The sequence below is a fragment of the Euprymna scolopes genome, chromosome 14 (genome assembly GCF_053919585.1).
Source record: "Euprymna scolopes isolate OS-2025 chromosome 14, ASM5391958v1, whole genome shotgun sequence".
In the NCBI taxonomy this organism is placed as follows: domain Eukaryota; kingdom Metazoa; phylum Mollusca; class Cephalopoda; order Sepiida; family Sepiolidae; genus Euprymna; species Euprymna scolopes.
Window position 1 is genome coordinate 71,789,245 of NC_136495.1, and position 72,089 is coordinate 71,861,333.

Genomic DNA, 72,089 nt, shown 5'->3' on the forward strand with positions numbered 1-72,089 from the left:
CCTTGGTGTATGATTACTATGGCTATGTCAAGAGAATATTCTTTTCATTGTTTTGACTCTCGAGTATATATCCGACACAGTTAGACACAGTTAATCAACCGAGAACCACATCACTATAAGATATTAACTGATATATACTAGAGAGTCAAAATAACGAAAAGAATATTCTCTTGTCACAGCCGTAATGATTACTATTTCCTGTTATTTTCAGTCTTATGGCACTAGATGGGTTTATCGATTAACTATTTACACATAGGTAAACAGACGCACACACATACAGTGCTTGAGTATATGTAGATTTTATATTTTCCTCATCGTTATTTCTTCTCCTGTTACTATGCAATCTTTTGATTATATATAATCTCATGAATTAAAATAAAACAAATTTTCAAACCAAAAGCTTTAACTTTATTTTCTTCTGTCAATGTTTTAAATTCACTAGAAAAAGGAAAATTGTTTAGAATGAAATAAGGAACGAATTTTATATAGGTCTCATTTACAAATAGTCAGTACATAACGAGAACAATCGAGATAAACATGTAAAACATCAAAAATAAGATAACTGTAATAGACTGACAGTTATGTCCTCGTAAAGCGAAAGCGACTATTTGATTAGATATACATTTTATGTTTTCACAATTTATATCCATATAATGTCTACTTTAAAATAAAAACACCTTGTCTGTGTGAGAGAGATCTGTTTACCTATGGAGCTAGAAACCAATCTATTAAAAATTTCACGCAAATGTACTTTATGTATCTGGTAGTGTTTTTAGATAGTTTTGATCGGAATTACCCCAATAAATATAAAAATTCAATAATGGAAAAAAATTCAAATAAGTCTAATTTTGCTTGAAGTTAATACTCTAATACAGGCTTACATCATAAATGCATGTAAGAAGTTTTATCACCGCACAAGCAGGAAGAACCTGTGTACAAAGTTAACAGCAGGTTATTTGATATGATAGAGGCGCCTTGAAAATGAATATTTCTTTTTAAAGCACAACTGAACTTCACTTGTTACTTAACTTTTGCAAACTTTAATTCAATCCATATATATATATATATATATATATATATATATATATATATATATATATATATATATATTATAACATCAACTACAGGTTCTCTACAGTGAAACGTCTACTACAATATATTGTAAACTGAATCACCATGAACTGGGATGTGAACCTTCCGTCCTATGCACTGTGAAAAGCAGTCAATCAATCGATTTGATTGAATAATTTTCATCGAGGCGATGACAGTACAAGTATTGGAAATGTGGAAACTTCATTAATCTTAATTCAATTACCTGCAACGTCGGGACCCCTATATATATATATTTACACAGTGATCACCACTTATCAAGGCCCGGGAGCCACTCAGGGATAAGGGTTATTGCAAGTACATTACGTTAGTATAGAGATTTGATGAAGTGTTTACTTAAGGGGACGGCTCATTAGGAATTTGTTAACATTGGACTTGAAGACATCCAAGTTGTAGTCCGGTGGGAAGCAGGCAGACGGAACAGAGTTCCACAGGCGTGCAGTTCTAAGAAAGAATATATATGGCAAATATCCTTTATTCACTTATATTTCCATTTTATATATCCGCATTTTATTTAAGAAGCTCAATGTAATTACAGAGCATATAGTGAATGCATGACAATAATCTATATTCCAAATTTCATGATGTTAACCATCTTACAATTTATTCCTTTAATTAAATCCAAAATGGCGTAATGTAAACATATTATAAGGTATTTGCAGCTTCTGTTCAAAATTTTCGGATTTTTTAATAATGTCCAGACACATCTTATTTCCTTTTGGTGGATTGATTGTTGTAATTTCTTTTGATGAGTTAAGGGCAACATAAATTCACTGATTGATATAATAATTAGGTGATTGATTTTGTGCTACGAAACCAGATATTGTCAAGTATTGTAAGTTTCAACTGAATTAAAGTAATAAATTGTAAGATGATCAACATCACGAAATTTGGAATATAGACTTTTGCCATTCATTCACTATATATATATATATATATATATATATATATATATATATATATATATATATATATCTGTGTGTGTGAGTGTGTGTGTGACAATTTATATATATATATATATATATGTGGGTATATATGTGTGACAATGTATATATATGTGTGTGTGTGTGGTACAATTTATCATATATAATATCGAAGTATGTGTAACCGTGTTCGTTGTCCGGACAGTTTCAGATTAATGACTATCTGTTGCCAAGGGAGAGCAACCGGCACTAAAATCTTTTTTGATCTCAAGTAATTAAGTAGAACATTAAAAATATACATTTTTATGCGTTTAGCATGATGCTTTCCTTTTATGCGAAACGTGTTTACGTCCACTGAACGAGTTTTAATAAGTAATGACTCATATAAAGGAAGCAATTTTAAAGGCGAGGCATATAGTGGTGGAAAAGTTTTGAATGACAAAGCCCGTCCCGAACACCCACGCATAGCCACCACCATTCCATCGCTGGCAAAAGTGTATTGAAAATGCTGCCGATTATGTAGCAGTATCAATTTATGATCATGAAAGGTCATGTGTTTTCATGGAACTACACAGTCTTCGTAGCTCTTTGAATTAAAAAAAAAAAGTAGGATGCATTAGTTTTGAAACGATCGTTGACATTAGTGATGGGACGATTCCAATATTTTCCCGATTCCAATACAATTACCTATTCCGTACTAAATTCCCGAATCCGATACAATTACCGATTCTGATTCCGATTCTTTATAAATATCTAAAGATTTAACTATAAAATGGTTATTCTGTCCCGATTACTGTAAAAATACAAATTTTAATATGCATATATTTTCTCAGACGTAAAAACACAATGGTAAAAAAGTGATTTATAAACTTTTATTTTACTGGAAGTTTAAACCAGTGAATATTCATTATTTTATTGCTACTACTAACAGTGAAAGATTTTTTTCTTAAATCAAATAAAAAAAAAGATAATTAAAAGAAGCGTTTTTTTTTGGGGCATCGGAAGATAGGCACACATTTTTTTCGATTCCGATACCGATTCCGATACTCCAAAAATTACCGATTTTTCCGATTACCGATTCCAAACACTAGTTGAGATATTACTAAATAGAGAATAATTAAAAAGCTCTGTATTCGAGCGTAATACTGCAATATTAACATCATTTTAAATCTATAAAACTCACATCGTTTTTCAATAAAATTAATCAATGAAACCAATCATATTTATCTCTATTTTTATTTAAAAAGAGGCAGTTGTCTTTCTTTGTAAGTTCGTTTACTATTGAATTAGAAACGGCTGGGCCGAATATTTTGGAAATATCACAGAAGTGTATTGGAGCGCGTACGGAATGACTATTTCTATTAAGAGTACAATTAAACCATGATACTTGACTTTTGCGTTTTGAACTTTAAGTCAAATTATTATATAAAAATAATTTTATAAAATGAACAGTATGTTCTCTACAGTGCAATCCTAATTAAATTCCCGTATTGTGGACTAAGTCATACAGGAAGGCACGTGAAGCTTTCTCCAAGTGCACGACGGTGAGCCCCCGACTGGGGTAGGCAATCGATCTCCGCCTATACACCGCATGGATGCGCAATGCCACTTGAAACATAGATATTGCTGGCTGTTCCACGCAGCCAAAATGCAGCCAAAGAAGACTGTCTTTGTTTTGTAGACGAAAGCGCCAGTTTTAATGTTTTGCTGCGTCTTGTTGGGACAAAACCAAGCGTTAGAGTGAAGAAATAATCGACTGGTATATTCGAATTCCCGCCGATGTCTTCCGCCAGAATCACACTATCTTGCATCTTTGCTGCCCAAGATAAACTTATCTTTAAATTAGCGGCCACGATAGCTCTCAACACACTCTTTAAGTGCTTGATCGTCTTCAAGCTGACAAGGGATTCTGGCAGCATGATCCGGGATGTAGTAATGCTAACTGAAACATAAGGTCTCGAATGATTAAGAAAAATCAGCTCCGATAAAACTTTCCTTGATTTTTCCGAATCCCTCTATGCAAGGCTGGGATGAAACAAGGATAACAAAGCATATTGTTGTTGTATGCATGGCTATAAAAGTCAGGATGAGGTCGCTATGCAATCGCTTACGTGTCAGAAAGTACTGTTTGAGGCCTCCAATACGTTATATCCAATTTTATTTTATTTGCCCCGTCTGTGCAGGTGAATCTACTCACTTATATACGGGGTATCCAAAAAAGTCACTGAACTTGACCTTGATTTTAGTAAAAGAATTTCACAACTTGCGTACGTAGTTCAGTGCTATACTTTTCCATAATTAATTTCCAAAATATTTTCTGTAAAATATCTGAAACAGAGAAAGAAATAATCATTAATGGTAAATTAATAAAGATTTTTCAACCCTTCAGTGACTTTTTGGACAGCCTATACAAGGGCAAAAAAGTCTAAAATTTAATAGATCTCGCAACCTCTGCCGCATCGACGCTGTGTTGTACCCCTGCGCCTGTTTTACAAGTACTTTAATGGAATGTGCTCTATTGAAATCATAGTACTTGTGCCTCCTCAACGCACATACTCTCTACTAACCCGTCAAGAAGTAAAATCCCATCTCTTCACTGCTGGAATCTATAGATCCTATACTATAATAGTTTATTCACTTGAACTGATAGACTTTGGAACTTCTTTCCTAATACTCTGTTTTCTTGAAGATTCTAACCTGCAGAAGCTTAAATATATTTGATCAGACATCTCACTGCTAAACTCCCCATAGTCACCTATAAGGCATAATCGCAAACAGGAGCAGCAGTTGATCAGTGTCATCTAGTAATGTTGTTTTGTTACCAAAATCCAAAGTTTTCCTTCCTATAATATAATATATAATATTCCTATAATATAATTTAAAGAACTTTTCAAAAGATTGTACCACATTAAAAATAATAAATTGCCAAGTATACGTGACCTAGATTTTACTTTATATCCTGGATTATGCCATAAAAAGACGCAATCAACTCTGGAATCTACCAGTATTCATTGGATTTTACAGCTGTTCCTGTATCCTAATTATTTCAACGTGAACGTTTTACACCGTTTCAATTTATGTACTAATAAGGAATTTATGTGCTAAAAAGCAAAAATTTATAATTATCCATATCTATTTTGCTAATGAGATTTCGTCCGATGAGATAAGCCAGTCATTGAAAATTCATGGATTAAGAAAAAACTTTTATAATTATTTATAATGCTTTATAAAAGAATAAATTTTGTTGTAATTCTACATCACTTAACTCAAATTTATATATATATATATATATATATATATATATATGTATATATATATATATATGTATATATATATATATATATATATATATATATATATATAATTAGTTATTTTTGGGGAAAAAAACTCCAACAGAGTGCTCAATTATCAGAAAAATCCGAAATTAAGAGCGTATATATATATATATATATATATATATATATATATATATATATATATATATATATATATATATATATATATATATTTGTTTACAGAAAGTTTTTAGATGAGACAAGTCATTCGTACCGTCGGTTTCAAACCCGATAATTAGAATTGTTTTAGATATCCATATATGAGAGATGAGTATTGGCTGACGAGAGCTTGATATGCGTATCTAAAATGATCCTAATTATCGGGTTTGAAACCGGCGGTACCAATGACTTGTCTCATCTAAAGACTTTCTGTAAACACACACACACACTCTCTCTCACACACACACACACACACACACACACACACACACACACACATATATATATATATATATATATATATATATATATATATATATATATATATATATATATACTAGCTGTACCCTGCCACGCGTTGCTGTGGCTTAATTTCGTGTAATGGAAAATTCTAATAAAAAGAGATAATGCATGTTTCTTATATTCTTAGTAAAGCAAAAAATAAAAAAAGGCGAAAATGAAAAAAGAAAAAAAATGGTACTCTTGCAGAATTGGATCCGGATCCTCGGGAGTTACCATCAATCATGGCTTGGGCTCGACCAACATTCAGTGGATTAAACCGAAAGTTGCTAAAACGTTGAACTGCTAAATAGTTTTCTTTTTTTATTGTATTAAAAAATGTGAGTTTTTAATTAATATTTGGGTACGGGGGGGGGTTACTATACACAGATTCGAAAACGTTGTCCAAAAACGAATAACTGAAAGCAAAGGTAAGGTAAATTACGTTTCTATCTAACTGGATAATTTTTTTAGTGTTTTTATTTGATGTAAAATGTTTAATCGGCTCAAAAATCTCAGTGTTTATCTATGTATTTGAAAAAGGTGAATGTTCGCGGACTCTGTTGAATACGTTAAGTTTTGGAAAATCAGTTAAAAGTATGCAAAACAGTGTCAGACACCTACTGATTATATGTTATTGTGACATAGGCTGACATATTCGGTGGTTTCTGATAGTATTTTGTATATGTTTTTTAGTTTTAAATCATTTTCTCAAACTTAACATCATCAACAGTGTCCATCACCATTTTTATTTTTCAAATACACTGATAAACACTATTTTTTCGAGCCGACTAAACGTTATAGTAAATAAAACGGGTTTGTATTACTAAACACAGAAACGAAAAAGTTGTTGAAAAATAAATATAACAAATAAATGTTATCAAAGGCAAGATAAGTTACTTTTCTACCTAACTGGATAAGATTTTAGTGTTTTTATTTAGCGTAAAATGTGTAATCCGTTCGAAAACATGTAGTGTTTATCTGTATATGTGAAAAATACAAATGGCGGCAGTTGAACAAGTTAAGTTTGGGAAAATTAGTTAAAACACAAAACTATACAAAATACTGTCAGGAACTCACAATATATGTTTCCGTGACATAGGCAGACATGTATTCTGTGATTTTTAACAGTATTTTGTATAGTTTTTTAGTTTTAACTCATTTTCCCAAACCTAATGTGTTTAACACAGTCTGCCGCCATTTGTAATTTTCAAATATAGCAGTAAACGCTGTGTTTTTTTTAGCCGAATAGACATTTTACATTAAAAAAACAAAAAAATTATCCATTTTGGTAATAAAGTAACATATCTTGCCTTTGATAATATTTGTTATACATTTATTTTTTGACAACTTTTTCGAATCTATATGTACAATAGTACAAACCCAATAAAAACACTGAAAATTATCCAGTTAGGTAGAAAAGTAACTTATCTTGCCTTTGAAAATATTTACTTGTTATATATTTGTTTTTGTTGACAACTTTTTCAAGTCTTTGTGCCAGTACAAACCCAAAGGTCTATTTTTCTGTCTAATTTTATTTTTAGTACCGCGCTTAAATTTAAATTTCACAATATCTTTTTTGGGGAGGGTATTTTTTTTTACATTAGGTTCACCTCCACAATTTTCGACTATGCTAAATAAGAAAATCTCATTTAAAATTTGCAGAGGCAATTAGTTTTCGAGATATAAAGACCTTACTATGCACTATAATTCACTGACGGCCATGAATAAATACTCCCAACCTCCCAATATTGAGAACGGCTTTCGGAATAAACAACACACATGCCTAACAACATGTTTTAACCTTTTACCTGTCTTTCGTCTTTTAAAAACGGCTTTCAGAATAAACACCCCCAACCTACCCATGTTAAAAATTGTGGAGGTGGACCTAATGTGAAAATTTACCTTTTGTTTTTTGAATAAATTGTTAGTTGAAAGCACTGAATAGTGACCAAACATCATCCCCTTCCCTTAGTAGGAATAGCAAAAATAAAAATAAAAAATAATGGTTTTCTTGGTAGAAACCTTTCTGTATTTCACCTAACAATTTCTGGTGCTAATGAACTTATTCACCCGCGCTATTTTTTAAATCGTATTTCCAAGTTTAATTAAAGTTTTATGATATGTTTTTTATTCAATTGTAAGGTTAAAGTACAGAAAAGATACAAAACACCCTCCCCTCCCCATATTAAGAATGGCTTTTTAAATAATAACGTTATTATTTCAGCACGGATCACTCTCTTCATGAGTACCTAATATTTTGTCAGCCATTCTTACCATAGAGAGAGGATGGTGTTTTGTAACTATTCTGTGCTTTTTTAACTAACAATTTATGATTAAAAAAAATATATTGTGAAATTATAAAAAAATAAAAAGATATTGTAAAAGTTGAATTTAACTTGAAAAAAACAATGTGAACGGCGCGTTCAACATTGTAGCCGGACCTTATTTGGCAATAAGGTCACGTTAGTCGGTTGATGGGTGCTAATGCACTTACTGATCCGCGCTATTTTTTTTAAAATCGTATTTCCAAGTTTAATTAAAGTTTTATGTTTTTTTTTGGTATTTTTTTAGATTAGATCCACCTCCACAATTTTCTTTTAAATGACGACTTTTCAAGGTTTCCGACTATGCTAAATGCAGAAATCGCATTGAAATTTTGCAGAAATAAGTAGTTATCGAGATATAAATAGTTGTTTTATGCATTGTATTCTTTGGCGGCCATCTTTGTTACGCGCGTAGATTTGTTTATGACGCACGCAAGCGTGTAAAAACGATGGCTGCCAGAGATTACAATGCATTATACAAATTTTTAATAGCTCGATAACTACTTATTTCTGCAAAATTTCAATGCGATTTCCGTATTCAGCATAGTCGAACACCTTCAAAAGTCATCATTTAAAAGAAAATTGTGGAGGTGGACCTAATCTAAAAATTTACCGTTTTTTTTAGTCAATTGTAAGGTTAAAGTACAGATTAGGTACAAAACACCCTCTTCTCCCCATGTTAAGAATGGCTTTTTAAATAATAACGTTATTATTTCAGCACGGATCAATAAGTGCATGAGTACCCAATTTCTTTAAAAACATTCATATTTTCTTATATAAAAACAACATCTGTAAAAAAATGAAAAGAAAAAACGTGCACTTTCAATTTTTGTTAACAAAGTTTTCTTAAAAAGAAAACAAAAAAATATGGTAAGAACAAAACGTTAATCGGTATTCATGCAGAGAGTGTTCCGTGCTGAAACAATAACGTTATTATTTAAAAAGCCATTCTTAACATGGGGAGGGGAGGGGGTTTGTACCTAATCTGTACTTTAACCTTACAATTGAATAAAAAACATATAAAACTTTAATTCAACGTGGAAATACGATTTAAAAAATAACGCGGATTACTCTCTGCATTAGCACCGAAAGTACAGAATAGTTAGAAAAAATCCTCCCTTCCCATGTTAAGAATGGCTTTCTAAATAATGTTAATGCTTCAGTACTGTTCCTTGTCTGCTTAAGTTTAACTTTTGTTTATTAAATTGTTAGGTGAAAGTCCAGAATAGTTACAAAACACCCGCTTCTCGCCATGTTAAGAATGACTTTTCAAATAATAACGTTATTATTTCAGCACGGATCAATAGGTGCACGAGTATCCAATATCTTTAATAAAGAAAAGGCATTCATATTTTCTTATATAAAAACAACTTTTGTAAAAACAAAAAATGAAAAGAAAAAACGTGTACTTTCAATTTTTGTGAAAAAGGTTTTCTTAAAAAAAACAAAAAAATACAGTAAAAAAAAGCAAAGAACAAAACATTAATCGGTATTCATGCAGAGAGTGATCCGTGCTGAAATAATAACGTTATTATTTAAAAAGCCATTCTTAACATGGGGAGGGGGTTTGGTACCTATTCTGTACTTTAACCTTACAACTGATTAAAAAACAAATCATAAAACTTTAATTGAACGTGGAAATACGATTTAAAAAATAGCGCGGATCACTCTCTGCATTAGCACTGAAAGTACAGAATAGTTAGAAAAAATCCTCCATCCCCATGTTAAGAATGGCTTTCTAAATGATGTTAATGCTTCATTACTGTTCCTTGTCTGCTTAAGTTTAACTTTTGTTTATTAAATTGTTAGGTGAAAGTCCAGAATAGTTACAAAACACCCCTATTCCCATGTTAAGAATGTCTTTCTAAATAATAACGTCATTATTTCAACAGGGTAGCTTTTCTGCATAAGTACCATGTTTTGTTTTTAAATTGTTCGGTGAATAGTTACAAAATACCATCCCCATGTTAAGAATGTCTTTTTAAATAACATTATTTGTAGCACGGTATTTTCTATGCATACGTACTATCTATTTTTGTTTATTAAACTGTTAGGTGAACGTACAGAATAGATGAAAAACACCCTCCTTATGTTAAGAATAGCTTTCTAAATAACGATAGTACTATATTTTGTTTATTAAATTGTTAGGTGAAAGTATAAAATAGTTACAGAACACCCTTCCTTTCCCATGTTAAGAATGGCTTTCCTAATAGCATTATTTCAGCACGGTACCTTCTCTGCATAAGTACGATCTTTTGTTTATTAAATTGTTAGGTGAAAGTATAGAATAGTTACAAAACGCCCTCCCCATGTTAAGAATGACTTTCTAAATAACGTTATTATTTTAGCACGGTACTTTCTCTGCATAAGTACCATGTTTTGTTTATTAAATTGTTAGGTGAAGTACGGTACTCATGCAGAGAGTGATACGTGCTGAAATAATAACGTTATTATTTAAAAAGCCATTCTTAACATGGGGAGGGGAGGGCGTTTTGTACCTAATCTGTATTTTAACCTTACAATTGAATAAAAAAACATATAATACAACTTTAATTAAACGTGGAAATACGATTTAAAAAATAGTGCGGACCACTCTCTGCATTAGCACCAAATATTATTTAAGCAAGTTACCAATCCGTAAAATTTATTCGAAAAAAAACTGTACTTTTACCAAACAATAGTGTTAATAATAATAAAAAGTTCATATTTTCTTATATCGAAAAAAAACAAAAAAACAAAAAAACAACTTCGACTCAAAAAGCAAGCGACAAACTTTTTTTTTGCCTGATATAATAAAGACAAAATGTTTAAATTAAAACATTTGGAAGATAAACAAATGAATTATATTTTTTTTACTTATCGAGTAAACAGAATATGAAATCTTCTAGTTAGTTTCGTCCATTTGTGGGTGTGAAATGAATCGAACCGGAAGTTCAGTTCTATCAACAAAACAGGTTCACACTAACGGATTACGAAAATATATTTATTTTATTTAATATTTTAATAATAGGCGATGTCAATTTATTTTAATAACATAAAAACATGCCTCGACTCTAAAGATGGGTTGTCTGAAAATTTCAAATAAATTGTTAATGTGGAAATATAGTTGTATAAACTTTGAACGAACCAAAAATTACATTTTTATATATATAGATAACGGCTGTATAAATTAGTTTCTAGATGTATATCTGATGAAACTGGCGTGATTATTAGAGATTACTGAATGTAGGACAGAGCTATATATAATCTGTTTATTATAAAAAGGTTATTGGTTACATATGTGCATATATGTTTCAGAGAAATCCTAATTCAAAGATACAACTTCATCAGACCAAAAAAAAGAGATATTGAAACGATAGTCAAAATTACATACCTTTTTTTATAAGATACAAGTTGCAAATACTTTGGAGACTACGATTTAAATAAGATATAAAATAAAACGAATAGCGACATCCTCATTGTAGTAACACTACAGTTCATCACCCCTCACTCCCAATATCTTTATTTATTCATAAATGAACCAAATTGAAAGGATAAAAAATAGTCCCAATACACCACAAATTAATAATTTTACTTATAATAAACCGACACACCTCTAATTAATAACGTTATTCAACAAAAAGCGTTGAAGAAGAGACTAGAATAAATAGCTTAGCTAAATTAAGAAAAGGAGTCATACTTTCGTTACTCCGCAATAACATCTCAAGCGCTACCGTTTAATGCTAAACTAAACTATCAGAAATACAATATGCCACCACCTGGATAAAGGTGGGGGCATATTGTATTTCTGTGTAGCTTAATTTCCATATATATTTTCATAACTTACTATACATGTATATAGTGAAAAAACTTTAACGATTCGAGTTGAATAGATAAAAGTAGTCCCGATGCACCACAAATTAATAGCTATACTTTCTATAAACCGACACATTTCTAATTGATAACGACACTCACCAAAAAGCGTCGAAGAAGGGACTAGCATAAATAACCTAGCTAAATTGAGGAAGGAGCCATTCTCTCGTTACTTATCAACACTATCTCAAGCGCTACCATCTAATAGTAAACTAAACGAACAGAAACGTAATATGCAACCAACAGGATAAAGGTGAGTGCACTGTATATACTCAATAATTAAACACGCGAAAACGATTAACTAAAATAATCTATGAGTCTAGCACGCTTGTAATTGAATGTTGATATATATACCTATAAGAAGTATTATCGTAAAGTAGCATTACATAAGGATACAATATATATCCTAGTATTGAATAAAAGATAAACAACCCAAATAAAAGAATAACAACCGTCGAAATTAACATTATACATATATATAAAAACCTTTGCCATGGGAATTACTGCAGACAACGCCGTAGAGAGGAAAATATAATTCTCAGTATATCTCCTTTATTTAAATTATATATATATATATATATAAAAAAAGCCGTTTAATGTTAAACTAAACGAACAGAAATATAATATGCAACCAACTGGATAAAGGTGAGTGCACTTTGCATACTTAATAATTCAACACCCGAAAACAATTAACTAAAAACATCTATGGGTTTACCACGCTTGTAATTAGAATGTTGGAATGTTCATATATACCTTCAAGAAGTATTATCGTAATTCAACATTACATAAGAAAACCAACCACGTAATTGATCCGAAACGATAACTAAGTATCCTATCCAGAGGACTTTGCGAACAAAATACTTCACCAATATAGACAAACACATGCTTTAATGCACCTGTTTGCACGTATATAGTCTGAATACCCTATCCCTATAATGAATCATTAAGGCTATAATATATACAAGAATAAAAAAAAATTGGAAATGCAAAAGGATATAGGGATGGTATGCCAAAAAAGTATACAAACAAGATAGCTATGAATGGCTAGGCACATGGAAATATAATTGCATCCAAAGTATAGCCCTATAGCTTTTCTCCAATCTTCATTCCCTGCCATCATTAAGGTTGTAAAAAGCTATAGGGCTATACTTTGGATTCAATTCTATTTCCATGTGCCTAGCCATTCATAGCTATCTTGTTTGTATACTTTTTGGCATACCATCCCTATATCCTTTTGCATTTCCAATGCTTTTTTATTCTTGTTAATTAGTATTTTTACTTACAGTCTTATTTTTAAACTTACATTCATGATAGTATTGTCTTTTTTAGGAGGCGGCTCATTGCCGCCTCCATTAGTAGCAGGTCGCTTCCTGCTGGGTTTTAGGTCTTTTTATAATAGTTTGTGCATGAGGCAGCTTTTTCCCCTTGGGATCCCTGTTATACCGTGCTTTTGAGTCAGCACGTGAGGCAGCCTTCTTTTTATCTGGTTCTTTGCACGTGAGGCAGCTTTTTTCCCTCGGAATCCCTGTTATACCGTGCTTTTGAGTCAGCACGTGAGGCAGCCTTCTTTTTTTCTGGTTCTTTGTTATAAAGAGCACGTGAGGCATCCTTCTTTTTTTCTGGTTCTTTGTTATAAAGAGCACGTGAGGCAGCTTTTTTCTCCTCAGAATCCCTGTTATACAGTGCTTTTGAGTCAGCACGTGAGGCAGCCTTCTTTTTTTCTGGTTCTTTGTTATAAAGAGCACGTGAGGCAATTTTTATTATTTCAGCATTTTTCTGATAGTATTCTTTTTGCTCAGATAATACCTTGACTTTGTTTTTTTCATAGTCTATATTTCTCTGAGCTTTTTTACTACGTGCTGACATTGGCATTTTTTATTAAATGTAAACATATAACACTTATGTGTATCTTACTATAATATCACTTATCTTATAGCAAGACAACTCTCGTAGAATTGAGATACTGCCCCGTCACCAATAGTTAAAGTGTGGAACGGTATATACACCAATAGTGTAGTTGTTATCTTTATATGAAGTCCTAATCAGTGACAGTGTGAGGTTACTTGGTTAATTTATTGTAGTTTATTTTAGAAAACTTACTTGTTTTTATTAGTAGATTGTGTATAGGAGCCACAATATCTAGTTATTTTTGTGGCTAGGGCTTGGATTTTGATTCTTTTTGGTCAGCTTCCAGTGAGTTCTTAGAAGATGACTTTCTTGCAGTTTCTTTTGCGGTTAATTTAACTTATTTCCTTTGGCGTTTGGTGAGTTCTTAGAAGAACTGGTCTGATCTACTTTTCTTAGCGAGCTAAAAGATTCAGCTGCATTTAACAATGGTTGCTATAGTGTATTTTTGCGCATGCGTGAGAATTTCAAGTTTCCTCCTTATTTTTCAATAGTTTGACAGTAGTCATTTGTCTTTTTGCCAAGAGCGACAGACGTCAGCGTTAGCCGTGATCGTCTAGAGTTTAGGACCCCACGTTGTGGCCGTGCTAACCTAGGTTCGAATCCTGGTAACAGCATTGACATTTTGTACATATTTTACAGTCCAAAATCTGAAGAATTATTTGTTTTTATAACATTGTTTTTGACGTCGTACTTGCTGATAGGTTACTCTTATAACAATTTTGATCAACTGAGATAAAGATTTCGTGGTTTCATTAACGCTGGTGGGTTACTGTTTAAAGAAAAAACCTTAACGTTCACCTCAAATATTCAGCGTCCAAGAAATATAGGCCACTGGCAAACTGGAACGTCTGTGAGCGTCCGGTGTATTATTTGGAGCTGTCCCTTTTGAGAGAAGTTCCGTGTTCGAAGTGGTCTGTCTACATTGGGTATATAGTGTTTAAAACTTGTTATTACACGTAATCTTATTTAATTATGGAGTTAGCTAAAACGCGATGGGTCACTGCACTTCTCCGTGTAAAGAGCAGTCGATTGATGCTAGAACTGTTGTCAGAGACCGTTCGTACACCGAGATACATCGTCTCAAAAGAAAGAAGAAAGAAGAAAGAAGAACAATTGGCCATTTTTGTACCCTTTTTTTGCCCTCTTTTGACATTTTAACCGAAGTTCTGACACTCGCTGAATTCGTAAGACGCTTCTCTGTAAGAATATGTGCTTTTTGAAACTTATAAGTTGATTTTAGTTGAGATTTGGATAGTTTTGTTTTGTAGGCGTATATAGGCGTGTACGGGCCATCCCTATATAGAGAGTGCTACCGCCTCTCTGATATATATATTTATATATTCATTTACATATAAATATATATATATATATATATATATATATATATATGTATATACTAGCAAAAGTACCCGTCGTGGTCTGGGTTCAAAAACAGCCTACAGAAAATGGACTCTGATTTATGAAAGTATGATAGGTTATGAAAAGAAAGGTTGTAAAGAGATAGTTTCGAATTCGGGGGTATCAAAACCAAAGCAAAATATGAGGAAAGTAAAATAAAATAGATAAACCCTATAATTTATTATACCTGTTCACACTGAAACACTTATCACAATATTCTGTGGATCTATATTAAAAAAAAAAACTTGTTAAACTTTGTGGAATATTTCCGTTCTATGGAGGTCAGGTGCGAACCAACACATCATAATTTTATTATACTATATTTTTTCAAACTGAAGCATAATTATCAAAGTATATTTACGCAGATAGATATGAAAAGTTTTTATTAAAGTTTGTGCCTATTTCCATTCTATGGGTGCCAGGCGCGAACGCAGACCCCACAATTTTCTTATACCATCCCTATTTAAGATAAAACATATTTATCAAAGTATTCTCATGTACATCTATATCAAAAACTCTTGTAAACGTTTTTTTTTTTTAATTTTTAAATTTTTTATTTCCATACTTTGTGGACTAGGCGCGTACGCAGACCCCACAATTTTAAGGAACTACCGTTCAGTCAGATCAAACATACCCATTCCTGTGTCTCGATACATCTTCTATCATTATATGTATTCAGTTTTTTTTTAAATAGTCAACCATATAGGAGCCTATTCGTGACCAGACACACACACATTCAGCTTTATATTATAATATATATATATATATATATATATATATATATATATATATATATATATATATATATATATATATATATATATATTCTAGTTTGATGAAAGGATAAACAACTCAAATGAAAAAATTCCAACTATCGAAATTAAGTTTGTAAATATCTATGAAAACCTTTGCCGTTGTAATTACATCAGACACCGCGGTAAAGTGGAAAATATAACTGGCAGTATGTGACCTCATATAAGTAAGCCTATATATCTGTTCAGCTGACTGCTAATTTGATCAAATGGACATATATCCTTTAAATAAATGAATAAATAAATAATTTGAAAACGAGAAAAAAGGTGCGGATTAAAAACATCGATGAGTAAAATAAAGCAATAGATACATAAATAGAAGTTATCAATAAAATATACGGATAATGAAGTCGGCATAAAAAAACACAATAAAAACCCACATAGAGAAGTAGCAGCAATGAGGGTACAATATTACTCCGGACCAAAGCGAAAATTTAGGCCAATAAACAACCGCCAAGTTAAAATTATATCAGTACCTCCCCGCTGCGAAGGCTTGACTACACAGGATCGTACTTCCCCTCCCTCTTCATTCACGCCCCATACTCCCTGCCTTCACCAACCCTTCCTTCAAAACCGCTGCTGCTTACATTCACAAAGTATTCACCACACTTTCAGAGCGTAAACCATACTCGAATATCTTATAATAAGCGAATGTAATTTTGACTCACGTTTCAATATCGCTCTTTTTTCGGTCTGATAAAGGCTTATATTTAAACTGGGATTCCACTGAGACATGTATGCACGTATGTAACAAATAATGTTTTTCCATAAACAATATATATATATATATATATATATATATATATATATATATATATATATATATATATATATATATATATATATATTAGCAGGGAAACCCGAAGTTGTGCGGGATTGAATAGCTATCATCGAATGTTTCACGCTCCCATAATTTTTATTGATATCGAAATAAACGAATTCACTATTTTTTTTTTCAATCAAATCCTGTTATCAAAGAACCTGTATTCGATGCTATATGCCTGACCTAACTGCTTGTGCGGGAAGAATGGCTTGAATTTAAGTTTAAAAGGAAAAAGTCATATGTCATGGTGGAATTGTGCTTTAAACGGTAACATCCATTTTGAAACGTCCCTGTCCTATTAAAGAAACCTAATGTTGATTTTTCTATGGCGGACCTTTCAGCTTCTGTGGAAATAAAACTTATCAAATGCACTTCTGACGTTAGATTGGGTAAGCTGTTTACTTTCATAAAAATCGCCTGCTTCTTTTTTCATCGAATCATTCGATTATCGATTATCGATTATCGATACTTATTAAAGGCATAATTTAAGGATATTATCAGGCAAATAAATTATCTTTGTATAAAATTTCATAAAAATAAACAAATCCATTTCTTTCTCTATCGCACACACACAAGCAGACACATAGACAAAGTTCCTCATATATATATAATACATATATATATATATATATATATATATATATATATATATATATATATATATATATATATATATATATATACAGTGATGATCATATTTATTGGCACGGTAAAATAAAAGTTAAATTTTGTCTAATAAATTCTAAAAAAGGGATTAAATTAAAGAAAATAACAAAGTATATTATGTATTTTTAACTGGCCTTTCCGATGCAGCAATCGGATTTTAGAAAAAATAAATAACAAAGGAACAACAAACATAATTGCAAAAAACCCTTGTTCAAAATTATTGGCACGATTTATTTAATAATCAATTGTATAGCCTTTGGCCTTGATTACCTTCCTCAGTCGCTTTTCATAGTTTACAACCAAGTTGTTGCACTCTTCAGTAGTAATTTTAGCCCACTCTTCCTGACAATAATCCTCCAATTGAATAAGATTCTTAGGCTTCCTTTGCATTACCCTCAATTTTAATGTTCTCCATAAATTTTCAATTGGATTAAGGTCTGGGCTTTGTGATGGCCACTCCAAAACATTAATATGATTGTCCTCAAGCCATTTCTTAGTCATTTTAGCCGAATGCTTTGGGTCATTATCTTGCATGAACCACCAACGACGACCAAGTGAGAGCTCTTTAGCAGAGTCTTTCAGGTTTTCATCCAATATTTTAACATAATCTTCCTTTTTTATGCTACCTGTGACCTTAACAAGTCGCCCTGGTCCAGAGGCAGCAAAGGATCCCCAAAACATCAAACTGCCTCCACCGTGCTTTACTGTGGGTATGGTGTTCTTAGGTAGGAAAGCTTCGCCAGATTTTCTGTAAATATAAGACACTTTATTATGGCCAAATAACTCTATTTTCGTTTCGTCAGTCCATAGAACACGTTTCCAGAATGCAACATCTTTATCAATATGACGTTTTGCAAAGGCTAGCCTTGCTTTCAGGTGCATAGGCTTCAATAAGGGAGTCTTTCTCGGACGACATGCTTTTAAACCAGCTCTCTTCAAAACTCTACCAACTGTATGTCGAGATACATTCACTCCAGAGGTGCTCTGTTCATCAACAATCTCCCCAACAGAGATCCTTGAGTTTTGTTTTACTTGTCGAACAATTTTCCGTTCATCTCTTGGGGAAAGAATCCTTTTTCTCCCTCTACCCTCTAAACTCATAACGTGGCCTTGCGATTTGAACTTGTTTATTATGGCTCTAACAGTGAATTTGGGAAGGTTTAGCTTCTTTGAAATCTTATCATAGCCCTCCCCATTGGTATGGCATGCTACAACAAGCTTCCTGACGTCTTCGCTGTGTTCCTTAGTTTTAACCATGGCGATTGAAAATTATAATTTAGTCACTTATAATAGTTTAAATAAATCGCTATCTAAAAATTATCTGAAAAAAATTATTCACTGAATTAGCGTTAAACAAGCATAATATGGCTATAAAAAAGTTCAGAAAGCACGTAAACCGGAAATTGATTGATATTATACTGATACTAAAAGAAAAACAAAGCCGTGCCAATAATTTTGAACAAGGGTTTTTTGCAATTATGTTTGTTGTTCCTTTGTTATTTATTTTTTCTAAAAATCCGATTGCTGCATCGGAAAGGCCAGTTAAAAATACATAATATACTTTGTTATTTTCTTTAATTTAATCCCTTTTTTAGAATTTATTAGACAAAATTTAACTTTTATTTTACCGTGCCAATAAATATGATCATCACTGTATATATATGTATATATATATATAGTTAGTAAGTTATAAAATGTATATGGCGATTAAGCTACACTGAATATTCCGCGTTTCATCCACTCTATGATTCTTCAGCCTGAAGAATCCTAGAGTGGATATATATAAGTACTTAATTTACTCACATAAAATCAATATACGAAAGTATAGATTTATATTTTACTTAAAGTTTACGCATAAATCTATACTTTCGTATATTAATTTTATGTGAGTAAATTAAGTACTTATATATATATATATATATATATATATATATATATATATATATATATATATATATATATATATATATATATATATATATATATATATATATATCATTAAACAGCAGGGATAATTTCTTTTTATTGCTATTGCGATCCATCTTTTCTATTTGGCGGGCCAATGTTCGAACGTTCTGTTCGAGTTTAAAAATATATTCTTCATAGTCAGAACGTTTTTGACTTCCATAAGTCTGCGCTTAATGAATTTATTGAAGAAGTCGATTACAATCGTTTAAAGGCAGTTAAGCGTACCCATCCCCTTATATTGAGTCTGATTGATGGACAGTTTGGTTATGCGAATGATTACGGCTTCTATCTTTGGGAGGCACAGGTTAAAATATGCAACAGGTAGAATGGCGATATTTTTTTTTCATTAATATTTTTTTTTATTGATTTTTGAGGTGTGATATGCCGGTAAATAAAGAGATAAGGGAAGACAGGCAACATGTAAGTCGGCAAGAAATATTGATCCTAGTTATGCCGAGGTATGAATTGTTTTTGGAGACATATTCCCATAGAGGAACTGGATTAAAAAAATGGATCGCAAGAGAAACAAACAGAAATTACCCCTACGGTTCAATGAAACATGTACAAGATATATATATATATATATATATATATATATATATATATATATATATATATATATATATATATATGATTATTATGGACCATCTTCTTCCAATTACGGGATTTCCTTGGATTTTACTTGTACAAATGGAAATTCTTTTAACTTTCTTGAAGTTTTACATTTGGATTTTACCGTCACTGGATTATTTATCTTCCACCAGACTATCCACTCATGTATAATCATCTTTTCTTCACCATATTCCCTCTGCTTAACTTATTTTGTTTTCAAGTAAGATATTTGACTTACTTGTTGTTTCATCAAATACTTCTGCATGCAAAATCCGATCCCGCATTTTGCTAATTCCTACCCTCTGATGAGAAAGAAAGTATTTCTTCGAAACTCCGCGGATTAAGGACTATCCATTTATCTAGTGTTTCCTTTTCAGATTAAATATGTTTTTAACTCATTTCAAAGTGTTTTTTAACATATTTTATTAACTTTTTGCTTATATACATATATTTATATATATGTATATATATATGTATATATACACATATATATGTATATATATATGTATATATATGTATATATATACACATATATATGTATATATATATGTATATATACATATATATGTATATCTATGTATATATATATATATATATATATATATATATATATATATATATATATATATATATATTGTACATGTTTCATTGAACCGTAGGGGTAATTTCTGTTTGTATACATATACACATATATATATATATATATACGTATATATATATATATGTATATATATATATATATATATGTATATGTATATCTATATGTGAGTTAAATGAATGCTTTTGGGTCCTTCTATTTATTATTTATTTATTTAATTAATCGTTTACTTTTACTTCGTTTTATTTTTACTTTTACGAGTACTTATACTTCTACTAAGAGTCTGTGTGTTTTTATCAACGTTCTTACTTATATACGTGTGTGTATACTGTTATGTATATTACGTGCAGTTCACTGTTATATGCGTGTGTGTGTTCTTATCCTTACACCGTTTCTTGTCTTGAAAGGTCTCGAGACGTGTATGTGACATGTATAATGCGTACATACCTGGTTGCCTTGGCCAGCAGATGATGCCTACTTGGACGCTGGTCTCCATCTCGTTGGGAGGGGTCACTGCAGACAGATGCATCGATAAACAACAAGATGGATTTGAAGCGTCACTCTTTTATTTCAAGGCAAGACTATCATCTCGAACCCTGGTTGTCGGACACCCGAAATCTCCCGTCTTTATTCTCTGCTGCACAAAACCCCTCTCATCCCATGTGGTCGTCAACCGGAAGCCTACGACCACAATTCCCGTGACACCACTAATTTCCGGTGCATTCTCTCTAGGTTGGTACCTGTAAAACCTAAACTTTTGTGACCCTGCCATCTGGCTGATGCGAAACCCAAAATAGGCTAATAACTTCTATTTCTAAAACTACCTATATAGCAAATAAGCTTGGATTCCCAATACTACATATATATATATATGTACATAGAAAAGTAATATGGTTAATATTAAACTTATATATATATTCGAGTAATATGGTTAAGATTAAACTTAGAAAAGTAAAAGGATTAGTTGTTAAAACTGAAAAAGAAAAGTACAAAATACTCTTGTAAAAAATATATTTAAATTTAAAATATTGAGAATTGATTAATAGTGTTAATCGAATTTTTAAAATAAATCTATTCAATACATGATTTTTTGCAGGCTTTGCAATATATATATATATATATATATATATATATATATATATATATATATATATATATGCATATATAATTCTGTAAATACCGTATGCATATATCATTACTGGCAGGAATTTTTACCTACACTTATGCTTGCGTAAGCGTGGAACACTGCTATATGTACGTCAAAATTTATAATATTTACATGAATATATATGTACACATAATTAAATAAAACACGTATATATATATATATATATATATATATATATATATATATATATATATATATTACCAACAGGAATAGTTACCCTACACTGATGATTTCGTAAGCATGGCACACTAGTGTATGTTGCTATAAATTAATTATTATATAAAATAAATAATTATTATATAAATGTATATGTGTACATATATATAAAACACACACAGGCACACACAGTAAGACACACACACACACACACACACACACACACACACACACACACACACACACACATATATATATATATATATTTATATTACCGGCAGAAATTGTTACACTACACTGTTGATTGCGTGATATTTGAATAGTTTGGTCTAAACCATTAATTATTGTATAAGGATAATAATATATATGCATATGTAATTCAGTAAAAAACGTATACATATATTTATTACTAGCAAAAATTCTCACCCCACACTGATGATTTCGTAAGCATGAAACTCTAGTGTATGTAGGTCTAAATGAATAATTTTTATATAAATATTTATGTACATATACTCGTGAGCGAAAACAAATATGCCAAACAAATTGTATGCATCTTATTGCACTAAAATCATTTTAGATATTCTCTCAACCAAAGTGGAACACTGTGAAGAGGAGATGCTATTACATTCGCTTTGCACAGCTTTCCACAGTTTGTCATTATTCGAAAAAGTTCTTCCAACTAATGCATGAGATATTATGGATCAAATAGTCTCGATTCCAGATCAGGGCTTTGACTTGGCCAAAATATCAAATCAATCGAATTATCAGAAAACCGTTTTTTTTATTTTATCAGTGTCTGCAGAGGCATTACCATGTTGAAACATAATATTCTGGGATATTCCCAGCTTCTGGATACTTGGTAACAGTCCTGTTTCTAATATTCCAATTTATTCCTTTGCATTGATTGACTTCTAACATCTAATAAGTTCCCCAACTCCTGCGGCAGTAAATGTTTCCCATACCATTATCCCGCCATTCTCGTATTTAACTGTCGTTTTTATGCAATTTGGCGATAATCTTTCTCCAGTTCTTCAAATGCACCGTTCGAGAGCATTACTAATAAGACAAAATCTTGATTCATCTGACCAGAAAACATTCCTGAACAAGTCTGTTTCTTTCTTGCCAAAACACGAGAAAAATCTATTTCTATCATTGATGCTCTTCTTAGATAAAAATGGCTTCTTTGCACACCTTTTAGAAGAAAATCCCATTTCTTTCATTCGTCTAGATATTGTATATCTAGAAAGAGAATTTCCAGCCCCTGTTTTGAATTCTTTGCTATGGTCAACATAAGTTTCCTTCAAAACACTTAATTTAAGCCAGTGGTCGTCCTTCAAACTGGATGCTCTAGGGAGACAAGATCCGGATTTCTTTTTTACCGAGCGTTCGACTTCGAACCTTTGACCAATTCGCTTCACTACAGAAAGAGATGTTTTCACATTTTCTTTCCTTAAAATATCAAAAATCTGCCTGCAAGTCATTTTGGACTGCCTTAATCCTGCAATTCCGTTTTTTATATTCGCGCCAAGATGCGATCTTACCATTTTCAGGATTAATTTTTCCACTTATTATATAGTGCGATAATAGAATATATATATATATATATATATATATATATATATATATATATATATATATATATATATATATATATATGTATATATATATGCATGTATGTATATATATAACTTTTTGTCAGAAATTGTTGCCTACACTGATGATTGCATGAGCATGAAACACTGTTTTATGTAGGTCTAAATTAATAAGTATTGTATAAATATGTACATATAATCAAATAAAAAAACGGATCTCTCTCTTTCTCTCTCTCTCTCTCTCTCTCTCTCTCTCTATATATATATATATATATATATATATATATATATATATATATATATATATATATTACCAGCAGGAATTGTTACCCTACACTAATGATTGCATACGCATGAAACACGAGTGTATATACACGAGTGTATATACGCTTAAATTAATAATTATACCACATACACGTGTGTAATAATTATAAATTTAAGCGTACATACACTATATATATGTATATATATGTATATATATATATATATATATATATATGCATATGGGTGTGTATATATCTATATGTATGAAATATAGTAAAAACTTATAAATATATTACTGGCAGGAATGGCACACTATACTGATGCTTGCGTAAGCATGAAACACTAGTATTTGTAGGTATTAATTAATAATTATTATATAAATATATATATTATGCAAACTTCTCTAAATTATTGTTGTTAATTAACACAATAAAATCCTAAAGTCTTGGCTGTTCATTTTATTAATATATAAATTATATTATATACAATAAAAGAACAATATAATACATTATAGAAATTGTTACTCATTTATAGTAATATATAAAAAAAAACGTGGTTTTACGAGAGAAAAAAAACATTAAAAACTTTAAATAAAACGTCGACGTGCGAAAATTTGCTATGGTAACTAAGAGCCAATCAGAAGAAACGGTTTCTAAAAAACGGCAATACTAGAAATGTTGCTATGGTAACAAATAGCCATTCAGAAGAAAACGTCTCTTACGTTCCTTACATATTCTAAGAACTTTTGAACACTAGTAATGTTATTCTAACTTTTGTTTTAATAAACGAACATTTAACATTTTTATTTCAAGATGTAGCTGAGAAGGTGGCCAATGAGCTATAAAAATTGTATGAAATTTGGTCGTAAAATGAGCAGTGAAGCTTTAAATCAGTTCGAAATGAGTAAAATTAGCACTTAACCATATATTCAAACACGGTAGTGTGTGTGTGTGTGTGTGTGTGTGTGTGTGTGTGTGTGTGTGAGCGTGTGTGGGGGGATCAAAGTTAACCAGCCAATAAATCATACTAACAGCGTAAACAGGTGGTTATGATGGATTGATTTATTAGCTTCTTAAGCTGCCATTAATCTCGCTTTAATAGCGTTGATCATAAGTCAAACTGAACAGCTTAAAAATCGTTATCAATCCGATGCTATTATACGGTCGATGAAGTACGCGCACCCAGTAATGCATCGCATTTCGAAGGTTCGGCTAAAATCGATAGATTAGTCGATTTCAATTTAGTTAAATGAAAATCGTAAGTTATTTAAAAGAAGTTTACTGTAAGATCTCAATTTACGCATAAATTTTATTTTGTCTTAATGTGTGTCTGAGTATGTTAGTTCATTCCATCTGCGCTCCGAAACGACTAGATTGATATTTAAACAAAGTAACACAATGGTATTTTATGTGACTAGGGGATTCTTAGATATGTTTTCTTTTTTCATCTGAATACCTCGATAAGTATCGAAAACTGATAACTGAAAAAAATCCGTTTAAAGAAGGATTAGTTCGACTAAATCTAACACCTGTATACAACCTAACACTACAAGTTCATTTGAGAAGGTTTCTCACCGCACAAGCAGAAAAACCTGGAGTATAACATCAGCAGTGGTATCTTTGATAAGACAAGGGCGCGTTCGAAATAAATGTTTCTGTTTAAAGCATAATCGAACCATGATACTTGACTTTTTCATTTTAGAATTTACTTCAAGCCATTATATACAAAATAGATTTTATAAAATCAACAGTCGGTTCTCTACAGTGCAATGTTAACTACAATGTATTGTGGGCTATCTCGGGTCTCTCTGCTAGTTTGAATATAGAGTGTGTTCCAAAAGTCCTGGATACATTTCAAGTCCTTATATATTCTTAACTATGAATGGTAGTAAGATGAAAGTGGTGTTTTTTTTGTTTGTTTTTGTAAGTATTAATTTTTTCATTTCTTTTCAAATCCGGTGATGGCTTTCACTTAAAAAAGGCGTTTTATGTGCTTAAATTTGCAAAAACTGAATCACGGATACGTGTTTAACGTGCATTTCACACACAAAAAAAAATTGTAGACAGCCACCAGAAAAAAAGTCCACGGTGAGATGGCATGGTATATCCACGGCGGATGGGTGCTTATGCCCAACTAAGAAAACGGGACGCCTCTCGACTTCAAAACATGTGGTTGCACAAGTTCGAACTTCCTTCCAACTGGGCAGAATTGGACTATCGGCTTGGTGTGTGTCGTATGACCAGGATGTTCACATCTTTGCACGTTCTACGAAACACTTGAGATTACAAGTTTTCTGAATATACCAGATGCGTTTTTATATCTTTAATAGTTCTCGAGATATTCAATGGAAAAATGTGCGAAAGCCTATATTTTAATATTGAATTCTATTTCAGACATTTTTCCTATATTCCGATCTCAAATTCAAAGAGACGAAGTGTAATATTTGTTCTGTTCTCATTGGTTAATAATTCAAGACATTACTTTTTATATGGTCGTGGTACAGTATTTGTTCTGTGGTCATATTATCCTCCCAGGCATTACTCCTGTTCTGTATTGAGGGAGAATACAGTGCATGTGTACCGTGGTCGTTTCATTTTCACTCTGGACTCGACGTTGTGTATGAAAGTTTTGCAAAGAAACAGAGGAAAGAAATGCGTCATGGATTGGTTTTCAGTTGAAAGAAAAGGCATTTATTACCGGTCGTTTCCACACAGATCCGTATGATTTACATTTTTCAAACCAGGAATAATAAAGTCGTCCAAAATTCTTGTTACAATTTCGGAAGATAAATGAGTCCTCCATCTTGTTTAAAAGTTCTTATCCTGTCACCACGTGGTTAAAAACTCTGCTGTGTCGACATGTTCTTAAAAGTCTTCCTCGGCTTTTTATTCCTTTTATTAGAGCATCTAGTATTGTTGCCAACAACTGGCCTGTTCTTTTTAAACAGTGCGCAAAAATATATTTAACCTTATAGTTCCCACACTGTCTACGAAGCTCAAACCTCTTTAACATCACTGAAGGTTTCTGGTTTTAATGGTACCATCCTTGTCTTCGTAGCTCTTCATCCATTTAAGTTAAAAATAAAAACGAGGATTTAGTTATAGAAAGGACTTCGTATGACAAAGCACACTCCGGGTGCCCATTCACAGCCATCTTTAATCATTGGCAAAAGTACACTGAGAATGGTGATAACTACGTAAATAAATAAATTCTGGCGAAGAGTACGCTCGTTTTAATGGGACGACTTTCAACGTTCTGAACTATAAAAAAAGGCGGCATTAGTTTTACTATGACAAAGAACGCCCCGGATGACCATGCACAGCATTTGTTAATCGCTGGCACACGTAACTTATAAAACAATTGTGACTATGTAGGATAATAACTTCTGGATCACAATAGACTGACAGTTATAACGGTACTACTCCAATCATCGTAGACCTTCAACGTTTTTAGTTATAAAAATAAGTTGCTTTAGGTTTAGAACGACTCTCGTATGACAAAACGCGGTCTGAGCGCCCATGAACAGCCATCTAATGATTGAATGTGTCTAAATCGTGTCCAGAAGTTATATAATATAGTGGCTAACGGAGATGTATTGAATTGGTATGTGGCATCTGTTGTTGCAAACCTACAATACTTTGGTCCAAAGAGAGATTTCTGCAGTCATTTTATTATATATAGAGATTTTTTTTTTTTACATTTTTACCCCAAACAAGGCGCATTGTCACTTTGGTGTAGGGGGGCTACTATCAAGGGCAACAACTACTGGGGCACTATGTTGGGATTTAGGCAGCAAGATGTCGGTTCACGTTGCACTTGAACTTCTGCATGTCAATACACTTAGGGAAGCAGGAACCTGGAACGGAATTCCAGAGTCTAGTGGTTCTGGGGAAGAAAGTACTGGAGTAGAAAGATCTTTTACATCTAGGGATCTCTACTGTGTGGGGATGCGATTTAGCTGCCTGTCGGGTTTGTCGAGGGTGTCTACGTCGTAGGGGGCACAAATGTCTGCAGTTCGTCAGAGCATTCACCATTAACATAATTGTAGAACAGGCAGAGGGATGCAACGTTTCGTCGATGGGACAGAGGCTGAAGCTTAGATGCCAGTTCAGGGCCTATAAGATTGGCGACTCTTTTTTGAACCTTGTCTAGGAGCGAGAGACTAGTAGCAGATGCACCAGCCCAAATGTGACAACAATACTCCATACATGGGCGAATGGTGGCCTTATAGAGGTACAGGATACTGTCAGTAGTTGTCTAGCACGGTAGAGAGAGCATACCTTTTTGGCAGCGGCCCTGGCAATGTTTTCAATATAATTGTTCCAACTCATGTTTCCTGTGAACGTTAGGCCAAGCAGTTTGAAAGATGTACTCTTAGACAGGGAGTCACTGGCCATTGCTATTGGCGGTAGGGAAGTTTTCTTGTAATTATTGAAGGAAACGAGTTTAGTCTTGGCAGCATTGAATGTGACCATCCATTTATGTCCCCATTCCACTACAGATTGGAGGTAATCCTCTAGTGTTTCTGTCATTTCTCAGATATGTGTTCATTTGTTTTCCTGTCATGCCTGTTGCAGAGTGTAGTGTCATCAGCATATATACCCATCTCAGAGGTAGTTTTGTCGGGGAGGTAATCAATAAATATTAGGACAATAGAGGTCCAAGGATAGACCCCTGAGGCACTCCTGCATTTATATCACACTGTTTAGATGTACAACCGTCGAGGACAACTTGGATTTTTCTCTTATCTAAGAAGGATTTAATTATGTTAAGTATTCTACCAGTGATACCGTATGATTTAATTTTCCTGGGGAGACCCTTGTGCCATACCCTGTCAAAAGACTTAGATATATCTAGAGCTACCGCTCTGCCCTCCCCCGCTTTGTCCAGTGAATGGTATATACGTTCAGAGATTACAGTGAGGATGTCTGCCGTGGAACGGGCTTGTCTAAATCCATATTGTTTGTCAGTCAGAAGTTTAGCATCTGTAAGGTGCCGGACTAGAGCATGGTTAATTATGGTCTCAAATATTTTGGCGAAAAGTGGGAGGAGGCTAATGGGGCGATAATTTGATGGGTCAGTTCTTTCGCCAGAATTCTTGAATATTGGTACCACATAAGCAGTTTTCCAACAGCCCGGAAAGCATGATTCATTAAGGCATTTGTTGTAGAGTTTGGAGAGAACTGGAACTACTTCGGCTGAGCACTTTTTTAATAGCACAGCTGGGATGAGATCAGGTCCACATGCTTTTGAAGTGTCAAGGTTTTTTATGATAGCGTGTGCCTGAGCAGGGGTGATTTTTAGATCGTCTAGCGTGGCGTCTGTCCGCAAAGGAAAGTCAGGCAGGAGGTGGTTAGTAGGGTCCAGTGTGGAGTTCGAGGCAAACTGACTGGCAAGCATATTAGCCTTGTCGGTTGCTGAGCAAACAACCTCGTGATTGTTGGTTAGCGGGGTAATTGTTGATTGCCCATTATTCACTACACTGTTGTAGATTTTCCAGAAATCACGATTTCCTAATTTTTGTGCTTCGATGCTTTTTTTAGTGGTTTCAGTAAATTCTCTCTTAGTTGTCGCTATTTCTTTCTTAACGTTACTTCTAGCTTCTATATACTTCTGTTTGTTTGAACTGGAAGTATGTCGGTTAAGTCTGCGGTATGCATCTGCGTTTGAGCAATGGCAGTTGCACAAGTCGAAGTAAACCATTGGGGAGAGTGGGGCTTGCTATAAAATTTCCGCATGGGAACATGTGCTTCCATTGCTTTTTTTAACCATTCAGTGGCCTCATTTGCGCACTTTTCAGCAGGAAGGGAAAAAATATTTCCCTATGGGGCATCTCTGATAAGATCTCTGATGGCTTCCCAGTCAGCCTTTTTATAATATCTCGTTGTTTTGAGCACTGGCTCTTCAGTTTTGGGTCTAGAATTTAGGGCGATTTCTACCATTATCACTGCATGGTCAGCGTTCCCGAGTGGGCTGTTAGCATTTGTTGTACAATCCTCGGGAACTGTAGTCAGAAACAGATCTAGAAGTGATGCTTGTTGTTCTTGCTGGTCAGGGAAACGGGTTGGAAACGTAACCATTTGTGATAGGGAGTGAGATATAGCAAAAGCATGTGTTGTGCTACCCGCTGCATCTGTGTGAGTAGAGAATCCAAGCCAGTTTTTGTGGTGAACATTGAAGTCACCAAATACATGTACTTGTGCGCTAGTGGAGAGAGAGAGAGAGAGAGAGAGAGAGAGAGAGAGAGTGCTGTGTCTATGCTGTCAGATACTTTGTTTATTATGGTGCAGTCCTGGGTCGAGGGAGAGCTGTAGAGAAAATAAAAGTAACTAATGTTATGTTGCATGTTTAGTCTAAAGCACATAAAGGGTTGATCGTCCGTTTCTAGGTTTGTTTCTCTAGTCAGGGGGAGGGTGTTACGAATGTAGACCCCAAGTCAGTGTATATGTCTGTCAAAGTCCTTACGGCAGAGTGGAAGATAGCCAGGCATGTTAAAGTAGTTAGAGGTGATGGAGGAGTGTAGGTTAGTCTCACTTAGTGCTAAGATATCCGGGTTATTTGTTAGGAGAAATGCTTCAACATTCAGCTAAATTAGTTCTAAACCCACGGATGTTAGTGAATGCAAGCCTCAAGGGAGGAGGCGAGTTGGATTTGTTTGTCTCTAGGCCTGGTTTAAACTTTTTTTTTTATTGTACTGTCATCATGTTTTTAAAGAGTTTCAGTTAGGTGAGGGGGAGCTGAACAAGAGGTTATGCAGGGTATCAGACATGCAACACAAGTAGACCATTAGCTGACCTTTCTTCAACTAGGACTGTGGCCTCGGGAAAGCCCATCGGGGATGAGTGCAGGGCCCCTTTCCATGCGCGACATGGCACTACAAACATCCCGATATTATACAACTGTTGATGGAGCAGCCGCTCTAAGCGATAACAAAGAGTTAGGGCACCTGTACTACCAGTCAGAAACAGCAGCCAGGAACTGTCAATCCGGTACCCTCAGGCCATCAGAAGAAGATCACCCCAATCTAATTGCACAGGCATGCATTGTACTCAAGCACTCCCAAGTGCCCAGTTATGAGGGGTGGGATGTGTCGGGAGTGGGGGAACGGCATTCAATGCCCTAGACAAGAAACAAGATCTACCACTAAGTGTTTTGTCGATTCACTTGTGATAGTGTCTCTGCGCCTGACTAAGAGGCAAAGAAGGAGTATGGAAGCCGGCGATAGACAGAGCCTATCTACTCCTTAAGCAATTTAGGTTTGCAAACCGGTAATTTATTTGAGTCACCAGGTTGTCGTCCAAGACGGGAGAGGCCTCTCCCCCCTTTGGTTTAGTTTCAGAGTTTTCCTTCTCCTAGACGGGTGATCTGGGAAAATCTACTGGGTCCATCCGCCCTAAGAGGGTTTGCTCCGCGCCTGGGCCCTACTCCAGGTATTTCTGCGACCCCGCGTGGTTAGTTAATGTTACAGGGTTAGTTTGTAGAGGTTATATATCTAATGAATAGTTACACTTATCAAAGTGATTTAGGGGCATGCAGTGGAAGCGGTTTTGTGGGGAGGCTTATTAGAAAAGCGTTAGATATGTAATAATTTTCCTGTCTCTCCCAATTATCAACAGTTTCATTGTGTTTTCATACATGAAGTATATTTGTTTATTTGTTTTGAGAGACAAAGACTCAAAGCCATTGGACGATCAACGAGACGAATCAACGTCTACACACAAAGGGAAGTGACATAAGAAGGATGCAACTAAACAGCTTATTGTGAAAAACGTCCTAGAACCTTAAAGTCTATCCAGCTAATACATACGAATTCTCCTTTCTCCACAGGAAGTGACGAGGTTTTGTGACTTTCATCTGTGATTACTCCAGACTTTTCAGTGTCACTCAAACTCATAAAAAATATCAGAGGTAGATAAGACACGTCGATAGGTGGATAGCTCGATGGTGGGATCCTTCTACCGCTCCAGAAGATATCTCACTACTGATGCAATTTTGTATCTGTATAAAAGCCAAGTACTTCAAGGATGGAGTACTGCTCCCACATCTATGCAAGAGCTGCTAAAAAAAGTTTATCCTGCCTTGATAGAGTACAAAATAGACTTTGTGGCTTAGTGGGGGATGCCCTTTTCTCTTCCCTGCAACCTCTCTCCCACAGAAGAGACGTTGCGAGTCTGTCTTTGTGTTATCGTTACTTCCATGGCAAGTGCTCGTCTGAGCTCCAATCTCTGGTCCTCCCTTGCCAATCTTTTACGATAAATACCCGTCTATCTGAAACCACTATCAATAATTTTCCCCATTCTTTATCTGTGCCTAAATCAAAACGTGGATTCCATGAACAAAACTTCTTTCTTAGAAGGGCACGCCTGTGGAACTCTCTCCCGTTTGCCTGTTTCCCACCTGACTACAACTTGGATGTCTTCAAGTCCAACATAAACAAATTCCTGATGAACCGCCTCCTTAAGTAAGACACTTTATCAAATCTCCAATACTAACGATTACTACGATACTATCCCATTTGATTACTGTACACACAATAACCCTTATCCCCGAGTGGCTTCCGGGTCTTGATAAGTGGTGACCTTCATGTAAAAAAGATTTCTCGCTACATTTGTTAAATAGCCGGTTGAGGTGTATATGTATTGTATGTATATATGACGTGTATTTAACGCATGGATAAACGAGCTTCTATTGATCTGTCGTCTATTTGTGTTCATATATTATGTGATATTCTCTAGTAAAATGTACATTTATAACAGTCTATTTTTATGTATATGTGTGTTCACATATAACAGCAATTAAAGGACGGATATCGTTCTATGTGGCGTACATCGGAGAATAGGGAAACATACCTTATATCTGGTTGATTTTGAGTTGGCGGATCCTTGTAAAAATTCGCAACAGAAAGATTCTTACAATAGAAATCCTGCTTGCACTTACAGCCTTTATTTCCCGAATCTTCCCTATTTAAAAAAAAAGCATGATTGTCTTCAGTTCTACATCTTAATTATCGACCAACACTGCTTGGAGCCATTACGATTCGTTGACCGTTACTCCTGACCTTCGTTAGAGACTGACTTAACTTCCTACGTGTAAATCTCCAATTCTTTACGGCATCACTCACGTAATCAAAGAATCCAGACTCATCAGTTATTGTTTTTCCCAAAATCTATTTGTTATTATTTTCTTTATTTGCTTAAAGGATAAGGTATGTCATAAAGGTCTTCTTCACAAAATCTCCAGCTACGGTATAGCTGAAAATGTCTTCTCAATTATTAAATTCATAAGAGGTTCATAAGAGTATTGGTTGACGAGCAGAAATAAGAAGCTCTCGGTATTAATGCTCGAGTCCATCAGGAGTTCATCCTGGACCAAGTCTCTTTCTGATCTACATTAATGATCTTCCAAATCACATCCTTATATCATTCATAGACATTTATGCTGACGACACTACAATCTATGGTAGCACATCAAAGACTGTAAACGACAAAGTTCTCTCTGATTCTCTCTCCTCTGATATGGAGCATGTGGTACAATGAGGAAAGAGGTGTCTGGTTACTTTTAATGTATCTAAAACCAGACTTCTATCTCTACACCATCTACGCTCTGATGCCAATCTGGCACCGGTTGAAATGAATGGCTCTGGTCTTGGAGAGGCTTCATGTTTTGACAAGCTTCTGGGCTTTACTTTTACTCCTGACCTGAAATGAAACACGTATAGCAAATCCATTGCCAAGGTCGCTGGAAAAATGGTGGGATCCTTCTACCGCTCCAGTATATATCTCATTCCTAATGCAATTCTCTACCTATATAAAAGCCAGGTACGACCAATGATGGAGTACTGTTGCCACATCTGGGTAGGAGCTGCTAGAAGCAGCTTATCATGCCTTGGCAGAGTTCAAAATATACTTTGTACCTTAGTGGGGATGCCCTTTTCTCTTCCCTGCAACCTCTTTCCCACAGAAGAAACGTTGCGAGCCTGTCTCTGCTTTGTCGTTATTTTCATGGCAAGTGCTCATCTGAGATTCAACCTATGGTCTCCCTTGCCAAACTTTCAGGAAAAACACTCCTTTAGCCAGAACCACTATTAATAATTTCCCACACTCGTTATCTGTGCCTTAATCTAAATATAGATTCCATGAAAAAAACTTCTTTCTTAGAACTGTGGAAATCTCTTCCGTTTGCCTGCTTTCCAGTCGACTACAATCTGATTGTCTTTAATTCCAACGTAAACAAGTTCTTGATAAACCGCCCCCCAAGTAATCCAAACTACAAAATTCACACTACTTATGTTTACTACGTTATAATCATATTGACTAGTGTATACCCATTAATCCTTATCCTTGCGTGGCCTCCGAGCCTTGATAAGTGGTGATTCCTGTGTAAAAAAATCCTAAATTGCCTAATAACATTCTTAATGAAAACATAACTATCAGTATGACACTTTATCCATCAAGTTACATTCCGGAAAACTATGTAATCTATATATTTTTCTTTTCTCAAGCATAACTGTTTGCATCGATAACAATATTAATTATTATAATCAATTATCTGCAGGCTAACCGCTAATAACATAACACATTGTTAAAAAATAAAACGCATAGACACGTTTTGAAGTGTAGCCAGCTTAAAGACAGAAATTTCGCACCAGAATACACTTAGTGTCATAACATCGGTCCCAGGGTACCTCAAATCCTTCACAGTGTCACGGAAACGTTTAGCTTTGTGGAGAAAATAGAGAAAACTCACCGCAAAAACGTGCTTGTGTCTGTCTGTTGTGCGGGCTGAGAAAGAAAAACGAAAAAATCCAAGATGGCGCCCGTGGTCATTTAATGTTCACGGTCTCGAACAGTTCTCGAAAAATGGCGTCGCACACGCAATTTTGAGGCGTGCTCGGTCAGCATAAAAGCAGGTTGCTGGCGGAAGTGGGTAGAAGCCATTAGACCTGTGTAGAGTGAACATCTTCAGACTTTTCCGACCTTGTTTACATTGGAATTGAAGGCAACGATATTGTAAGTCGGTCATGAAGCAAGCTAGCAGAATGGTCCTCCATAGACGGGCAGTTCTAGGAAGGAAACCATAAAATCAGGTTGCTGGGGGAAGTAGGCAGAAACCTTCAGACTTGCGTAGAGTGAACATTGTCAGACGTTTTCAAACTTGTTTACATTGGACTTGAAGGCAACGATATTGTAGTCGGTCAATAAGCAAGCTAGTAGAATAGTGTTCCATAGGCGGGCAGTTCTAAGAAAGAAACGTTCAGACCTGTGTAGAGCGAACATTGCCGTGCGACTCAGATTTTCCAATTCAATCTTCAACATGGAATTATGTATACAACAAATTTTTGCAAAGCTGGGATTAATCACACGGGCAGAATGAAGGGGGGAGGTAATTTTCCGTAAATATAATCGTGTTGTTTGTTTTTCGACACACAGGCACCACGCGTGTGTGTGAAAGTCCATACACCTCTATGATTAACGTTTTTGGTTTTAACGATTGTTTATTAAAATTTTTCGTACTATTTACCCGTGTCTCTAACTTTTTTCTCGGCATCGGCAGCCGTCATGTCAGGATTGATGTAAGGGGCGAAATTAATTTTACAAAAAATATCAGAGGAAGACAAAATACACAAAAGTTAGACGGATAGCTCGTTTCGGCTACAACTAGCTACACTGTACTGATGCACCCGCGAGCAAAAGCGCCCTTGACATGTCTTCACTCCTTGAAGTGTAGCTAGCTAAGAGATACAAATTACCCACCCACTTAGAAGTGAGGTTGTTTCGCGACTACTATCTGAGGTTACCTCAGACTGTTCAAAGCGTCACGCAAACTTTTTTCTTCAACTCGGCCTTCATTAAACAGTGTTTAACGTTTGTTCGTATTAACGATCGTTTATTGAAATTTTATAGCATAATTTACCCGTGTACCTGTAAATTTCTACCAGAAGCTGTCATTTCAAGACGAATAGAGGAGGTGAAATAAAATTTCGGAAAATATCAGAGAAAAAGACGACAAAATAAGCACAAGTAGACGCCTAAGTCTCTCCAGTACATTTAGCCGCACTGTATGATACATATCTTAAATTCTTGAAGTGTAGCCAGCTAAGAGACACAAATACCTTCTACCCAGAAGTGACGCTGTTTCGCGACTTTCAATCACAAAAAACGTTTCCCTTTCAATGTGCCTTTCGTGATGTAAGAAACGATAAAACAGTTTCTGCGAAACTGCGACGAATCAAATACCGGGACATATGGTGAATGGGTGAAATTTCATTTCGGAAACTTGTGATTTGGTTATTCGAGATCCGGCATCGTGTTCAATTTACATTGAAATAAAATTAATAAAATTGTGTAAATCTATTCAAACTTATTTGAAAAAAAAATCAATAGTTTAACGGAGATATAATATGCACGGCGATTCTTTACAAAGAAGTAGAAAATTCTTGATTCCGTCTGACAGATTATCAATAATGAATGTCTACCGCAATACACACCAGCCCAATATCTTATTCACGATAAACATCTTATTGTAGCATGCAAGATTCCATTTTCCATGATTCCAATACAATTATAGATCCCGGTTCTCACTGTATAATTTTTTTTAAATATTTGACTAGAGAGTTGTTCTTTTACGGGAAAGGGGAGCGTTCCAAACAAAACTGTTTCGTATTTTTACATTCCGCCCGAACTGATCACATTACATTTTTACGTTGACTGAACTTATTTATTTATGACCTGAAAGTTTACTCACTCTGTTACAGATATTGACGTTGTGAAAGAAAATCGCCATCACGAATGCATAATTTAGTAATTATAACAATGCAATTTGCAATCGGACAAAACCAAAATACTTTGGGAACATTTCCTGTATATCATACTCGATGATAAAGCACGGGATTTTTACAGAGAAGCTCAGCTTTTCCATTGAATTTGAAGCTCGCCCATCCCTTAAAATATTTGAAGTCAACCAATCTTATTTTCTTTTAACATTTTCTTTTTTCTCCTTCTCTTCCTGTTATATTATGTAGCAAAACGTGTATATCAGTATTCAGCTGCACATTTTTTGAATAAGTATGGATGTGTATTGCTTTAATAACTCAACGACTCGCTCACTTTATGAAAACACTGTCTTTATTTGATATTTCAACTCGTACTTGTTGCAAGTTGCACGCAGCAAGAGAGATGTATGAATACAAAGATACAGAAAGAGACAAACACAGAGAGAGGATGGGATCTGCAGAATTGTAACAAACGTCGGTTACACACGCATCTGTTTGACTCGTCTGTCATTGTCTATTCTTTGTTGTGTGTGTACTTATATGTAAACAATTCCATTGTTTTATTTGTTTTGTCATTGACGTTATCTCCAGGTATATACTCGTCAGTGGGTACTTTGATAAAGAAACTAATTGCATCTGTAGTTACCATCTGTTGAAATGAATGAGAGTATTGATATCCGATAAAGATTTTCTATGATATATGGCATGCTAAACCCCGGGCACTGACAATGAGCCTCACCGGAATTGTAGCGTTGTCGTTACATTTGAACTCGGACCCGATGTTGTCTCGCGAAGAAACGATGGAAAAAAATTCAACTCTAGATTTTTTCAGTAACAAGAAAAGGTATTTATAATCGGTTATTTCCACACCAAACCGCCTGTTTCATTCTTGATTTCCATTTCTCTGTGCTAGTTAACTGTTTCATTTTTAGTCTGCAACTATAACCAGCTGTTTTGTGTATAACCCGTTTAACGGTTCATGGTCGCCAAAAAGCCTGGTAAAGGTACAGAGAGGTAGCACATATTTCATCTTCTTTATAAGTTGCTATCCTCTCGCCATGTAGTTAAAAATCTCTACCGTATCGACACGTGCTTAAAAGCACCTCTCGCGGGCTTTTTACTTTCGCCACATCCTTTTTCTCCTCTTGCGTCGAAACGGGCGTTTTTCCTCTCGGCATTTCTTTCCTCTTTCTCCGCCATGATGTTACTTGACACAACGTTTTGGTCATTTGCATACATGTCGGTAGCTTCTCTATAGAGTGCCGTGTTTGTAAATTTTAGGAAGGTCATAGAATGTGATAAGTTATTTGGGATGCTGGACGAGCTATCTATATTTTAGAAGCACGTATTATGAACCTAACAATACAAGTATTTATTAAGCGCCTGATTGTTATCATATATAATAACAGACTATCGAATTGGAAAATCGACTTTATATATTATTGCTTAAATGCAATTAATTATAAGGTTGAAGAGCTACGAAGACGGGAGCAGCTCCATTATAAAGACAGTTTTTTATGTGCTAGAGATTTTATTTTCTACATAGTCATCACCATTCCCAACGCATTTTTGCCAGCGAGGAAATGTTTGCTGGCATGGGCGTCAAAAACTCGCTTTGTTACTCACATCTCTGTAGACACTCTGAAATCTACGAACCCATCTCCTAACTGCGTTAACATCAACTGCAACGACTTAATATACGTCAAACAGGCACCGGTGAATGTGATTGGTTCAATTTTTTTCTACATGTAGGAGTTAAATAACACATCTTGGCTTCTGACGCACGCTCCTGACAGGGATTTGTTTTTAGGGAGTCTCATACCGTCAATATCTGCAACAGAGAGATGAAAATTTCGAGTCATGAATGCATGAGTTAATTCATTGTAACAATGAAATGATGTTCTTGTTCTTACTGAGGATCTCTGGCCGTTGGATAAAAAGAGTCTCAAGTTTGAAAAGATACACATGAAGAAGTTTGAAAGATAACACTGACCGAAACATTTGGAGAGCAACACTAAAGCTTAGACCGGAATAGGCGTAAGTGAAGTCTAGCATATGCGATACGTCTAGCGACAGAGGCAAAGGAAAATCTAGAAATGAGATTCCCAACCTGCGATCCTGTGGCCCTTGGTCTTCAATTATACATAAACGACCTTCTAATAAATACTTTTTTATTTGTTTCATTTATTATGCCACACGGCATTATCACTTTGACGTACCGCTTCACGTTAAATTACTCAAGTTAAGCAACTGTAAACTTCGTTAGTACCAGATGGGTGACCTCAGCTTATCTTGACATTGTTTCGAGTCGTCTTGAATTTATACTTGCCACTGAAATAAATCAGTGCCGTCTCAAGGGAGGTGTGGTTGGAGATTGGGTAACTATTGCCACAAAAATTTGACGCACAAGTCACAACATCATCAGTTATGCTTGTCATCTTCATCTGCGACGATGGAGAAAGGGTTTTGCTTTTTATTGCCAAAGAAATAAAATAAAAGGATCATTTTTTTGGAATCGGAGATTAGGTTCAAATTTTTCCGATTCGATAGCGATTCCAATACTTTAAAAAGTTCTGATTTTTTTTTTCTGATTCCCGACTTCGATTATGATTAACCGCCCCGGCACTAATTATAATACATTAAATAGCTATTATTTTCCAAGAAGTACATTTTTTAAAGCTAGATTTATTTTTCAACACATGAGGAATACGCTCTATGTTTTCAGTGTATTGGTAATGTTATGTAATGGAGGAAGAGAGATAATTTAGAGAAAGATCATTGGAAAGACGGAACTTCGATATTTTGGGTGTGCTTTTTGTTTTTATGATCTTAACTGAATCAGAAACGAACACTCAAATAGTGTTTCGCTTGTTAAAAAGGGTTATCCTGATTAAGAGAGTACAGTAAAACCTAGAGATCCGAATTTAATCTGTTCCATGACCGCCAACATATCTCGAAAAAACAATCTCATCTCAAAATGATTACTTCCATTCAAATTAAAAGAAATATAATTAGCCAATTCCAAGAATGTGAAATTAACCAAAAACAAGTTCAAATCATGCTCAAATAAGAGTCAAAACTCAATAAAGGAATATAAATATATAATGACACGAAAAATGATATAATAATAATAAATATTAATAAAAAAATTAAAAGATAGATTTGTATTCAGCGCCTAGGCAAGAGCGAGCGTATGAGATGCATGCAAAGAGGGAGAAAGGGGGAGAGAAGCAAGGCTACACCACACATACAATTGGGTAACTAAAAAGGGCAAATTAAAAACGTTAAATGTATTTAGTAAATGCTTAATATCTAAATCTTAATATAAGTAAAATTATGATAAAAAACAAAGAATAACATTGTAACTAACATACCATGGAGAAAGGGATGAGCAGCTAACAAGGGTGAGCTAGGAGGATGCAGGGAAAGAGGGCTAAGACTTTAATAAATGTTTATAAATTAAAGCACAAAACAGCCCAACGTTTTCTATACGACGAAAACGAACATAATGGTCTAAAAACGACATGATCTCTGAAAGAAATAAACATTATACCGGTTGTGATAGGAACAAATAAATTAATAGCAAAGAATCTTCAGAAATACTTAGAAGCAATCACTGAAAGACTAAGCTGTAATGACATACAAATAACAGCCATAACGGGAACAGCATCTATTCTTAAAAAAGCCCTCGGGTATAAATTTCAATCATAACGGATCCTAGTGTTAGTTCCGGGAGGGAGCCCTTTGATCTCTCAAAACTTACTGAAGTAAAATAATAAAAATGGGGGCCGGGTAATCTCGAGTGCCGAGTGAGCGCTCAGATCGATTTGGATAGCCGAAAGAACACTCTACCCCCTACTGATGGCGTCGCGCGGTTTTTGAAATCGTATCTTAGGGCGTAAATATAGATATGATTTGTCGTCGTATTTAAAAAAAACTCGTATCTTAGTGTATTCATATCGCAAGATTTTGGAACATGTGTTATATTGCCGTATATAAATTTATATTCACACTTTTAAGAAATGTATGCCAATATACACTCTGAATAACCTTTTTTTTTTGCTTTTGTTTTGTAATCAAACAGGAACTTGCCAAATCAACAAAGTGTTATTTATTTTACAGTGAAGTATGACAAGAGAGAGTTGGGTAGTGTATGTGCTTGTGTGCGGTTGGTCGGTCGGACGACAGCAGAAGCGTGTCGACTGGCTTTTCTCTCTTCTCAGTCTGACTGTGTATTTGTTTGTTTTTATATTAAACTTCCGTTAGTTGGAATTACTGTTCACGTATTTTGACATTCGTCGTCTATTGTATTATTATTTGTACTCTTAGCAATTTCAATTCAGACTTAAATATTTCTCTCATTGTTTCCTGATCTCGATTCTTCGATCGAAATATAGAGTTGATGTCATCGCCAGCAATCTGATTTACGTCTGGCTTTGCCCGGATCCGCTATTGCATGTATGCAATACATCCAATATTTCCCGGCGTTGTTCGTCACGTATACAAGACATAAATGTATATCGAAGACAGATGGTATATAATTTTATTCTCATCATACATTCAGTTTTACATGAATCGCTTAAAATATTTTGGTATGCCGAGAAATATCTCCTGTTGCAATGACAAAAAAAAATCTAAAATAAGAATGACTGAAATCTGAAGCTGAAATCGATCTATTGTCGTCGTCAAAGCATAAATCACAAAAGCAACCCAGAATTATTCGTTAGAAATTGGTAGTCTGCCATCAGCTAGCACAGCCATTGACATCGGGTCTTACATACAGTAATCTAATATTTCGCTCAATTAATTCCAAACTTGACATATAGATGGCGCTATTAATAAAGAAATCCATACGATTTTGATAAAGTACAAATATTCACATGACATGTGTCAGAATTTAAATAATACTCAAGTTTCTTATACCAGTAGTTTATTTCCAAGAACTCTAAGATTTTGGAACTCTCTTCCTGCCCACTGTTTTCGTCCTACCTATAATCTTGCTATTTTCATCAGGCATCTTCTTTGTTTGCACTAATGATCTGTCGTAATTATTAGCTGATTATAACAAGTGGCTTCACACCTTGTTTCTAGCGATTCCCATAAAAGAAATTAAACTCAATTTGATTATTACTTTAAAAATAAAACTTATTCTAGTTAAGCTACGTGTGATTAAATGGTTTGAAAAATAACACAAACCTGATTTTATGCTGCAGGTAGTGTCAAGTAGGAGAAAAAATATAGAAATTTGAAACAAATTGCTGCTGCTGCTGCTGCTATTGCCATCTAATATGTAAATTAGGTTATCCCGGTTTAAATTTAAAAAAAAAAATTGAAACTATCCGAAATTTTTTCTTCGGACATTGAATTAGCTTGCTTTAAAAACAACGTGTTAAATTCTGGAGTACCGAGTTTTGACAGAAATGTGTTGAATTTTGGAGTAGCGAATTTTGACAGCAGTGTGTCGAGTTTAAGCCGAGAATTGATAGTAGGCAGTGCAACATAGTCAAAATAGGAAAATATAGAATAGTTAATTGGTACAAAACTGATTTTGTACAGTTTGTATTGTCAGTTGACTGACTAAATTAACAAGAATATAAAAAATAGCTTCTTCTCTATATATTCTTGTGATCTTGTCACCGTATAGGAAAATAAGGTACATCCAGTTTAACTTAAGCAAACTGAGAAATATTACTCTTGTCATTGAGCTTTGGGTTTTATTTTTGGATATATTAAACCTGGAAGAAACATTTATCTATCTATCTATCTATCTATCTATCTATCTATCTATCTATATATATATATATATATATATATATATATATATATATTTATATATAAATATATATATACAATTATATAAATGAAAATTTGTGTGTGTTCGTTCCTTATAGACTCCGAAACCGCTAAACAGATTTTCTTTAAAATTTACAGAACCTTTATTTTTTAAATTTTTATTTTATCTCAGTATATCCCCGATATATATATATATATATATATATATATATATATATATATATATATATATATATAAGTATAATTACCGATAATCAAAACCGTTATATTAATTTATCTATAATCGGTAAAGCCATTTTTTCCATGACGTCGCTTAGCAAAACTGATAGGACAACGGACCCTGAAAATTCTGCTGGGTATAAGTTGATTGCATGTTTTGTTTTTTTTGTTTTATTTTTTTCGTGAGGTGGTCTGAAGTTTCAAACTCCACACATAAATGTCTTATCTTTTTATTAACTGCAAAGAATTTTATATGACTTGAAAATTTACGCGTTTTATAGCAGCGCAAAAGTAAATTATGTTTCTTTTTCTGAACGTCTATTGAACAAACAACTGATTCTGAAGAAATTGCAAAACAGTCTACACACATATTTAGTGAAAATGTGATTCAGAGGTTTCTTATATGCCGGCTTAACAAAACATAGGGCGCAACAATCAAACGCAAGTAGTATGCCCGACAACATAAGATAAGGAATTTTTTTGACATAGTTGACTAATTGTAAAACTATACAGGGACAAGCACATAAATTCTTACAACTGCTAGTCGATATTGATCCTGTGGTTCTTTTTGCATACGGTTCTAAAAATCATGCCCCCCCTAAACCTCGTCAAAGTAGTTAATTTTGAGCTAGAAAATAGCTGCTAAGAGGACAAATAGGACCAATTGGATTGTTGCTGACATGTTGCATCAACTGTGTGGGACTTCGTTGATCAGTAAGGTGTCAATATAACCGAAATTTACTAAATTAATTTTAGGATTACAAAAAAACCCCCAGAAAATATTGGAATTACCAAAGATACAGATCTAAATGAGCATAAAAAGCATAAAAGCAACCCCCCCCCGAACAAGGCCACGTAATACTGCTAGTAGCCACGAAAGGCTTTTTACGTGGTGCCGAAAGAACGGTAATAAATGCCTTTGTTAAAAAAGAAAAAAATGGCGACTCGGATTTTTATTTCTTTTCCTCCTTTTTTAATACTGCCATTTTTTTTACCAGTTTTCACGAATTTTACTAATAAAATAGACTGCACTTCGACAATAACGCGTCGAATGTTGTCTTCCAAAGGTGTCTGGTTTATAAGCGCAGACGTGGAACTTTACATAAGCTCAATAAAATTATTCTAATAAGGGTAAATCGCACGAACGAGATGACCAGTTGACAGGTCTATTTCGTAAAATTATTCATCATCAAAAGTTTCTCTCAGTAAATTGATCGTATTATTTGCAATTTGAAATCACTGTTCCGATGTTAGTCTTGTTAAACTAAACTGAAATTAAAAAAAAAACCGATGGTTGGCAAATTATCAATAAAATACAACGCCAATTTTAAACAATGTTCTTTTTTATTATAGAAAATGTAATATGCTAACTTTCGACGCGCTACAGAAAAAAAGACGATGCAAAAATGTCAGGTCACTCAACTCAAATATTGAAGTTATATTGGAAAACATAATAAAACTATCCACAAAGTCTGTTACCTCCACCGTAAATTCAAACTGTCTGCGATGACGCAAATTAAAACTGAAAATATCAATCCCTCCATGGAAGTATTACGAATAAGACACTGTCAACGATGTAAAAAGATGTAATTTAAAGCGAATGTCACTTCGATGTATGTCCGTCTGCTTTATTCACCTGAATATCAACTTTATTCAAGGTTTTATTTGGTGTAAATTGACACAGAGAGTAGAGACTTATGTTATCTTAGCTAATTGTTCATTCCTTATGAACAATTAGCTAAGATAACATAGTCTCTCTCCTCTGTGTCCATTTACTCCAAATGAAACCTTGAATAAAACTCAACGCACGTTTCCATAAGATACGAGGTGTGAGATAAGATACGAGGTGTCTTAACTAAGTTTCCAGACTTTTTTCATATTATTAGAACACGAATTAACCTAGAGTACCATTCGAAGTGATCTCATTCGGCTACAATACACTTGTTGTACCGTTATAACAACTTCTGGAAGACCCTCTGGAAGTCTTCTTGTGTGAGCGTGTCAGTGATCATCCTCACAGCCTCCTTCATCTAAATGGTCTCATAACGACAATCTCTATGGTTTCCCTTGAACTTAGGGATAACCGAAAGCAACAAGGAGCAAGATCTGGACTATAGGAACTGTCTTGATGCCCATCTCGGTCAAATAGTCTGTTATTCTCTTAACATCTTTGGGACAAACTTCGAGCGGATCTTCAGCGCCTAGCGTATAAATGTGTGTAAAGTTCTCACATTGACATCAAACTGTACAGTTATTGTATCTATGGACAATCAAGCCCAGTTTTTGTAGGTCTGATTGTCGAATTTGGACTCTTCATTATTTCTACAAGTACGAAGAGTTCATCTTTCGTTCATGGATGAGCCCCCACAACAATTATAGTTTTTTTTTGGTTAGAAGCGCATGAACCTATATTATGACTCAAAGGGAGAAGAACTGATGAAGAGGAATCTCCTGAATAGGCCAGCATTGATGGTCCCTTTTTATCCTGGGTATCGGCCTGCCAGTATGTTCTTTTTTATACTTTTATTCATTTTGTCTTTTTTTAATATTTGGCCAGGGTTTACTTCCTATTAGAAGTATCCTCATGCCAGTGTATTTGCCTTTACATCCCCCTATGCAGAGATACCGAAGACACCAGAGGGTGGTGTCTTGTATGCTTCAAGTTTCTTTCTTCTTTTTTTTTTGCATTTTCTTCAACTTTTTCTTATTGGTGGGTGGAACATTTGCCCCTATTTTAGGGAGTCCAACCAAGAGAGAGATCTTTTTGGGTTTTAGCCGTCCCTTTCAGTGCAATCGTTTGTATCTCACTTGCACTTGGTTCACCAGGTATACTAAGTACTTTTCAAATCTCTTTTCATAAGCTCAGTTGCTCCTCTGATGAATGGTATAATTGAAACCTCTTTTAATATCCAGTTTCATTTGATATCATGCATAAGTCCTTGATACTTTGTTATCTTTTCCATCTCAGCTCTGTTAATCCCTGTATCATTGGGTACACTGACCTCTATTATGGTCGCTTTTTTATTCGCTCTGTCCCAAATCACTACATTTGGGTAAACGGCTGCGTTTTCTAGATATGTACCAGTAGGGATGATGTAGTCATAGTGAATTGTGTAGGTGTCATTCTCAACTGGTCGCTCAGCTGTTTTGATTTATCCATAACAGCTCGGAACTCATGTGCAACGTACGTCAGAAAAAAAAAGAAACAAACAAAAAGAGAGCGAACATTCTTAAGCTTCTTATTCAATCAACACAGAACACTTACGAAAAATGCTATATCAACTATAGCTTGACAGATCGGTGAAAATGTAAAAAGAAGAAAGTTTCTAGGGAAAATTCCAACATCAGCGTGCAGAGTTTTGGTGAATGTATTCTGGCATGTGGAAGTTATTTTTGAATCGATTACTCTGAGTAAGAACATGTTATAAGATATTAATAGCGAACTTGCATTAATTTCCAATAAACAAAAAGATTAATTTAATACTGGGTAAAGATAAACATATGACTGGAAATAGTAAACCAGAATCAATAGATTGCAATTTTATTTGAAATTTTAATTCTTTTAATTTACAAAGATGTAACCAATTAACAAGAGTAACAAACTTTTAATAGTTTTAGGAATTTCAACAAAAACTACAACCAAAATCAAATGCTACAATGCCCTCAAAAGCAAGCTTCAATCACGACTCACAAATATTTCCCTGCCGACCAAATGTTTGCCCACTATTAAACAAAGCAAAGTACACACACATTTATAGGTTCCTTCCCGATATGGGTATGGATTCTAAAACTGTTTCCTTTTCACTTACGTGTGGTCTATGATCGTTTTCTTCTTCTGCATTTTCCCTTTTAATATCCTGAAGATGTCCCTGCAATAGGGACAAAACGTTGATAACCATTTTATAAATTCAGTCGGTCCTTCTTTTTTCAAAACAACATAACGTCAACGATCGCTGGTATTTTTATTTTATTTTTTATTCATATATATATATATATATATATATATATATATATATATATATATATAGAGAGAGAGAGAGAGAGAGAGAGAGATACTAACAAAAGTATCCCGTCGTTTACTGGGTTCAAAATAGACTACAGAAAATCGACTCTGATTTATGAAAGTATGATAGGTTATGAAAAGGAAGGGTTGTAAATTTGGGTTAAATTTGGGGGTATCAAAACCAAAGCCAAGTATGATGAAAGTAAAAATAAAATAGATAAACCCCATAATTTATTATACTATACCTGTTCACACTGAAACACTTATCACAATATTCTGTGGATCTGTATTAAAAAAACCTTGTTAAACTTTGTGACATATTTCCATTCTATGGAGGTCAGGTGCGAAAGAATACCCCATAATTTTATTATACCATATTTCTTTCAACTGAAACATAATTATCAAAGTATACTTACGCAGATAGATATGAAAAGTCTTGATTAAAGTTTAGGCCTATTTCCATTCTATGGAGGCCAGGCGCGAACGCAGACCCCACAATTTTATTATACCATCCCTATTTAAGTTAAAACATACTTATCAAAGTATTATTATGTACATCTATATCAAAAAAACTTGTAAACGTTTTTTTATTTAATTTTTAAATTTTTTATTTTCATACTTTGTGGACCAGGAGCTAACGCAGGCCCAACAAATTTTAAGGAACCACTGTTCTGCCAGATCAAACATACCCATTCCTGTGTCACGATACACCTTCTATCATTATATGTAATCAGTTTTTTTAAAAGTAGTTAACCATATAGGAGCCTATTCGTGACCAGACACACACACACACATTCAGAATGAACATTTAAATTAAAATGTTTAAAAATTCAACGCTATTTCACATGATTAATGGTAGCTGAATGGATACGGCCTCCGCTAATCGAGCCAGAGATGTCTCGTGTCGTGGGGTTCGAATCGTTCGACTGGTAGTAATCGTGACACCCTGCACTGAAGAATCCCGAAAGGATGAAACACTAGTGTCTGTAGGTATTTAATTATTATAGTAAAAAAATAATTATGACAGCCCCTTTAAGAAATACGTTTCTTATCGTTGAGCACTTTCTGTTGAATTAAAAAGTCGGTCAATTTAGCTCTTATGCGTAGATCATCGTATAACGATTTGATCACTGTCTGTCTGACGTAATGAACATTTAAATTAAAATGTTTAAAAATTCAACGCTATTTCACATGATTAATGGTAGCCGAATGGATACGGCCTCCGCTAATCGAGCCAGAGATGTCTCGTGTCGTGGGGTTCGAATCGTTCGACTGGTAGTAATCGTGACACCCTGCACTGAAGAATCCCGAAAGGATGAAACACTAGTTTCTGTAGGTATTTAATTATTATAGTAAAAAAATAATTATGACAGCCCCTTTAAGAAATACGTTTCTTATCGTTGAGCACTTTCTGTTGAATTAAAAAGTCGGTCAATTTAGCTCTTATGCGTAGATCATCGTATAACGATTTGATCACTGTCTGTCTGACGTAATGAACATTTAAATTAAAATGTTTAAAAGTTCAACGCTATTTCACATGATTAATGGTAGCCGAATGGATACGGCCTCCGCTAATCGAGCCAGAGATGTCTCGTGTCGCGGGGTTCGAATCGTTCGACTGGTAGTAATCGTGACACCCTGCACTGAAGAATCCCGAAAGGATGAAACACTAGTGTCTAGGTATTTAATTATTATAGTAAAAAAATAATTATATATATATATATATTTTATTTTCTACATAGTCGGCCTCAATTCATGTTTGCCAGTCCAGTGATGAACGATAGCTGTGCTTAGGGGTATGGAGCACGCTTTGCTTCATGAAGGCCTTTCCCAAAGTAAAGCATCCTATTTTTTAACTAAAAAAAGTCGAAAAGCTACGTAGACGGCAGTGCTACGACAAAAAAGCGACCTTTTAGGCGCCAGAATTTATTTTTTTTACTAAACGACCAACATTCTCAATTCAATGGCTATGCATGGCGTCCGGAAGCACTTTGTCATAAGTATCGCTCTGAGAGGACTGTCTTCTATTTTTAAGTAAAAAAGTGAAAGAGCTACGAAGACTGGTGTGGTACCTTTAAAACAAGGAACCTTTTGTTTCAATAATTTAATGACATATCTCTGCTGCTGGCGCAGGTCCGTGACAGGGGTTGCTTTCTACCTTCGTTTTATTTCTCGGTTACAAATAACCGGAGCGCGCTTCGTCATTCACATCTCTGTCAACATTCTGAAATCGACGAACCCATTTTCTAACTAAGTTAACATCAATTGCATCGGCTTTGTAAATGTTCATCAGTTCCTCCTTCTGATTCATTATTTTATTTTATTTTTTATTTTTTTGCATGGACGAATTAAATGAGACATATCTGCTTCTGACATACGTCCATGACAGGGTTTGCCTTCCTAGAATCTGTCACTGTCAATATCTGCAACAGAGAGATGAGACTTTCAGATCATGAATGCATTAGTTCAATAATGATAACAATTCGCTTCACTCTGACTCAGTCTTTTTTCATAAAATAGTAGGCATTACATTTGGAATGGTTTTTGTACTATTATTTAAAATCGAATCGACAATCACATTATTCCTGAATGACCTTTACGCTTGATAACAGGTGCTTACTTAATATATATGAATATGAATTTGGCATGAAACATCTTTGTGCATGTGAGATTGAATATTTCACTGTTTTATTTAATGTTTTTTTACACAGGAATCACCACTTATCAAGGCCACTCGATGATAAAGCTTAATGGGTATACATACAGAGTACAAAATAGACTTCGTGGCTTAGTGGAGAATGCCCTTTTCTCTTCCCTGCAACCTCTCTCCCACAGAAGAGACGTTGCGAGCCTATCCTTGTTTTATCGTCATTTTCATGGCAGGTGTTCGTCTGAACTCCAATATCTGCCCCCCCCCAGCCAATCCTTCACGAAAAACACCCGTCTAGCTGAATCCACTGTGAAAAATTTCCCCCACTCTTTATCTGTGCCTAAATCAAACCGTGGATTCCATGAACAGAGCTTCTTTCTTAGAACTGCACGCCTGTGGAACTCTGTTCCGTCTGCCTGCTTCCCACCTGACTACAACTTGGATGTCTTCAAGTCCAACGTTAACAAATTCCTAATGAACCGCCCTCTGAAGTAAATACTTCATTAAATCTCCACACTAACGTACTGTATTTGCAATAACCCTGATCCCTGAGTGGCTTCCGGGCCTTGATAAGTGGTGCCCACCGTGTAAAAAAAGCATTAATTATTCTGAATATAGCGTAGTAAACACAAGTAGTGGGAATTTGATGAATTGGATTACTTAGGGGGGCAGTTCATAAAGAACTTGTTTACGTTGGACTTGAAGACAATCAGATTGTAGTCAGCTGGAAAGCAGGCAATCGGAAGAGAGTTCCACAGGCGTGCAGTTCTAAGAAAGAAGCTTTGTTCATGGAATCTACATTCAGGTTTAGGCACAGATAAAGAGTGTGGGAAATTATTGATTGTGGTTTGTCTTCGAAATCATTTTTCAATCACATCGATTCATGCTCTAGCGGAGAGAAGCTTCACATGGCTCCCCGCAGTGACTTAGTCAACAATATAGTGTAGTCTACAATGCAGTGCAGTGAACTTACTGTTTAGTTTATAAAATATAATATTGAATTTAAAATAAAAATGCTGAAGTAAAGTATCATTGTTAAGTTGTGCTCTAAACAAAAACATCCGTATCGAACGCGCCCCTATCTTATCAAAAAAAACTTACTGTTGATTTTATATGCCGGGCATTTCTGCTTGTGTAGTGATAAACTTCTCAAATGCACTTGTGATGTTAGGTTGTATACATGTGTTACCTTTTGTCGAAATCGGACAGTTCTTCCTTCTTTAATCGGATTTTTGCGATTATCACTTTTCGGGGGGGGGGGCATTTCCATACAGATCCCACCTAAAAACACTCCCGACACATGTAGTATAAAATTTCACAAAAATCGGATCAGCCGTTTCGGAGTGTATAGTGAACGAACTCCCACTCACAAACACACGCATTTACCTTTTATATACAAGTAGAACTAAAGATGATAGATTTTACTAATACTACAATTACTACGAATTCTACTACAACTACTGCTATTACTAAAACATTAAAAACTTATAGACTTCAAAACGTGGAATACCTACTAATACGACTAATACTAATATTACAAAAACTACTGCTACTGCTACTACTACACTTTATGGCCCTTTTTTACTTGTAGTTTAGCAATTCTTGAATATATGCCTATTTGAAAATTACTACGACACAGGGAAAGTACTACAAATTTATCACGAGAAAACAAACGTCTTACGTCGTCAAACACCACCACGCTTCACATACCTTTAATTTTAAGATATTGGCATTGACTCATAATGCGGACTGACCAAACGAAGAGTCTAACCTAAAGCTAGAGAGTGACCTAAACTAGTGTGTAACAATAAATTAGATACTGACTTGTTGTGGTATGTCTAACTACTGATGAACTCTTTAACTTAGTATAACGACTGGGAGAATATAGTTCTCGGTGTTAGCATATAGGTTATGCTCGCGTCTTCCCCTCGTGGTAGTCGGACAGAAGTATACCTATTCTCTTTGTTGTATTTGCTTCTGTGTTCACTGTACTTTATGCCCACTGATTACTGAGGTATACCTTCATTTTTGGACTCCTACGTGACTACAACACGACCTAAATTGATAAAAAAATGTGAGTTACCAAAACGGGACTGAATAACAACTGGCGACTAAAAATTGAACGTGAACGCAATTCATTTGCTCCAAAATCTGTAGTCTGCAAGTTATATACATAGACGATAGTGAAAAATTGCAGGTTAATGTTAAATCAATTTAGAGAGGATTTCGATTTTTTTTTTTTTTTTTAGCAGCCTTTCGGCAGCTTGCTGGGATACGGACGCGACACGACATTCAATAGTCGTTAAACGGCAGCCTTCTAAAAATGCGCACTATCTGATAGTTATAAATATAGATGTTATTGATATTTGAGGATCAAGTTAACAGAAAACGGGTTCTTCTTGACACCAGGCTTTACAAAAATTCAATGGTGTCGGTTGTATTTTTAATGTATTTAAATATCCATTATTTTTTTTTACCGGATCCATTACCGCCAGGCGTAATGCAATATGAGGACAGGCACCTGCCGTTCGTACGATTCGATCAACTGATCCAGAATTACAGTAAAAATCTAACATCAATAAATAATTATATTGATTTCATTTTACCAACTCCGTTTTCGTTATTGTTCATTTATTGGGGGGGGGGGGCTCATGGTTAGTTTCTTTTCAAAGTCATGAGGGAACCAGCAACAATGGTTGGGATGGGCAAAAATTACGTAATAGGATTATAAAAGAGGATGGTTCATTAAGTATTTGTTTACATTAGACTTGAAGTCGCTTATTTTGTATTTGTATTATTTAGATTATTCTGATTACTGTTCTCATCTGATTTTTATTCGCATAACATTTCGCTTAGTATCTTCTTTGGGTGTATTTTGTCTAGTTCCGGAATCTTTCCGTCGAACTCGGGAATCTTTCTCTCAAACTCTTGAATGTTTCCGTTGAACACGCGTTTTTTTTTTCTATCAAACCTGAGACATCTTTGTGGAACTCGGAAATCAGTGTGTTTAAATCGGAAACAACCTTTCAGTTGAACTCGAAAATCTGTCTATCAAACGCGGGAATTTTTGCGTCATACTCAGTAATTTTTCGGTCGAACCCGAGTAATCTTCTGTCTAACTCGGACACCTTTTTTATGCTACTCCGATAATCTTTATGTGTAACTCGGGAATCATTTTGTCGAACTTGAGAATCTTTTTTTTTTTTTTTTCTGTAACAACATATATTTCCAAGTACTTTCTCGAATAAACCGTGATCGTCCTCATTCTATCTGGCCTCTGTCAAACGTGCTCTCGAACGTGATTCGCCATTAGGTGCACACGGTATTTTTATAGTCTTTTTCTTCACACATCGCTCTGCATTTGCATACGCCCGCCCGCGCTCTGTTACAATTTGACTTATAACGAACACAAAAACACTGAACCGCTAATAAACCGCTAATAACCGCTAATAAACCGCTAATAACCGCTATTAAAGCGCCAATATATAAATTGATACGAATATGAGTGAAATGCTGCAGGGGACACATTTCGGAGTTAACGAACCGATTAAAAATACGAAACGGTACAGCATTTGGGTGGCAACCAAGGTCTAAATTTATACAAACGCTATATCCAAATGAGGCTTTTATTCAAAACCTGATTTGACATTTACGTTAGTTGTGCTGTTTATAATACTTGATGGTTTACTGGCTTCACATCCCGGACGAAATTATGAATTGGAATATTTGTCTGTACAACAGCGCACTTTAGTTGATTCAAAAAAAAAAAAAAAAAAAAAAAAAAAAAGGATGGACTAATGTCATTTCAATGTGTATGCGCAACCCAGTCGCCCAATTTTAGATCGGTTCGTTGGCCGCCCTTGAATGTTGTGCCTTTCTTTGCCAAAATCGAAACAGGCCAATAAAAGCGACGGAAAACAGTTTTATACGCGATCAATAAACCTAAAAATATCAATGACAGCCGTCAACTTTGTTTTCACTTAGACATTCGAACATTTTACTGATCTTAAACCATCATATCATCTGTTTTCTGTTATCTATTTCCGTGTACATATATATATATATATATATATGTATATATATATATATGTATATATATATATATATATATAAATATTGGAATCGTCCCATCACTAATATATATATATATATATATATATATATATATATATATATATATATATATTAGTGATGGGACGATTCCAATATTTTTCCCGGTTCCGATACAATTAACGATTCCGTGCTAAAATCCCGATCCCGATACAATTATCGATTCCGATCTGATTCTTTATAAATCTCTAATTATTTAACTATAAGATGGCTAATTTCCCCGATTTTCGTAAAAACACAAAATGTTTATATGCAGATATCTTACTAAACGTAAACATACACTTGCGAAGAGTGATCTATCGATTTTAGAAATCAATAAATATTTATTATTTTATCATTATTACCAGCAATGAAAGATTTTAAAAAGATAAAAAAGACAATTAAAAGAATCGTTTTGGCATCGGAAAATATGCATCAATTTTTCCGATTCCCGATTCCAATTTCAATTAATCGTCCCAACACTAATACGTATGTATATATATATATATATATATATATATATATATATATATATATATATATATATTACTCTAGAAATATTTTTACTCACTTATATTTCCTTTTTATAAATCCCAATCCTTATTTAAGAAGCTCAATGTAATTAAAGAGCATATAATGAATAAATGACAAAAGTTTATATTCCAAATTTCATGATGTTAACCATCTTACAATTTATTCCTTTAATTCAGTTGACATTTACAATTCTTAACAGTATCTGTTTCATAGCACAAAATCATTCACTTAATTATTATATCAATCAGTGAATCTATGTTGCCCTTAACTCATTAGAAGAACTAGCAACTACCAATCCACCAAAGGAAATAAATGCGTTTGGGCATGATTAAAAAAATCCGAAATTTGAAAGAGAAAAATGGTGTAATGTAAGCAAATAATCAGCTAATTTTGGGCTTCTTTTCCAATTTTCGGATTTTTTAATCATGTCCAAACACATTTTATTTCCCATTTTTTAAAATGTAATTTATAACTTAAAATATTGCAGCATTAAGAATTGATTATATAATGTTAAATCGATTTTTAAAAAAAATGTTAATGCTGCAATATTTTAAGTTATGAATTTATTATATATTTTACTAGAATATCGTAATCTTAACCATATTACTTTTCATGCTCGCATTTTTCTATGTAATATATATATATATATATATATATATATATATATATTTATATTATTGTTTTAAATTGGATTCTTGCGTACTAGAAGAAAGACTGTTACACATTTTGTTTTTATTTTTTTATATTTGAAATGATTTACGTACGTTTATATGGCTAGCATATTCCATAGGCGAGTTAAACCGACTTCCTTCGAATAAGGAAGTGCCAATGTAATATTAGACACACAAGTGGCCCCCAATCGCATGTATATCCCAATCAAGGGAGATAACGACGTCAGGTTTTGAAGTTCTTGCAAGGAACTTATCGACGTCCTTTTACATATACCACCTGTCGTTCCCACATGGTTACCAATGTTGTACTGATTACGCTCAACGTTGCTCAAGTTCGTTGATCTAATAAGAACCGATGTGACCACGTGATTATGATGTATATTTTATATTGGATCATAGCGGCATAAAGAAAGATTGTTACACATTGTTTACTTTCGTATACTTTTTATATTAGTTCATTTTAAGCGTTCTCTTACCTTTTTCTGTTTGACCTGTAAATTCACCCTTGTCCGGTTGTCCGTTCATCTGTCCGCACTTTTCTCAATAACTACGGCTTGGAATTTTTTGAAATTTTGCACAAACATTAAACATGATATGAGTAAAAAGTAACAGAACGGATTTTCCAGAAAAACTCTGGTTGCCCCCCCCCCCCCCCCTTAGTAGTGCTTTTCGTGCTAAAAATGGCTAAAATTGACACTGTTGTGCTTATTAAAATAATTGATGCTTTGGATTTTGATAAAACTTTCTGAAAAGTTGTAACTAACTGATTTCTATATAATTTTGTTTGTCTATACTTCACAATAACTCTTGGATGTGCCCCAATAGTTTTTTAGGGCTGGCTAATAAAATACTCCATTTTGGGTAATTTTTACCATATTTGTCCCAAGTTTTCTGTGTATGTCTATTTAGCAGTTTTGCATGGTGCTGAACTCCAATTTAAATATGGAGACTTTTAGGGTTAAATAGGGGGGGCAAATGATGGACTTTGTCATTTTTTTTTTTTTTTTGCATGGTGCAGAACTCAAATTTACATATATTAAGGCCTAAAACTGCACCGTTTGTTCATTCTCACATGGACTGGGGACTTTTGGATTCCAATTGGGCGGGGGAAATGCTGAACTTAGTCAGTTTTTTATGTCTCGTTCACTGTGCACTCACGTTGGACCATGCATGCTTCACTTGTCCTATTTGGCGTGTCTTTCTCTTGCCTTTTCCGTCTTTCTTTTTCTAACCCCCATGCAAAATAAATTGTGGCAGATTAGATCTGAAAACTAAACCCGTCTCAATCCAATAGTCACTTAACAAGTACAACAGAATTATATTGTCGGCGAAGTGGAAATAGTTTTTGCATAGTACGTAAATAGGTGCTGATAAGACAAAACATGAGGAGCTGACAAAACTCTCTACCCGTAAGTATTGTAGAAGGATTCATAGATCAGGCAGAATCATTGTGCGGAATTGTGGATTCCTCATCATCTTGCATCGCTCCATCAATTAAGCTTGATCCATTGTTAGAGTTGGTTGGTTTGACGGCTGAGTTGTTACACATTCGTTAGTAGATTTTGACTTACGTGATCCATGCCTTGTCATCTATATCGACTAACAACAAGTTTAGGGATCTCACAGGTGTTACGTTAAGTACCATAGTAAGTAAAACTTTACTGACAATCATTTTCTGTGAGAGTTGATAAAGTATATCTTTGGCGTTTCTTTTGTGGAATAGGGACAGATGATGGCTGTCATGGGAGCACTTGGCTGGATAAATGAACACATGTAGTTTTGGAGAAGAAAAAGGCGTGTCACCTGGAAACCAATAACACGCAACCACAATAAATGTAAATATGAAACAAATTGGTTGTTTGAGTTTTTCATGAGAGACATGGCTACATTTCAGGAGCACTTCGGAACAGACGAAAATTGTTCTGATTCAAAGTATATCGTTCTTTGTCCAGCACAAATAAAAAAAAATGTTTATCCGGCCTTCTGTCTATAAATTATTTAGTATATCGACACATACAGATAATCATTATACACAACAAGAGAAACATTTATAAACGAGTTGATAACACATTGGAAGATGCCACGAATATTAAATAGACAACATGTTAACAAGTTATTAAAGCTCATTACGTACAACACATATATATACTTGTTATATAGCCCGGTATAAAATACTGCTTCTGGCGTACGGAGTAGAATTTTTCACAACGTCAATACCTCCATCAGGAATAGGAAAATGCCAGGTCATGAATGCATAAGTTCAGTTATCATAACAGTACAATTTACAATCACTTCAGATCCATTTGGGCAGAATAAAAAAAATGCGAGGCCTACTTTTTCTTTCTTTCTTTTTACTGCCTCCGTTTGCTTTATAATTTACTTAAAGCTGAAATTACTTCATCGGAATAAAAATATTTGTCAAAGAAGATATACCGTACTGTTTTCGACTGCAGAACAATAATGGTGTTTATACAAATACGATTACTAATAACAACCTAATATGAACTGACAGAAATAAAATAATTGGGATCTGCTTTTTTATGGGGGGGGTCGAGCCGGATCGTTCAATGTTGGGTATGGAATTTTTTGAGTTGATCTACTTTCCATGGGAAACGTCGAGACAAGGATCAGCTTTTTTTTTATATATTATAATCAAATGCTGGTCTGTGTGTCGATTTTATCTCTTCGGCAACCTTCGTCCTACAAACTTGATACTTATTTAGAAAAGGTCTGTTCTCATTGTGAAAAAAATAACGAAATGTAGGAAATTATGTAATTATTTACAGCACACACACACACACACACACATAAATGCACCCTTTCAATGGTATATCAAGAGGCAAGAGCCAGCAGAACAACATCAGTCATCCAGCTGGCAAAACATTTTGTCAGGGCTGTCTCACAGATGTGGCTTAAATACTAAACAATCCTGCCACAGAAATAGCAAGAAAGAGTCGGCAGAAATATACCAAGGCCTTCCAAAACAGAAACCTTAAAGAGTGCGACCAACATCAGCGTGCAAAGTATTTTTCTGGGAGAAACTCGCCCAGGAATACATAGACAAAGAATTTCTTGGACTGGCTCAAGGAGGAAGCCCTCCACCACGACCAGGAAAGGGTAATAATGGCTGGTCAAGACCAGGGATTGATGACCAATGCATTACAGAATATGGCAGGCATATGACAATAAATGCAGAGTCCGCAACACGGAATTGGAAAGCGTGAGTCATCTGGCATTAAGTTGCAAGATTATTTTGGGGGATGACTACTACACAGCAAAACATAATGGAGTATGTAAGTCCCTTCACTCGACCATCTGTAAAAAATTAAACATCCAACGTAGCAGCAAATCCTTCGAACATCAGCCTGAAAGAACAGTTGGAAATGACTAATATACCATACGCTACAACCATGTAATCCCTACAGCCACTATCCTTGAAAATGCTGCTGTGAGACCTAAAATAGTTATATGGAATAAGTTAGAGAGAGTTGCAACCTTGGATGAAGTCAGTGCCCCTAATAACGAAGGTCTGAACAGATCTGAAAAAGGGAAACAGGCCAAATATCAAGGTCTCACTTATGATATGAAAAGAAACTGGAATCTTAGAGAGATATCAATCATATTAGTTATTATGGGTGCCACAGGGTTTACGAAGAAGAACCTGAAGTCCTATCATACTAATATTCCTGGTGAACCAAGTGCCAAAGAAATACAGACAATTGCACTTAAGAGAACAACGAGGATACGAAAAAGAGCTCTCGGTTGGTTTCAATAAAAAAGCAGGGCAATATTGGCAGCTGCGTTACAATCTTCAATGGAAGAAAATGAAAAAAAAAAAGAGAATACATATTTTACTTTGAGATCACTGCTTACCAAAACCTGAAGGTCACTCTAAGCTAAGGGTTAATCATCGTTAGGTAAACAGTAAGACAACACCGTGATGATCAGTAATGGTGGAAATTTGGTAGTCATTAAAAACGACAGCTAAACAAGAACTTATTTACATTGGACTTGAAAACGACGGTATTATAGTAAACCGAAAAGCCACATTATTGTATTCCAAAAACCGTTGAAAAACGAGAACAGAGGCGAAGGCTTGATTATATAAGAGGACAGCTAAGCGAGAAGTTATTTATATTAGATTAAAAACGACCATGTTATAGTCATTTGTGAAGTAAAATGTCAGGTCATAAATGCATATATTCAGTCATCATAACAGTGCAATTTACAATCACTTTGGATCCATTCGGACGGAATAAAAAGAAAAATGCGTGGCATACTTTTGGAACGTTTCTCGTAAAATATTTTTATGACAAGTATTAACTAAACCGGTACTAAATATGAGAATGTATCAAGAGCGCAATTCCAAACAGCAATTGTTAACTAGTACTCGTTATTTTTCTCATTTAACTCTTTTCTCCATACAATATTATACTTGAGGAAATTATAATAGCAGGGAAACACGACGTTGCCCGGGATTGAATAAGAACCAACCAATGTTCCACACATTCAATCATTTTATTGTCAACGAGATCGATGAAATCGATTGATGGATCGATTGATTTATTGTTCTACTCATGAACTCACCGCGATGTACCGGAGAGAAACTTTTGGTGCCTCATCGCAGTAATTTAGTTCACAATATATTGTAGTCTACATTGCACTGTAGAGAATTTACTGTTCGTTTTATTAAATTTTATTCATATAACGGCTTGAATTAAAGTTTAAAATGCAAACCATGCTTCAATTGTGCTCTAAACAGAAATATTCATTTTGAACGCGCCCTTTGTCATATCAAAGAACATACTGTTGATTTTATATGCTGGACCATTGTACTTGTGCGGTGATAACACTTCGAAAATGCACTTTTGATATATCAGACTTGGTCAAAATCGGCCTGTCTTTATCGGATTCTTTTAATTATCGATTTTAAATATTCATCGGGAGCATTAAAACATAATAAAAACATTACCAGATACATAAATTACATTTATATGAAATTTCCAAAACGTTGATCTAGCATTTTGGGAATCCATAGGAAACGAACTCTCACACACACACACACAGACAAACCGCCCTTTATATATAAGTTGAGATACTATCATACAACCTGGTCGGAAAATACGCTTGAATATTATATTTCAGTCAAGCAGATTTCGTATTTATTATAATAGTGCAAATTTTCTGTTCAGTATTATATTGTACCTAATGTAGTATACCCCTATTAATGATTTTAAAAGTAAAAAGAAAAATGACTTCGTTATCATCAGCTGAGATAGAAATCAAAGAATTCAGTGTTAAAATCTTACCACTTATTTAGAATTTGAGCTTTCGTCGTACCGTCTATGCTATAGTCATATAAGCAAAACACTTAAATAATTAGGCAAATTCAAGCTAAAATGTACATGTACGCATGCTCAGTAGTTAGTTGGTTCATTGCTGTTAATGTTTTTCAATTCTTACACTTTTAGCAATTATTTTTAAACCAAATCGAAAGCGTTCCCGGTGTTCAAATACCGAATATATCAAGTTTTAAATCTAAAGAGGACTTTGATAGAGAAGTTTCGCACAGACTCAAATTCGGTAACATTTCGGTAGATATAAAACATGTGCGTGCTCTATTACATTTTCATCCGAAATTCTTCGCAGCTATTCAAAATGTAGAAAGAATGGATGAATAGAAATAATTGTATTATTTAAAAGAAACCACAAAAATGAAAAATTAATGAATGAAAGTTTTTTCTTTTTTATTAGAAAGTGATTACCACCTATCGATTCCGGGGGACACTTGAGGATAAAGTTTAATATAAACAACAATAGCGTAGTAATCGTTATTGGTGGAGATTAGGTATTATTTTATTATTTAAGACGGTTCACCAAAAACTTATTTACATTGGACTTCAAGACAAACATTTTGCAATCAGCTAGGAAGCAGGCGCGCGGAACAGAGTTCTATTGGCGGTTGATTCTAGAAAAGAAGCTTTGTTCATTGAATCCCCCGGCAAGGTTTAAGCACTGATAGAGAGAGTGGGGAAAAACGTTGATAATGGTTTTGGCTAGCCGGGTGTTTTTGTGAAAGTTTGGCAAGGTGAGACCAAAGATTGGAGCTCAGACGAACAATTGCCATGAAAATACGATAGAGCAGAAACAGGCTCGCAGTGTATCTTCTGTAGGTAAGAGGTCGCAGGGAAGAGAAAATGGCATCACCTACTAGGTTACAAAGTCGGTTTTGTAACTTTGTCAAGGCAGAATAGGATGCTTCGAGCAGCTCCTGCCCAGATGTGGCAAGAGTACTCCACCTTAAGACGTACTTGGCTCTTATGTAGGTACAAGGTTACATCGGCAATAGGATAACTATTGGGTCGGTAGAATAATTCAATAATTTTTTTTAGCGACCTTGCAAACGGATTTGATGTATGTGCTCCATAAGTGAACCAGAAGCCTGGCAAGCGTTTCAAGACGATAGTCGTTCATTTCAGTTGGAGTGAGATTTGGGTCTTACCCTTGGTGATGGAAAAGGCCCAAGCTTGGTTTTAGATACGTTATAATTAACCAATCTTCCTTTTCCGCATTGCACTACATGCTCAAGACCTGAGGAGAGAGAATTAAAAGATCTTCATCACTTCCGGTCTTTGAAATATTAACATAGTTGGTAGTGTTGTTTGCATAAATTCTCTACGAATCATCAAAGCTGCCTTCTAGAATGCGTAAATCAGTATAGATTAAATAATTAAGAGGTTTTTTTTTCGAAATTCTATGCATATTTGGACAGAAATATTCCCGAATTCGACACGATACACCTGAGGAAGATCGAACGTTGAATCGATCGAAACATTGTAAAAATTCCAGTCAAAATGAGAACGATAGTATGATGAATCCATTTAATAGGAATGATAGATCCTCATCTCAAAAATTCAGAAACGCAATTATCTTCCTGTTCCTTAAAAAAGACCACAGATACTAATTAGTTAATTGCCTCCAAACAGGCTTGGGCCCACCCAACTCGAAGATAGCGCTGACTTTGTTAATGGGCCGCGTCCTTCCTCAGCGATAAGCTAGCTGATATCGATTTGTTACCATGGCCACGTATAGGACAGGGCACCACCGGCAGCTGCATTTATTAAAGTTATTTTGGGAAGATGCTTTCGTTCCATCCGAGAAGTCAAACGCGTTCATTCCTCATCTATTGATTCGATGTATCATTGAGTTATTTGGATGTGCCTACATAATCCAAGCACACGTTAACAAATCCGGAAACAGCGCTGGATAAGCTGGCATCTTTCTTAATTAAATGCCACAACCAGGACCTGTGGAACGACATATGGCGCCTTAAACGCGTTCTCAAGTATCAAACATGGAATGTTCATTTTAGAACTGGTGGTAGCCCGTTCTAACATGCGATATAAGGGTCCAAGTAAGTCTTAGGAGCCTTCAAAAGTAATGTTATAGTAGTACCCTGGAGGCTCACGTAATAATTAGTTGTTTCTATAATAAAAGTATTGTTGGCTAATAAATATAAAGTTGTTTGAAATGTAACAAGAATTTAGAAAACGTTAAGACTTACCTCGGTTATTCTCTCCCAAACATAAATTTATATATATATATATATATATATATATATATATATATATATATATATATATATATATATATATATATATACATATATATATAACTACTTCATTTATTCACATAAATTTAATATACGAAAGTATAGATTTATACGTAAACTTTAGGTATTTACTTCAAAAGTGCTCAATACGTAGGTAGAGCTAGTTAGTAATGTATAAAATATATATGGCGATTAAGCTACACTGAATATTCTGCGTTTCATCCACTATATACAGGCATAAGCCTGACGAATCCTATAGTGGATGAAACGCACAATATTCAGTGTAGCTTAATCGCTATATATATGTTATAAATTACTATATATATATATATATATATATATATATATATATATATATATATATATATATATATATATTTAATTTTCTTCCCTTGAAGATTGGGAGTGCGGGGTAAGGGGCAGCAAAATTAGCTGCCGACATTGCCCTGATTTTCATTGAAACCAACCAAGAGGTCTTTTTAGTATCCTCGTTGTTCCCTTAAGTGCAATTTTGCACTTGGTTTACCAGGAATATTAGTTAGGTAAGACTTCAGGTTCTTCTTTATAAGACCTGTGGCACCTATAATAACTGGTATGATTGATATCTCTCTAAGATTCCAGTTTCTTTTCATATCATACATGAGACCATTGCTATTTTTTTCTGTTTCTCTCTTTCAGCTCTGTTCAAACCTTCATCATTAGGAACACACACTTCAACCAAGATTTTGTGTGTGTCTTGCGTGTGCATGCTATAATGATATAAAAAGTTTTATGTCTACATTCGTGTCATTAAATATGCAACGGTATTGTTTTGTTATTTAATGTAATAATCTAAAAAAAAGTTTTTATTTATTTATAAATGTATGCGTGTATATACGTGTATGTTTGTGCATACGTATATGACAGCATGTGGATTTTTTTTATATATTCTTATTGTATTGTTCAATTTGGGGATGAGGCACCTACCGACTGCCAAATATTAACCTGCTATTTCATGCATCCCAACCGAGTAATCTTTTGAATGTTTTAACAGTTCCTTTAAATGCAATTTGCTGCATCTCTCTTGCATAGATTCACCTAGTATATAAGTCATGTAGGTAAAGTGTGTGTGTGTGTATGTACTTAGGTATATATCTACGTGTATATGAATAAGTACATATGTTCGTGTATAGGTGTGTATTTGTAAGGTAGTATACATTTCCCTATTTTGTTTTAAATTTACTTTAGTTAGTTTTAAGAAACTTACGGACTTCGTCTTTCAGCTAACATGTGATTTCATTAAGATTTGAATTTACATATCAGGGACTTTTTTACAAAAAAGATGTTGCATCCTTTATGGGTGCTTTCTGTATTTCGTTACACTTTGGTCCTATAGGGAATGCTTTTAAGTATTTCTGCAGATCTGTTTGTTTATTATGGTAGTTTCTTCTATCACAACCGGTATAATGTGGATTCCTTTCAGAAACCATGCGTTCTTTACTTTTTTTTCAATTATCTTATTATTCTGTTTAAGTTGAGTTTGCATATCGTACCGGATGCCAGACATTCACCCGCTATCTCATATATTCCAACCGAGAGTCCTTTTTAAGATTCTATACGTTTCTTTTAGTGATAGTTTTTGAAATTCTTTTTCATGGGTACTTTAGTTAATGGGTTCAGTAGAAATCACAACATGGCCCCGGGGTGAATTCCTATCCCTCGAAAAGTATGAGTGCCGTCCTAAAATAAAACCCCTTTTTTTAAACTTAAAATATATATGGCGATTAAGCTACACTGAATATTCTGCGTTTCATCCACTATATACAGGCATAAGCCTGGCGAATCCTATAGTGGATGAAACGCACAATATTCAGTGTAGCTTAATCGCTATATATATGTTATAAATTACTATATATATATATATATATATATATATATATTTAATTTTCTTCCCTTGAAGATTGGGAGTGCGGGGTAAGGGGCAGCAAAATTAGCTGCCGACATTGCCCTGATTTTCATTGAAACCAACCAAGAGGTCTTTTTAGTATCCTCGTTGTTCCCTTAAGTGCAATTTTGCACTTGGTTTACCAGGAATATTAGTTAGGTAAGACTTCAGGTTCTTCTTTATAAGACCTGTGGCACCTATAATAACTGGTATGATTGATATCTCTCTAAGATTCCAGTTTCTTTTCATATCATACATGAGACCATTGCTATTTTTTTCTGTTTCTCTCTTTCAGCTCTGTTCAAACCTTCATCATTAGGAACACACACTTCAACCAAGATTTTGTGTGTGTCTTGCGTGTGCATGCTATAATGATATAAAAAGTTTTATGTCTACATTCGTGTCATTAAATATGCAACGGTATTGTTTTGTTATTTAATGTAATAATCTAAAAAAAAGTTTTTATTTATTTATAAATGTATGCGTGTATATACGTGTATGTTTGTGCATACGTATATGACAGCATGTGGATTTTTTTTATATATTCTTATTGTATTGTTCAATTTGGGGATGAGGCACCTACCGACTGCCAAATATTAACCTGCTATTTCATGCATCCCAACCGAGTAATCTTTTGAATGTTTTAACAGTTCCTTTAAATGCAATTTGCTGCATCTCTCTTGCATAGATTCACCTAGTATATAAGTCATGTAGGTAAAGTGTGTGTGTGTGTATGTACTTAGGTATATATCTACGTGTATATGAATAAGTACATATGTTCGTGTATAGGTGTGTATTTGTAAGGTAGTATACATTTCCCTATTTTGTTTTAAATTTACTTTAGTTAGTTTTAAGAAACTTACGGACTTCGTCTTTCAGCTAACATGTGATTTCATTAAGATTTGAATTTACATATCAGGGACTTTTTTACAAAAAAGATGTTGCATCCTTTATGGGTGCTTTCTGTATTTCGTTACACTTTGGTCCTATAGGGAATGCTTTTAAGTATTTCTTCAGATCTGTTTGTTTATTATGGTAGTTTCTTCTATCACAACCGGTATAATGTGGATTCCTTTCAGAAACCATGCGTTCTTTACTTTTTTTTCAATTATCTTATTATTCTGTTTAAGTTGAGTTTGCATATCGTACCGGATGCCAGACATTCACCCGCTATCTCATATATTCCAACCGAGAGTCCTTTTTAAGATTCTATACGTTTCTTTTAGTGATAGTTTTTGAAATTCTTTTTCATGGGTACTTTAGTTAATGGGTTCAGTAGAAATCACAACATGGCCCCGGGGTGAATTCCTATCCCTCGAAAAGTCAGGTTTAATAGTTCCGTTTTTAGGCATGTAGCTGTCAGGATTGCATAGTCATAGTAGAAAGAATGGGCAGTACATGATTTATTTCTAACAAGCTTGGGTGCCCAGCGGTGCCCGGATGTTTGCAAGTGTGTGTTGAGAAAAAAAAAAAAAATTGGTAATAGGTAGGCTCAACCCCGTTACGCTAAGGCGGAAAATCAAGTGAAAGAAAACCTGACGTCTTACCCCTACTTCATGACGAGACCGGAAGTTCGGAACGTTGAAATTAGTAAAGTCATTCCAAGCAATACGATGACTTGCAAAAATGGCGACGCAAATAAAAAAATGATCCTCCTTGTAGAAAAGTGCCCAGTTGAGGACGAAGAAATAAATGTTTTTAGCCAATTTCTCGATATTTTACGTCCGAAGGGTTGAGATTCAAAACGATAGCAATTTTGGGAAAATCCGTTCCCCCTGTCGAAAGTTTTAGGCATACATACATACATACATACATGCATACATACAGACATTTAAACAAACAAGTGAGATTTATATTATAGACTAGCGAGTGGTACCCGGCGTTGCCCGGGTGTTTGTAGGTGTGTGTGAAAAAAACAGGTGCCCGTGAAATAAAAGCCTTGAAGACGCGCAGTTGGAAAATAGTAAAGTGTGAAAAAACAGGTGCGCGTTTTTGATTGACGTGACGGCGATAGCTATTCAGCAGTTAGCATTTTGTGCGGGACAGTTTTTAATGAGGTCAATAAATCGGTTTGTTTGTTTTTAAAAACCCTCTCCCCCGTCTGATATGACGAAGTCGACATTGACCAAACGTTACTTAGCTCTCTAGAGACCACTGGCTCTGGGCCTGTGGGTATTTAGTTGCTCCCCGACCGAGCAAATTAGGCACAAGGCCAATTTTTATTGTGAGGAGTCAAGGGAGGGGGAAGGGAAAAAGGGGACCAGCTCCCGAGAGGAGGGAAATGGGAGCTGGTTAAAGGTCAAGCATGTGGGGTTGTCCCCACATCTGGTCTTGGCTAGTCATAGCTAGTCCTAGCTAGTCATAGCTTGCAGCATCTGCCGGAACAGATGGTATTTATTTGCTCCCCCACCGAGCAAATTAGGCACAAGGCCGATTTTTAATGTGAGGAGTGAAGGGAGGGGGAAGGGAAAAAGGGGACCAGCTCCCGAGAGGTGGGAAATGGGAGCTGGTTAAAGGTCAGGCATGTGGGGTTGCCCCCACATCTGGTCTTTGCTAGTCATAGCTAGTCATAGCTTGCAGTATCTGCCGGAACAGATGCTACACTTTGATCATGTCACCCGGGCCCCGGAGGGCGCGCGAGCAAGAGGCTTGCAGCCTGTGATTAGAGTCGAGTTTCGCTTTTTGTTCACCCCGAAAACCGAATGTAACGCGTGCCGATGCGGGAAATGTGGAATAATTCACGTTTGAAAGTCAATAAAATTAAATAGACAGGCGAGCTCCGTTGCTAACTGCGAGATATTACAATTTATAGATGATATAAAAAGTTTTAAGAAGTTGTGAAGCGAGCGAGCGCTTCTCTGAAAGAAGCCTTTTGTGGACATCGAGGAAAAGCGTACGTACATACATACATTTTCGCTTTTATATTTATAGACGGTCCTTTCTGGTATATATTCCACTGGCTTGTTTTTTCATTCGGTATTCAACTTTTTACAGATAATCCAGTGGTAACATTTACACACTCCATTGTGGAGCATTGTATAGTAGCCGTCTTTCAGCTGGACGTTAGGTGGCTCTTTTAATCGATATGTAGTTAAACATGCGTGCGTATATATGTAGTTTAATTAATGTCTTTTTATTTGTGCATTCGCAAGAATTTATTTTTTTAATGATTCCATTGATATGGGCATGTGTGAGCATACATGGGGAAAGTTTGAATACTGTCTCCCCCTGAAGAACAGACCCACAACAATTAAGGACGATCTGGCTCACAAAATGTTGGTCTCCGGCACTGGAATCGAAAACAGTTAGTCATTTACAGCTACCTGGACCATCATCGACGAAACTGGACTGTAATTGTTCAAAATGCAATTCGTGCTCATGGAAAAGGCAGTTCAATCCGACCGGAATAATATGTATAAGTTCAAGTAAGATATGTGTGTGCATGTATGCATGAATAAAATTTATCATGTATATATGTTTGCTGTACGCCCATCCATCCTATCCAAACTTATTAGGGTCTACATAGTTCAGAGCAGTGAAAGCCTAACCCTACAAAGCAAGCCTAACACTAGCCTTAACAAGTAATCCCAACCCTAACCCAACACCAAAAATTAACCTTAACTCCAATCTTAAAAAGTAACCCTACCTCTACCCCTAACAAATAAAGTAACCTGCACCCACAAAAATAACCCTAATCCTTACCATTACCATAAAAATAACCTTACCACTTACCTTGAAAAGTAGCCCTAACCCTAACCCTAATAATTAACCTTAACTTTAAACAGTATTCTGAATCCTTACCCAACTCTAAAGTCACCCCAACACTAACCCTACAATTAACCCCTACCGTAACCTTAAAAAGTAACCGTTACCCATAAAGTAACTCTAATCCTTACCCCAACCCTCAAAGTAAGCCTAAAAAGTAACTCTTAACCTAACATAACCTCAAAATGTAATTTTAACGCCAACCTTAAAACACTAATCCTTAAAAGTAACCCTAAAATTAATCCTAATCCTTACTCTAACCCTATAATAAACCCTAACATTATTCTAAAAATAACTCTAACCCTTACTTCAACCCCACCAAAGTAACTCTACCCCTAATCTTAATACTTAATCCTAACACTAAGAATTACCACAATCCTTACCCTAACCCTAAAAATGACCTTAACATTAACTCTAAAAAGTATCCATAACACTAACCCAAAAAAGTAACACTAACAATTGATCCAACCTCAAAAAGTAATCTTTAAAATTTACCCTAATCCTAACAATAACCCTAAAAAGTAACATTAACACTTCTCTTAAAGGGTAACTCTAATTTCAAGCCCAAGCCTAAAAAGTAACCTTAACTTTTACTTTTAAAAGAAACTCCCACCCTGATCCTTAAAAGTAGCTCTACCCCTAAAAGGTAACCCTAATCCTTATCCTAACCCTTAAATTAACCCTAACATTAACACTAGAATATAACCCTTACCCTAACGCCAACCTCAAAAAGAAACATTAACTCTAACCTTAAAAACTACTCCTAACCCCAAAGGTCACAGTGATCCTTACCTTACCCTAAAAAGTAATTCCAACTGATGACTTTTCACTGTGCTTAATCAGAAAGAAGTAGAGACAGGTTTTGTAACCCACAAACTGCTGCATTATATCAATGAGGCTAGATGAGCAAGTACTCCACTAAAAACATGACCATCCGTCATAGAATGCAAAATCATTTTTTTTTGTATTTTAGGTCGCATGGCTCTAAAATGTCAGTAATATGCCCATCCTCCCACCCGTTCGACAACTTTTAAGATCCCTGGTTAAGATCAAAGCGTAATAACTTTTAAGCATGTAGCTATCACAAAATGTAATGTTATACACGCATATAGACTCTATCCCATCTTGCTTCCTCTTCCCCCCTCTCTCTCTCTCTCTCTGTAATTATTATAGTAGAAAATAATTATGACAGCCCCTTTAAGAAATTCGTTTCTTATCGTTGAGCACTTTCAGTTGAATTAAAAGTCGGTCAATTTAGCTCTTATGCGTAGATCATCGTATAACGATTAGATCACTGTCTGACTGACGTAAATGAACACTTAAAATTAAGATGTTTACAATTCAACGTTATTTCAAGCGGTTAATGGTAGCTGAATGGATTAGGTCTCCGCTAATCGAGTCAGAGATACGGGGTTCGAATCGTTCGACTGGTAGTAATCGCGACACCCTGCACTGAAGATTCCCGAAAGGATGAAACACTAGTGTCTGTTGGTATTTAATTATTATAGTAGAAAATAATTATATATATATATATATATATATATATATATATATATATATATATATATCAATCCACAAAGCTCTATCCAAATTGAAAAAAACATGTATTTTAGGTATATTGGTTGATTATTGTTAAAGCATCCGTACGAAGAATGACTTTAACAGAATCGCTATCAGGTGTATTCGATTCCAGGAGAGCTGAGCCTCGGGTAACCAAATAAATGTTTCAAAGTCTTTATATTTCATGCAAGAATTGTATAAGGTCATTATCATCGTCATAACAATCGCGGAGCGTTCGGAAAACAAGGGGCGCAATGTTTTTTAAGATGTAATATATAATTTAGTTATTAGTGGTGCAGATTGCTGAAACAATCTTTCACTTGGTGATGCAAGCACTAAACTTGAAATTTTTCAGATTTGCTTCTGCAGCCATCTTGAAAACTGGCAACCATCTTGAATTTTCTGATGGCTTTCGTGCTTTTCTTAAAATGTAAGTTCTGAACATCATGTGTGCCAATTGTGGTGCTTGCATCACTAAATGAAAGATTCTTGTGGAATATGGAGATAACCTGCCCCACTAACAATTAGAAATATTCCGTTTTTGATTTTTTGAGACAAGGATTAGTTATTCGTATTATTTGGATTCTTCGAACTATTGTCATCGAGTTAGACAGAAACATTTCCGAGTTTGACAGGATACATCTAGAGAATGTCGGAGGTGACATCGAGCGAAACGTAGTGAAAAAGACGAGAACAGTACTCCGAAGAATCCAATACGAGAAATATCCGCTCTTTAAAAGTTAATTAAGTTTTCTAGATTTGTGTTTCTGAATCTTTTCAGATGAGAATCGATAACGCATACCATTTCGATCATTCAGGTTCCAACGATCCGTGGAGTTGCAGATAAACTACTTAGTAAAAGGTACAGGGTGGAACGATAAAATTGTCGCTTTAAAGAAACCAACACTAGATTTATTTTAAAACTTTATTGGCAAAATCAATTCAGATAACTTGACCATGTAGTAGAGCTGAAATCATTTCAATGTAGCTGCCTTCAGCCTCAATTAGCGCGTCGATACGGGTCCGAAACTGGAAACATGTCTTTTCCACAATTTCGAATACTCGGCTGATGGTGACGATCAGACTGACTTTGGTGTTGTGGGAAGTCAAGTTGATGATGTTCTCGACGTATAACCAAACGAAGTAGTCCAGCGGGTGAAGGTCAGGGGAGGAGGGGCAGTGAGTGAAGGGTACAAAGTCGTAGCACTTGTTCTGAAGCCAAGCCTGGGTCTCTTTGGACGTGGGCCGGCACTGAGCCCCGGTGCCACGCCCAGGGTTTGCTAATGGCCACCTGATTGCACCAGGGGATTACCACAGTCTTCAACACATTCGGGTACACTAACTTTGGTGATAACTTTCAAGTTGGTTGGTTGGTTGGTTGGTTGGTTGGTTTTGTTTTACGGCATATCAACCCTTTTTAGGTCATTTAATGCCGAATCCAGTGATTTTGAAGAAAAAGTTTTTAATGGAATATATTTGTTTTTTTTTTTCAAGTCAGTTTCTATTTAACCCATAGTTGGGACCCTAACAGGTACTACCACTCCGAGTCAGAGTGGACCTGGGAGCAATGGCAATTAAAGGGTGGCTTCACACTCCCCAAAGCCTGCAAGCTGGGCCTCACCATCGGATATAGTTTAAGGTCATATCCAGGACCGTTGACTTTCAAGCCGACTTCGAAGATGTGAGGTAGCATGATGTGGCCCTCACTTGAAACCACACCGACGACCATAACCGTGGCCGGAAACTTCGTTGAGCTGTGCCCTCAAAAGTTGAACCGTCCGGATTTACATTTTGAGGGTGCGAGCAATGATCCTGTTGTCATACCTAGGATCGGTAGAGAGCATGAGTTCTACAGCGGCTCATCTCCTACCTCGCGTGTTGAACATTGTGTCACTTTCAGACATGAAAGAAGCCTGTTATCACTCTTGGTATTTGTACTCAACTGGCCAACTAGCAAATGGTCTACAACAAAAAAAGAAAACCGGTTTTCATCAAACGGAAACGGAATCATGTCGTCTTTTCTAGGGCGACAATGTTATAATTTTACTCCGTATTAGTAAGTGACACTCTTTTGGAACTGGAAGGTCCAATTTTAAGTGCGGGCCATACCCAGAAAACAATTGCGTATTACTTAGCTTTATACACAGTCGTGTTTGACGGACCGAGAACATGTTACCCCCTAGATAAAAGAATATGTTTCCTGTTCGAGATTCCGTGCAGAATCCTGAGTTTGAGAGTAAGATAGCCGACATGTTGTGCAGATAACTCTCAAGATAAGAACAGTAGTTCGATGAACCTAAATAATACAATCTCCCTCTATTTGATGATATAAACTCCCCCTATTTGATAATGGCAGCTGCTTGATAAAACATTCACAGCAAACACTCGTCTAGATACAACCATTTCCAACAATTTCACCTACTAACTATATGTGCTTAAAGCAATACGGAAATTCCACGAGCAAAGTTTCTTACCTATAACTGGCTGTCTGTGGAACACAATACTTCGAAACAGCTTCTCAGCTAACTACATCATGTGTTACGTTAC